Source organism: Pelodiscus sinensis, chromosome 13 (assembly GCF_049634645.1).
Source record: "Pelodiscus sinensis isolate JC-2024 chromosome 13, ASM4963464v1, whole genome shotgun sequence".
Lineage (NCBI taxonomy): Eukaryota > Metazoa > Chordata > Testudines > Trionychidae > Pelodiscus > Pelodiscus sinensis.
This window is the reverse complement of record NC_134723.1, coordinates 39097435-39169523: the sequence shown is the minus strand read 5'-3', so window position 1 is coordinate 39169523 and position 72089 is coordinate 39097435. Positions and strand designations below refer to the sequence as shown.

The window sequence follows — 72089 nt, the reverse complement described above, 5'->3', positions numbered from 1 at the left end:
TGACCACACTGTCATAGTTTTAATGTTGGGGTCTAAGGGCAAGCCTACATTAAAGGGGAAGGTCAAATCAAGATACGCAACTCCTGCTACATTAGTTACATAGCTGGAGCTGACGTACGTTAATTCAAGTGTCTCCACCATACTCACAATGGGAGACTAATGGGAGCAAATTTGCCCATTAGCTTCCCTTACTCCTCACAGGAGCAGGGACATCTTCTGAGTTTGATTGAACAGACGTTAACTAGACCTGCTAAACTGAACTCCAGAAGATTGATTGTGTCAGCATCAATCTTCCTAGGAGTGTAAACGTGGCCAACCCGTTGTAGCCAGACAGGAACGCCCCTTGTAACATCCATTTTTGCTTGCCTGGAGCATGCAGGGCACACAGAGCAGAAGGTCCAGGCTGTGTGACTGTGAATGGCTGTAAACAAAGATACGCCAATTGCTGACGAAGAGGCTGCCAAGGAGTGTCCTTGACTTAACCCATATTGATACGAACACACAGCCGTCCGCGGGGGGAGGAATCTCTCGCCCAGTAAAAGAATATCCGGCACTCCTAATTTAGCTATTTTCCTCTCTTGCAAGTGTAAATTAACTTGAAACTTGCTTGTAAGAACTGGCGCCACAAAACGGACCAGTACAATTTGGCCTCTTAGATAAGAAAGAGGATACGGGCCCCCAGGGGTATAAAGATGGGTCCAGCAGTACATTTACTTTGAGTGTCAATCTACCATCTATCTGCTGGCTGGGTTAGGTGTTTGATCTCCCGAGGTTCCAGAGGGGACGCCCACCTCGTATTCGTCTTTCCTAGGAATTGAGAGACCGGCTCTGGCCTGACATGCTGGAGTCGAGAGGCACAGAAAGGGGTAAAAATTGTACCTGGATGTGGTCCTTTGTCTTAAGTGTACACATAGACTTAGAGCTCTTTAAAGATGAAGCTGTCACTTGGTATCATTATTTCTATTTTCTATCTTTATTTTCTTTTTAACCATTTTTAAAATCTGTATTTGTTAACAGTTAAGAAAGAGAGCAATAGCCATTGTAACCATATGCTTTTATAAGTCTTTTAATAAACCTGTAACTGTTTAAGCTTTAACCTGACTCCTTCAGTTGCTGTAATAGAACCAAGCACAATTTAAAAGAACTTCAGCCGGTCATAAAGGGACAGGCGTAGGAAGAGCTTGGGCGTTTGGGTCTGTGTCACTCCCAGGTGACAGATCCGTTGGGGCACCTTTCAGCCTTTCCCAGGCTGCCCGCTGCGAAGGAACCCTGTGTTCTAGCAGCTAAAATCTAAGGTGTAATAAGCTCTTCCTATATAAAGGGGCATCTGTTGGCCTGCTGGCCACCCTCTGTGACGGGACCCCGGTCCTAGCAGTAAAGACACAGACCTTAAACCTTTTCTCGGAAACATACACACACACACTGCCCTGACCGTCGGCTGACACCCGTGGCTCATGAGTTCTCCCCCAAAAGTACAGCTCGCAAAGCCTCTCCTGTCCCCCCGCTCCTCCTCCTACCCCGGCTCCCTTCTGGCTTCCCTGTGCTCACCGGGTGGCGATTCAAAATGGCACCCAAGAGGGGAGCCTGAAATAGCCAAAAAGTCTAAGCTTCTTTCTTAAAGAAGCAGCCTTTTTTTTTTCTTTTTTTTTGCTTTACAAGTCTTGGGGGGGGGGAGGGGGCTTTCTTTCTTGACAATTCTGGTGCAGCTCTTCGCATTTTTTCTGCTGCTGTTTCAGGTCTCTTTGTTAAATGGGTTGGCTACCCCGACCTAAGACATTTCACTTGGGTTTTCAGTTTCCATTATATTGAATCTTGAAGAGTAGATATATATTAATAAGGTGATCTGCTACTATGAAGACGAGGGTCAAAAAGTGTCTGAATTAGCAGAATAAGCTTAAGTGCTGAAGGCTTACTTACAATTCCTCTTTCTGTCTCCTTGCAATCCTCGGTAGCATGAGAACCACAGCTGGAAATGGGACATCAGACAGTGTGGACCAGTTCTCTGAGGTTGTACAGAGAATCATTTTCCTTAGAAGTCTGCCTGGTGAGTCATGCTCAGGTGCTTAGTCATGCTTTGGTGTTAGGAAAGAATTTTCCCTGGTGGGTCAGATTGGTAATGTCTTCAGGGAAGAGAGTGTCGACTTCTTCTGCAGCATGGATTGCTGAGATCATCTGGGCATATCTCATCTAGGCAATTCCTTGTCATTCTAGGAAACTCGATATCCTTGTTCTCTGCATGTTGCACACAACAGTCTAGTCTCCTAGGACTAAATGAGTAAGTAATTGGTAAGTGAGTGAAATGGCCTATGAGCACAGACTGATCTAGTGGTTTCATGTGGCCGTAAGCTCCAGAAAATCTATGAATAGTTGGAAGTATAAGCAAATGACAGACTTGCTATTTAATCTTGTGCCCTCAAACACCATTTTTTCACTCTATCAGCCTAAAAGCAACATAAAACCTGTGGAGAACTGCTAGGAACAATATATTTCCGGTGGCTTCTGTTCTTAAAAATATTTTTTCAACATTCTTGTGAGTGGCCTTGGTGTGTTTCTCTGTGGGGGGGGGGGGGGGGGGTTATGAATTATTTTCATGTGCTCACCCAGTTGACTGGGCTTTCTTGGGCTATGACCTTGCCATGAAGTTACCTGTGGAACTCGAATATGCATACCTCTCAAACTGTCAAGGCCCACACGCCGAGGTCCATTATATGACAGGCAGCTTGTCAAATGGACAGGGCTCCGGACTGGGTCCAGGAGGCCTGGTTTCTCTTCCCAGCAGTGTCTGTGACTAACAGTGAGACCTTGGGTAAGTGATTTCACCTTTCTGTGTCCCCATTTTCTCTCCCAACCATTCTGTCTCTTGACTGTTCAAATATGAAACTCTTTGGGGGCAGTGGCTGTCTCTACCTATGTGCACAAATGCCTGTCACACTGGGGCTCCAGTCTCATTTGAAGCCGGTAGTTGCTGCTGAAATGGAAATAATTATCACGCAAAATTGATCAGACACTATACACTGTCATCATGTGGGGAAACTTGAAATGAATGGAGAGTCATTCCTTTATAGGAAGGTCTCCTTTCATAAACTCAGGTGCATGTGCCTTTATTTCTGATACTAGCAGATTTATCTAGCAATGCTTGATCCGCAATCTGGGAATTCCATCAAGAGTATTTTGTTTCTTTATCCCTCTGAAACTATTACCATTCATTATGCTTTAACCAAAAAGGGCTATAGTCAATTTGGTTTCCAATAATATTTTCTTCTAGTTTTCAAATCTTCAGCACTGCTGTAGCTGTGCCAAAAGAGAGCACTACTCCAAATTTCTCTAATTTATTTCTTTTCTGTAAGGATTATTGAGAAATAATTCCAGGTGCATCGTATTTTGTCTAGCCAATCTTGGTTCAGTGTCTTTCAATGTTCATTCAGTTATGGCAATTATGTATGTGTTTTGGCGCTTCTGTTTCATTTCTGTTTGGTTTTATGAGAAGCAATCACATTCCAGGCACCTCCCATTTTCTTGGCACAACCAAAGCCTTCTGTAGCTTTAAGTTATGATAAGAGGAATTTATATACCAAATTTGGTAGCCCTAGCTCTTACTGTTCAAATAGTCTGATCAAATAGACAGAGAAACTCTCTAAAACAGGGGCGGGCAATAATTTTCACAGGGTGGGCAACTTCAAAAATTTTGGTACATGGTCATGGGCCTGCTCGCCTCCCCCACTCCTTCCGGTGTGTGTGTATGGCGGGGGGGAGTTAGGTGCAAGGGGTTGGACTGGGGCTACAGAGAGAGAGAGAGAGAGAAAGAGTGTGTAAGTGTGAAAGAGTGTGAGACAGATTTTGTGATACAGTTTGAGTGTGTCACATATCAGAGGGATAGCCGTGTTAGTCTGTATCTGCAAAAGTGACAAGGAGTCCTGTAGCACCTTATAGACTAATATATGTATTGAAGCATAAGGTTTCATGGGCAAAGACCTACTTTGTCAGATACATCTGATGAAGTGGGTCTTTGCCCACAAAAGCTTATGCTCCAATCATAGAATCATAGAATCATAGAATAATAGGACTGGAAGGGACCTCGAGAGGCCATCGAGTCCAGCCCCCCGCCCTCAAGGCAGGACCAAGCTCCACCTACACCATCCCTGACAGATGTCTATCTAACCTGTTCTTAAATATCTCCAGAGAGGGAGATTCCACCACCTCCCTTGGCAATTTATTCCAATATTTGACCACCCTGACAGTTAGGAATTTTTTCCTAATGTCCAATCTAAACCTCCCCTGCTGCACTTTAAGCCCATTACTCCTTGTCCTGTCCTCAGAAACCAAGAGGAACAAATTTTCTCCTTCCTCCTTGTGACACCCTTTTAGATATTTGAAAACCGCTATCATGTCCCCCCTTAATCTTCTTTTTTCCAAACTAAACAAGCCCAGTTCATGAAGCCTGGCTTCATAGGTCATGTTCTCTAAACCTTTAATCATTCTTGTCGCTCTTCTCTGTACCCTTTCCAATTTCTCCACATCTTTCTTGAAATGTGGCGCCCAGAACTGGACACAGTACTCCAGCTGAGGCCTAACTAGTGCAGAGTAGAGCGGCAGAATGACTTCACGAGTTTTGCTTACAACACACCTGTTGATACAACCTAGAATCATATTTGCTTTTTTTGCAACAGCATCACACTGTTGACTCATATTCAACTTGTGGTCCACTATGACCCCTAGATCCCTTTCCGCCATGCTCCTTCCTAGACAGTCGCTTCCCATCTTGTATGTATGGAACTGATTGTTCCTTCCTAAGTGGAGCACTTTGCATTTCTCTTTATTAAACCTCATCCTGTTTACCTCTGACCATTTCTCTAACTTGCTAAGGTCATTTTGAATTATGTCCCTATCCTCCAAAGAAGTCGCAACCCCACCCAGTTTGGTATCATCTGCAAACTTAATAAGCGTACTCTCTATCCCAATATCTACATCATTGATGAAGATATTAAACAGTACGGGTCCCAAAACAGACCCTTGAGGAACTCCACTTGTTATCCCTTTCCAGCAGGATTTAGAACCGTTAACAACTACTCTCTGACTACGGTTATCCAGCCAATTATGCACCCACCTTATCGTGGCCCTATCTAAGTTATATTTGCCTAGTTTATCAATAAGAATACATCTGTTAGTTTGAGTGTGTGTGGCATAGTACAGACAGTGTAGAATAGACTGCGTGTGTGCTCTGCTTATTGCTAGGTGAGTTTCTGAGGGAAGCCCTCACTGTCCCTTTAAGACAGGGAAAGCTGTCCTGCTTTGTTGTCTCACCCTCTCCCCCGTTCTGCAGAGATATGATATGGAGGGTAAACATGACTGTGTGTGAGTGTGAGTGTGAGAGAGAGAATTTTAAATGCTCTAAAATATATAGAAGATAAATGACTTTTTCCCAGGCAAAATGCAAAGCATAGCTAAGTGCGGAAATAAAGTAGCCATTAGCTCTGGAAATTAAGAACATTTGAAAGATCTGCTTGCATGGATTCCTGTGAAGAATTGAACCTTAGTCTTCATAATCTTAGACTGCTATACAGCTATGTTAATAATGTGGTTGAAAATGATGACATTTCACAACTGATATACTGAGACTTTCTAGACTCCTAAACATGTCTATCATATTCTCAAAGTGGCCTTGATACGTTGAAAAATGTTTATAGTGTTAAGAATAATTGAATCCTTGCCTTATTACATATGGACTAATTTGAAAGCTCGTTATTTATTTGGCAAGTATTTAGCATAACAAATTAATCTAAAATGACACATGAGATAAAAGTAGGTAACTCCGAGTGAAAGCTTAAATCAAGATTAAAAGTGCCCGATCAAGCCTCTTTATTTTGACATTAGTAAAATCCTTTCATATGTCAAAAGACCTCAGAAGGGTATGGCAAAGCAAAGCAAAGCCAAAACAAAGGAAAGAAATACAGACGTAAGCAGCATGTGATCTAGAGCTCATTCTTAGCTGGTAGGAAAAACGTGACACATAATAGTATGTACAGTACCATTGTACACGGTTGTTTCTTTAAGAGGTGACTATGTTTCTCTGCTGCCTTAGGGTAAAATATTTTAGGCCTAAAGGCCAGAAGTTTTCAGTGTCTCTCTTCAGGGGAACAGGAAGATGGGGGTGTTGGTTGTGGTAGGTGGGGTGCTGGGAAAATACGGTGCGTCTACACTGCACCATTATTTCGAGATTACTAGTGTTATTTTGAAATAACAATGTGACCATCTACAAAGCCATTCCATTATTTCAAAATAATTTCAAAATAGCCAATGGCTTATTCTGAAATCTGTAAACCTCATTCCACAAGGAATAATGCCTATTCCGAAATAAGGCGCGTGTAGACGCTCCACTGCTGCTCTTTCGAAATAGCCCCTCACCAGGACCATTCTAATGTATTCCTCCTCAAAGCCTCCTGGGGCTCTAAATTGAGATAGCACAGCTACCTTAGGGAAGTCTGCCTCAGACTAATTTTGAGGCTGTTCTGCAGTGTAAACGTGGTATTTCAAAAAAACTATTCTCGAATAACTATTCCGGATTAGCTTATTTCAAAATAGCCGTGTAGTGTAGACATACCCAAAGTGAGCCCCTGACTAACTTTAATATATTGGTCATGAATCCTGTGCAGGGATTGCATCAGGCCATTTTCCTAGTAACCCCAGTCAGGTAGGTTCTGTTCAGCCAATCAGTGGAGGGGAGGAGTTAGTTTCTTCAGTCCCTGTTTTGAAGTCTCTGGCAGAACACATTTCACTTGGGCTTTTGCACAGGGAACCGGCATTCCAGGATTTGATCAGGGGAGCCTCCATGGGCCCCCGGGGAAGGTGTGTCTGGAGACCCAGCTCTGTGAGCCCAAAAGCCCACCAGTCAGTCCTCAGCAATGTCCAGACAGCAGCACGCTCCCCTCCAGCCTTCAAAGCCACCTGAAGCACATGGCATGGCACGGCACTTCTGACTCTCCAGGCAACCCCAAGAGCTGCCCAGTAGCAGCAGTGGTGACCAGGAACCCTAGGCCTCTTTGAATTGCCAGGCCCTGGGCAGTTGTTTCCTTTCCCCCCATCATGCTCGTTAGCTGTCCTGGATTTGGATCTTCAGCCTTTGATGCACCTGACCCTGCCATGGACTTTAATGAGTGATGCAACTGTGGAGAAGGGCAGGTGAGGGGAGCTGTGGGAGAAGTTGCAGAGATGGCTCAGGATAGCTGGTTGTGTGTAATGACAAGGATGTATGGAAACATTCATCTCACACAATATGCTGCCCGACATTTGCCAAGATACTATGGAGCACCTTCATCCATACTTGAGCCTACCGTGAAATGTCTGCTCTTTTCTTTCTTTCTTTCTTTCTTTCTTTTTTTTGCGGGGAACGGGTTGCTTCTTTATCTACCTATTTAGGGTGTGATTCAATAAAGCATTTAAGCATTAGCTTTCTTTTCAATAGATGAGTAGGTCCACTACATTCAAAGTAAAGCACATTCATATTCATACAAGCTCTGCTAGTTCAGGGCCTGATTCATAAAATAGACCAACTAGGGAGCATACACCCATTTGAGTGAATCGGGAAGATTTTCCTCACTAAGGCCTTTGTGAATGGAGCCTTGTTTATACAAGGACTTTGCCTTTGTTATGCAATGTTATTTTCAGTGCAACACAAGTCATAAACTACAGATATGAGGGATATCCATATGGAAATTTATGTATTTGAGGTTGTTCAGAAAAGCATAGGACAAAGTAGCTAGATAAACATAGATTAGCTATTTAGTATCTGAACTATTAATTGCTCTCAAAAATTTGAGAAACAATAACAAATAGATGCATTGCCTGTACCCTAATCAACAAGGCTCGGGGAAACAGAAGAAAACTCTATACAGGCAGTCCCCGGGTTACGTACAAGATAGGGACTGTAGGTTTGTTCTTAAGTTGAATCTGTATGTAAGTTGGAACTGGCATCCAGATTCAGCCGCTGCTGAAACTGATCAGTTTCAACAGCGGCTGAATCTGGACACCAGTTCCACTTACATACAGATTCAACTTAAGAACCCCAGGCGTCCCAAGTCAGCTGCTGCTGAAACTGATCAGCAGCTGATTCCAGGAAGCCCAGGGCAGAGCAACTCTGCCTCGGGCTTCCTGTAGTCAGCCGCTGGTCAGTTTCAGCAGCGGCTGACTTGGGGATGCCTGGGGCAGAGCAGCTCGGGTGCTGCTGGGTTGGTCCAGTAGAGTGGCCGCTCCTCGGTGCTACTGGACCAACCCAGCAGCACCCCAGCTGCTCTGCCCCAGGCGTCCTGATTCAGCCACTGCTGAAACTGACCAGCAGCGGCTGAATCAGGACTCCTGGGGCAGAGCAGCTGGGGTGCTGCCAGGTTGGTCCAGTGGCGCCAAGGAGTCCTGTGGTGCTGATCTGGAAGCTGGCCCGGGTCCTCCACCGCTTTGCTCAGCGTCTCCCTGGTCTGCAGACCAGGGAGACGCTGAGCAAAGTGGCGGAGGACCCGGGGCTGGACCCGCGGCCGCTTCCAGATCAGCAAGTAGCGGCCGCGGGTCCGGCCGGGTCCTCAGCGGCTTTGCTCAGCGTCTCCCTGGTCTGTTGGCTCCCCCAGCAGACCAGGGAGCCGGGGAGCAGCTTTTCTCGCCCCGGAGGAGGCGGGCGGCGGGACCAGGCGTCCCGCCGCTCCAGTCCTCCGGGGCGAGAAATCCCCGTTCGTAACTGTGGATCCGACATAAGTCGGATCCGCATAACTCGGGGACTGCCTGTAGATTTAAAATAACTAAAATACAATGAGACACCAGCACAGCAGGTCTCAGAATAAAACTACCAGGGGATATTTTAAACACTTTAGCTCAGTGGCTCTCAGCCTTTCCAGACTATGGTATCGCTTTCAGGAATCTTATCTGTTTTGTATACCCTCAAGTTTCACCTCATTTAAAACCAACTTGCTTACAAAATGAGACATAATAATGCAAAAGTGTCACAGTGCACTAGTACTGAAAAATTGCTTGCTTTCTCATTTTTACCATATCATGAAAAAATGAATCAATTGGAATATAAATATTGAACTTAACTTCAGTTTATAGTGTACAGAACAATATGAAAAAGTCATTATATGAAATTTTACTTTGTACTGATTTTGCTAGTGGTTTTCATATAACCTCTTGTAAAACTCGACAAACATCTTGATGAGTTGAAGTACTGCCTGGAACACCTTTGCATCCTTCCAAGGTACATTGATTGAGAACTATTGTCTTAGCTCATGCAGTGAATCAATCAGGTCCAAGTAGTAACAGATGCATTGCATTTCATTCAAAGATAAATTGTAACTCACAATGAAACCCTCTCAAAAAAGTAGCTTTACAAAGCCAGTTGCCTTTTAAATGAAATTCATAATTATCTATAATGTGCTTTACTTTTAAAAATCCCCTTCAGCCTTTAACAGTTTTAGCTACGTAACTCCCTCTTTCTTCCCTGGGTTACTCGGGAGCAGGCCACACTCACCTGTGTGCCTGGGCGCCTGATGTTTTTAACACAAAAAGAGATACTGAGTATGCCAGTGGTGATATTGTATAGCTAGGGATTCCCTATCCACCCCCTTGCTGCAATACCTTACTCCTAAAGGATTATACGATGGTGGTGCCTCCACCTCGCTGGCCCTGTGCATGCTCAGGCTACGTCTACACAGCAGGCTTCTTGAGCAAGAACATGTCCTCACTGCCATGGACGTTCTTGTGCAAGAAAGCTCTGATGGCCATTCACAGAATGGCCATCTAGAGCACCTCTGCTTTTTCCTATTGTCTGTCCACACGTGCCTTTTTGCACAAGAGATCTTGCACAAAAGGCTTATTCCTGATAGAAAGAAGAATAACTCTTGAACAAAAACTCCTATCTTCTGATGAACTACTGTACATTTTCTTGCGCAAAAAAGCACTTGTGTGGATGCTCCCTGTGTTTTTGTGCAAAAACAGCTGGTTTTGTGCAAAAACTTTGCAGTGTAGACGTAGCCTCAGTGGTGTGCTTTAGGAGTCTCCAGAAATACAATTATTCCAGTAATAATCTGGATCTGACTCCAAAACAACAATTATAAATAATCATTCTAATTTAATCAATTAGGTGTATAACACACCTTTACTTAACAATTTAAAGAAACAGGGTTTAATCAGGTCTGGCCTTACCATCAGGTGAACTGAGGCAGCTGCAAAGAATACTATGACCCAGAGAATTGAGACCTTTCAAAGTTTTGGCCCAAGCGAGGAGGTATGGGGGCATCATTTGAGTTCCCTGTCTCAGGTGCCAAAATGTTGTGGGCCAGCATTGGGTTCAACAGACTAAAAGTGAATACAATTAATTAACAAAGTACACTGAAGGAAAGGAAACGAAACTTATCTGGCATTTACCCTGCCACCATTTATCCCATCCAAGAGCGTGCCCTTCTCTGGATTCAGAGTCCCAGAAACTTGCTTGCATGGGTGCGCTTGAAGGTCTGCAGATGGAGAGGAGATAGCACTGTGCAGGTTCTGTGTGTGTCAGTCCAAGCTAAGCAGCCAGTCCAGGCAAGGCAGTCCAACAGCTCTGGTTCACTGGGCAGATCATTCTGCCTTCTGTGCCCTGTCCCAGGCAGCACTTTTCCACACAGTTGCAGTTACACAAGGTTACCTTCTATGAAGGTTTCTGCAGGCCCTTCTCAGCCATAGGCATAGCCAACATCTCTCCCCTCCGGAAACAATCACCAACAGCCTCTGAAGCAGCCTGCTAGATCCAAGCCCCAGCAGGTTCTTAGTAACAGGCTCTAGCTTCCTGCAGCAACTCCTGGACTGGAAAGGGCTCCACACCAGCAATCTGGCAACTCTCCCTAAAATGGAGATGTTCCCTCCCCCTTCTCTCTCTCTGCCTATAAGAGAGCAAGAGTTTTCCCCTCCTTTTTCCCAAGGGCTTATGGGAGTTATAGTCTCTGGGGCTAGATTGCAGCACAAAGGACCCTCCCAGTAAAAGTCAGAGGCTCCTATACAGGAGGCCCCTGCTTTCTGATGGCCTGATTTGCGACTCCCCGGCACTTACGAACTTTTCCGTAAGTGCAGAAGGGGCCAAAATCCCCCAACTTACATCCTTGGCCCCATATTTACAATGGTGTATGATGCCTGTCGTAAATGCAGGCTCGAATTATGATGCTCCCCGACTTGTGATGCTATTTCAGGAACCGATCACGTTGCAAGTTGGGGGCAGCCTGTAGTAAGGGGACTACAGCTGCTTTGACCACTGGGTCCCCTGACGGGCTGCTGGGACCCTTGCTCCTCTGCCAGGCTGCCATGCTTCTGTGGCCCCAGTTCTTAACATCTGGAGAACCATTTTGGTAATGTGTTTGATGTTAAAAAAATCCAAAACATTTAGGAAAAAACATAAAATCCTGAAAATTATATAAAAAAATATTGAAAATGTCTAGCAAAATAACTGTTTTTGCAAAAGGCCATTTTTCAGTTAAAAAAATGATTCAAAACATATTGACCAATCCTATAGCCAGGTAGATGAGAGCAGGGCAGGAGCGGAGGGAATGTGCTATGCAACTAATCTTCTTTCTTGCTGACATCTTTTTCCCTTTTTCTGTATAGCTTTGGAAAATTTACCTATTACATCGGTAGGCATTCACAATATGCTTCCCTAGACAAGTTCATGACAAAGTAACTACAGATTAGGCAGGGTCACATGTACCATGCAACGGGAAAGGTTCAGTTAAAAAGAGCTAATTCATTAGGTGTACATCTTAGGGGAAACATGAGCAGGAAACACTGGTAGGAGTGCGTCAATTCTGGGGAGGAGAGAGATGAGGTACATATGACAGCATTCCAAAGGATCAAGCAGCTTTTAGGAAGGGCACAGTCATAGCCAAGGATGGAAAGAGAGAAGCAAAACAAAAGCTTAAAGGCATTTCCCTGGGAGAAAACTGCAGAGCAGTTCCAGTTTCTCAAGACTCAAAACCCAAGACACGAGCTGCATAAGGAATGGTTCTTGATGGCACAAGGGAAATACCGTTTTTTGTGTGTGTGCAGACCAGAGAGAAAAGCTAATGCCTATGCAAACCTTGTTTCAAGGACTGAAACACGTTCTGGGTAAATGCACAGATTTCATTATTAGCTTTCTGTTTATTTGTTGTTGTTGTTTAGTCTGCATTTCCCTTCGTGTCGGAGCCAAATAATAAACTGCCTCAGTTGGGGAGCTGTGCATCCAGCTTCCTGGCCTTGTTATTTCTCAAGACACAGACATCCATCACAGGCTCCAATTGCAAAAGGAAATGGACCTGCTCACTAGCCAACAGAGTTAGCTGCAACTTTCCATGGTCTGCATGAGGCAGGTTGAAAAGTTAATCATGCTTGCTGCTTGTTTATTGCATGTAATGGCTATCTATCATAATAACAGGAATTCATATCTGCAGCTGTCGGAATATGAAGAATGTATGTGTTGGGGTTGTCTTGCTGGGATAGCAGTTCATATGAGTTTTTTACATAAATCACATTATTGGTGTTATAATGCATTTATTTTACTAGTCAAGTATTCTATAAAAATACTCTCAAGGTGATCCATGGTGACTTTGGGGAAATGATTTTATTGCCTATTTTAAAAATCAATATTCTGAAAAATATTGCAAATAAATAGAGATGAGACATCAAGCATACGGCCTTCATGACATAGCCCTGTGGCCTGCATAACCTAATTAAATGCCACATAATTTTAAGCTTTTATTGGGGAAAAAAATGTTAGGTTACTTACTGAGTGTAAAATGTCAGATTGTCTATGTGAGCCTGGAGAGAGCCTGATACAATGATTCAATGGTGTGGACTCCTTTTGTTCTGTTAATGTAGTTAAAGGCTCAGGGTTAGAGCCCAATACTGGAACCTCTTTGTGTATCTGACGTATTTACTCTCTAATCATTGTAGTGGGTGGGATACATACCCAGTAGGTATGAAACACATTGGGCTAAGAATTCTGATTTTCTGTAGAGTAGAAAATCCAGAGGGAAGACTATAGTCCTCAGTTTCTACCCTCCATGAGTCTGATACCTGTTGTCAGGAAGTGGGGAGTGCAACAGAGCAATCCCATCGGTGCATCTGGCCTGTAGTAGGCTGCCTAAGTGGCTATACCACCTGATGGGCTGGAAAAGTCAACCGTCAGGCTCTTGATCCAAGCAGCAGAAGTTCAATGATTGCTCAAAACATTTGCCTCACTGTGGTTCTGATAACGTCTGCTAGTTCCAGCACTGGATCCAGCCTTACTTTTCCCTTGTCTTGCTCTAGCTAACCTGCGTCTGACTCTGGGATCTGAATCCTGGTTCCTAACTCCTTTCTTAGGCCACTGGGTCTGTGTCTGGCAAACGTCCTGGTCACTGACACCTGTGACCTCGAGAGTGGCGTTCTGAACATACTCTTGGGCTCTTTTTTTCTTATCGACACATCTTTACCGCTGCAAAGCTCGTTAGGACCAGTCTAGCATCACTGCTGCAGCCTGCTTGCATGTCCTTAGCAGTGCCATCCTCTTCGTGTCTTTGGCAGACACACCTGGCTGACATTTGGTTTGATTTAAGTTTATTTTAAAGAAGATGAATGTTGGCCATTTCACTGAGCATTTCCAGCAAATGATAGTGGGATGCAAGGCCAAGTTTTAGAGAGAATACGTACAACGTACAGTATAGCTCATGAAAGGGGTCACATTGGCTAAAATCCTTCTCCCAGCAGCAGTAATGTCTTGGTGCTAGAATTAGGGATTCTGGGGTACTGCTGCACCCCCTGGTTTTAAGTGGTTTCCATCCTATGCAGGGTGTACAGTTTGTTTCTTTGGCTCTCAGCATCCCCAATTTGTTCCAGCCTGTGACAGGGCGCCTGCCCTGCACTGGCCCTTTAAGACCAGGATTCAGGCCCTGAGCCGGGGCTGGGAACAGAGGCCAGCTGAATCTGTTAGGGCTAGTGAGAGCCCAGCTGGCAGCTATGTAGTGCAGCACAGTTGGCTTGGAGAGGCCAGCTGAAGCCGTTAGGGCGAGTGAGGGCCCACCCAGCAGCTATATAGAGAAGCACAGTTCGCTGAGGAGAAGGCAGTGAAGGTCTGACTGCAGAGGAAGTAGGAGCGCCCAGGAGGGAGACCAGCTGGGGATAGCCAGCTAGGGCTGGGAGAGGGCCAGCCAAGACTCCCCCTGGCTAGGGGCTGGAGGCAATGCCCTGGGTTCAGAAGCGGATCACAATGCAGCCTAGGTAAGTGGGGCAGTAGAGAGAACCCCAATGCCAATGATGAGCAACCCGTATAGACTGTAACTTGCCCTGGAAGGGCTAGATGAGGACAGTCAGGGGGCACGGTGGGGGGGGCTGCACCCTGACACAGCCCCCCCAGCACAGCTTCAAGAATATGCCTTCACAGTGAGCTGGAGGGTGAAGGGCAATTTTGTTCTTGTGCTAATACAATTCTTCCCTTGTCTTTTTAGGGGAGGGCTGCTGTTTTAAACTTCTGAGCAGCTGCCCACTGCGAACTTGAGTTGGGGCAACAAATTTTACATCCGCTGCTGAACACTTCTCAATCTAAATCATCCTTCATTAACAATGTGGGAGAGATCTGAACCACTGTCCTAGCCAGGGGCAGATGACCATTTTGCGGGGCCCAGGGCAGCACAATTTTGCGGGGGCCCCCCTTTGCCATCGTGCATGTGCGGGGCTTCTTGAAGCATGGGGCCCTGGGTGGCCGCCCTGCTCACCCTGCCCTATATCTGCCCCTGGTCCTAGAGACTAAAGGCTCTGTGTCCCATAACTAATCCACTGCCTTAAGTTAAGTCATTTGAAGGGACATTTCTTTTATACTCATGATTAAAACATTGCTCAGAATTCATCCCATTATTCTTAAGAATGCTGATCTGACAAAAAACTGGGCCAGATCCAAGGTCCATTGACTTCAATGACTTTGGGATCAGGCCTATATAGCACGCTAAAATGAGTTATGCAGACTGTCTAGAGCTGGTCTGAAAATAGATTCTCCCCCCACCCCTACTTTTTGGAGGAGAAAGCGTGTTTGTTTTCAATTTTTTTTTTTAAAGAAAAATATTTGTTTTTTGAGGAAAGCCAATGCTGTCAGAGAAAATCTTCACTAAATCGACATGGCCATTTTTTCCATCAAAAAAGATTCAACAGAAAATTTTCAGCCTGCCCCAGTATCGTGCTACAATAACCTGACACAAAGGAGTTCTCTAGCATTTCAGTTTCATCTTGAACTCCACTTATGAGCTGAAATTCTGCCCCCACTGAAGTCAATGGGAACTTTTAAATGTTACTACACAGACAGATGGCCAATGCTACTTGTCTTCCGTACGTGAGTAATCCCATTTGATTTCAGTAGATTTGCTTATGTGAGGAAAGCTGTATTTGGCCAACAACTGACAATGAAGTTTCACATTTAATAAATACCTGGAAGATAAAGATCAGATAAGCAGAAACATTTCCGTCATTTCAAATGTATGTTTGAAAGTTTATGACCACTACCAAAGGTTATTGGCAGGACAAAAAGGGGAAACACACCATTATCCAAGCCATTTAAATGCTGCTTATGTGAAGAATCCATTTCATGCAAGACTGATAATCAGAACTACTGATGTCACTGACATATGAGTAAGCCTTCCTCATCAAGCATCACTACTGATAACATTTATGCAAGCTAAAGCATATTGCTTTTTAATGTCAAGTCAGGTAACATTGTCACCCGTAACACTATTATCTGTTGCCTTCTTTCATATATTTGTTCCCTTCCGCAAAGATATAAATTAATTTAGAACATAATGTTGTTACCTCACAAGAAGCATTTTCTTGCTTGGTCCAAAAATTCATTTTGCTTAGCTACTTGAATGAAATTGTCTCAGTTAAAGCTGTAGTAGAATTTTTGAAATTGATCTTTCAGGAGAATATTGGGTGCTTTGTTATAGAGTCTTGCAGATGTAGTGCTTTACATGAAGTAAACCACAGTCCATTCCTCATGGAATTTATCCCCAGTTCCCCTCCTTTATTTTGCTCACGTACCAAGAGTCCTCCTGCATCAGTATGAAGTGCAGGAAGTCCAGCAATAATGTTAATGTTTCAATTTTTACAAGAAAAAACTTTCAGTGACTGATAATGCCACATACCCTTTTTCTTTTGGGGGGAGGGAGGGCTCTCTATTGCTCTCTGCAGCCCAGATGAATAGTGCCCTTTTCCCTTCCCCAATACAGCGCCCATTGAATCTGGCTGGAGGTCTTAGTCACTAGGGGCATTGAAATTACTCAGAATTGTTTCAAAATGGCGCGTCCACACTTATTGGAGCCTGCCGCAGAATTATAGCCCCCGGAAGCCTCTGTATGGCTATGTCTCACACGCCACTCCTCTACTACCTCCTCCCTCACGGGATGCCAAACAAACACAGTGCACTGTGGTCGCCATTGTGGGTGCCACAGCATTTATAAGTGGCCGGTGTGGAAAGAGCAGTCACAAGTGCAGCCATGAGAGGCCTCTGGAGGACAATTATTTTGAATTAGCAGCACCGGTTTGTCCACCCAAGGGTAGGTCTACACTACAGAGTTTTGTTGGAAAAATGGCTATTTTTCCAACAAAACTTGAGTTATGTCCACACTGCGATTGTGTTCTTCTGAAAGTCAATCGAAGGAACAGAGTTTTTTCTGGAATTGGTAATCCTCTTTCTACGAGGAAGAAGCCTTTTTCCAAAAAAGCTCTTTTGGAAAAAGGCATGTGTGGATGGGTCAGAGGAAGTTCTTTCAAAAGAAGAGGAAAGAGGGAAAAGCACAGGTGCCCTGGTGGCCACTCCATCCTCAGTAATCACAGTTTAAATTCAAGATAGTGTCCATTCATTGTGGATGCTCTTTCAAAAAAGCAGATCACTTTTTCAATGTGCTTTTGTGTGTGGATGCTCTTTTTCGGAAGAAGTTTTTTTTGGAAGATCTAATACTATTTCTAAATAGCAATTTCGAAATAAGCATTATTCCCCAAGAAAAGTGTGAGTCCAGATTTTGAAAAAACAAGGTAGTGTGGACGCTCTGCTTGTTATTTTGTAATAAGGGGATTTATTCCAAAATAACTCCCTAGTGTAGACCAGGGCTTCCTGACCCTTAGCCTTCCCTGAGCCAGAATAGAGCTGGAGTTGCTTTCAGGTGGTGACTGGGAGATGAAGGAGAAGGACTATAGAAGAGCATTTCATTTAGTTATGTAATGAAAGGAATTAGCCCTGAGAAGGAAAGGATGATGTGACTTCTGAAAAAATGGGGAAAATATCAGTATTGGTCAAGCTGACTCTGCAGTTTTTCAGAATTTTTGGTGAATTTAAAAAGGCCATTTCAGATCTGTTCAAGAATGGAAATTTGAACCTGAGTCCCACATCCCATGTGAATGCATTAACCATTGGACTAAATGTTATAAAGTGGAGTTGGGGCAGGCAACAGTATCAGCAGCACTCCTGTCTTCTCTGTCTGTTTTATAACTATTTGTGGTAAAATCAGGAATAGCTCGGGTCAGCACAAACTGCAGTTTTTCTCAAATAAATTGTCCACGGCTTTTCAACAGGCTCTAGCTGGACCTGCTTTTAGGTCTGTTTTCCGCCCCCCCCCCCCTGTTGTTGCTTTCCATCTTATTTCTTGACAAAGGCAAAGGATAGCTAAATTTAAAAGAATTAGAGAAAGGAGGCTACATTTGCAACAGAAAATATTTTTATGAACGGATTAGGTAGCTTTTAAGGGAGGCAAATTGAAGAAACCCAAGAAGAGCTCGGTCCTACAATCCGCTGAGCATCATTTATGAGTTACTATGTTTCTTCATGTGCTTTTGAAATCAGTGTATGTTGAAGGTGATGAGCACCAAAGCATTTAAATCGAGAAAAGTATGAATTAAAACATGGCATTTCAGAGATAATCTATTTTAGTTAATTTCCTGCAGATAGGTGTTCAATTTCAAGGGGAGTTGTCAATGTTTAAATGTTGAGTTGGATTGGGCATGGAAATAAAATGCTCTTGGTGAGGTCTCAACAATGGTCAGCTGTTAGTTTTGAGTATTTATTTCTAACAAATGCATACATCATTTCCAATTATTTTTCAACTAGTTTAAAAATGTCATTTTTGCACAGGAAAAAAATGTCCCACAATTAAAAGAAAATAAAATTATTCAGAAACAAAACTGAAGGTTGAAAAGCTATCTGCCACTAGCCCTGTTGGGTTTTGAAAAATATTGTTGGCAATTTTGTTAGTTATCATCTTTGATTTTTAAGCTAAAAATCAGTGCTGAAAAACCATGTTTCCCAAACAATTTGTGTTTTGGTTCCCTGTTTGGGAAACCATGTTTCCCAAACAATTTGTGTTTTGGTTCCCTGTTCTATTTTTTTCTGTGAAAATTCAAATTTTTGACACAGCCATTTTCACAAAATTAGTTTGCAAAAAAAATGACCATATCTATTATTTGTGCCTAAATAGGTAAGAAATCACAATTAAACCCAGCAATATTATTAGAGTTATCAGAGTTTGACATGCATCTGACGAAGTGGGTCTTTGCCCACGAAAGCTTATGCTCCTACACTTCAGTTAGTCTATAAGGTGCCACAGGACTCCTCGTCGCTTTTGCAGAGTTTGAATGTATCCATTTGACTTTAACCACTCCACATATTGAAATACCAGTGGTATTTATTCAAAATCATTAATGGCCAAGGTGAACTCAAGTTTAACGAACAGTATTTAAATAACCATCTTATAATCAATCAAGTTTCATTTCCCAGTAGAAAATCCTCACACTCCTCATGGTTATTGTCTCTCAAACAGCTCTCTTATATGTATGTATGACCTTCCTAAGACAAAAATGTACTTGGTGCTTTTCTTTTTTCATATAGACACTGATAAGACTCTCTTGTTCTTAATACCTTACTGGTTTACCTTTTATGCTTCCTGTCTTACTTTCATATCTCTTTATTCTTAAAGATAAATGAGTGTTAGGGACACTGCTTTTGAACATCTGCAGTGTTGTGAGGGTTTTCAGTTTTTCTCCCCAGAAACATAGAATGATTTACTACTTGATGGCTGACAATACACAAATTTCTGTGACCTATCATTAAAGCCCTGCAAATCCATGGCTATCCATGGCTCATTTTTGCTGATACAGATATGGATGCAGATGCGCAGACAAATGTTGTATCTAGAACCCTGCAAATTTGTGGCTATCTGCTTTATATCATATCTGCATCTGCAGATATGGATGGGGATATAAGCAGATCATCTTTGCAGAGGCACATATTCATTTTATATTTGTGCAGGGCTCTATCATCATTTTCACGTTTTGTGTCTATAGTGACATCAGATTCTGGCTCACTCAACTCCAGCTCATATTAGATTAGATAAAATATATATGCCACAAAGTGGGAGACTTGTAAAGAGCAAACAAGCTTTCCTAACTGCCTTTTCTGACCATCACAGTGCCCATTGCCCTGCATCTTTGGATTCACCTTGTGCTTTTGTCTTAAATGTTTTCATCCTTTTCACATTTGTGTCCTAGTTTTAGCAGCCCAGAGAAGTGATTTCTTCTTGGGCTGACTATCCCAGGCTCCTGCTCGAGTGCAGGAATTTTCTGAGCTAATTGTTGAAGAGCTGAATCCCTAGTCTTTAACACAGTTTTCCCAAATATTTTCATAATTGGAGGACACAAAAACATCATGACGTAACACCTGCCCCACAGAACACACCATCTTGGTTTGATATAATTTCTGCTTTGATGTCATCTTTACAAGTATCAGAGGGGTAGCCGTGTTAGTCTGAATCTGCAAAAGCGACGAGGAGTCCTGTGGCACCTTATAGACTAACTGAAGTGTAGGAGCATAAGCTTTCGTGGGCAAAGACCCACTTCGTCAGATGCATGTAGTGGAAATTTCCAGAGGCAGGAATAAATATGCAGGCCAGGATCAGGCTGGAGATGATGAGGTGATCCAATCAAGGAGGATGAGGCCCACTTCTAGCAGCTGATCTGGAGGTGTGAATTCCAAGAGAATAGAAGCTGCTTTTGTAGTTAGCAAGCCATTCACAGTCTTTGTTTAATCCAGAGTTGATTGTGTCAAACTTAAAGATGAACTGTAGCTCAGCAGTTTCTCTTTGAAGTCTGGTCCTGAAGTTTTTTTGCTGCAGGATGGCTACTTTTAGATCTGCAATTGTGTGTCCAGGAAGATTGAAGTGTTCCCCTACAGGTTTTTGTATGTTGCCATTCCTAATATCAGATTTGTGTCCATTGATTCTTTTACGTAGGGACTGTCCTGTTTGGCCGATGTATATAGCAGTGGGGCATTGTTGGCACATGATGGCATATATTACGTTGGTGGATGTGCAGGAGAATGTACCAGTGACAGTATGGCTGATCTGGTTAGGTCCTGTGATGGTGTTGCTGGTGTATATATGTGGGCAGAGTTGGCACCGAGGTTTGTTGCAAGGATTGGTTCCTGAGTTCGAGTTATTATGGTGCGGTGTGTAGTTGCTGGTGAGAATATGCTTCAGGTTGGCGGGTTGTCTGTGGGCAAGGACCGGCCTACCTCCCAAGGCCTGTGAGAGCGAGGGATCATTGTCCAGGATGGGCTGAAGATCGCTAATGATGCGTTGGAGAGGTTTTAGCTGGGGACTATAGGTGATGGCCAGTGGTGTTCTGTTGGTTTCTTTCTTGGGCTTGTCCCGTAGCAGGAGGCTTCTGGGTACACGTCTGGCTCTGTCAATCTGTCTCCTCACTTCCTCGAGGAAGTGAGGAGACAGATTGACAGAGCCAGACGTGTACCCAGAAGCCTCCTGCTACGGGACAAGCCCAAGAAAGAAACCAACAGAACACCACTGGCCATCACCTATAGTCCCCAGCTAAAACCTCTCCAACGCATCATTAGCGATCTTCAGCCCATCCTGGACAATGATCCCTCGCTCTCACAGGCCTTGGGAGGTAGGCCGGTCCTTGCCCACAGACAACCCGCCAACCTGAAGCATATTCTCACCAGCAACTACACACCGCACCATAATAACTCGAACTCAGGAACCAATCCTTGCAACAAACCTCGGTGCCAACTCTGCCCACATATATACACCAGCAACACCATCACAGGACCTAACCAGATCAGCCATACTGTCACTGGTACATTCTCCTGCACATCCACCAACGTAATATATGCCATCATGTGCCAACAATGCCCCACTGCTATATACATCGGCCAAACAGGACAGTCCCTACGTAAAAGAATCAATGGACACAAATCTGATATTAGGAATGGCAACATACAAAAACCTGTAGGGGAACACTTCAATCTTCCTGGACACACAATTGCAGATCTAAAAGTAGCCATCCTGCAGCAAAAAAACTTCAGGACCAGACTTCAAAGAGAAACTGCTGAGCTACAGTTCATCTTTAAGTTTGACACAATCAACTCTGGATTAAACAAAGACTGTGAATGGCTTGCTAACTACAAAAGCAGCTTCTATTCTCTTGGAATTCACACCTCCAGATCAGCTGCTAGAAGTGGGCCTCATCCTCCTTGATTGGATCACCTCATCATCTCCAGCCTGATCCTGGCCTGCATATTTATTCCTGCCTCTGGAAATTTCCACTACATGCATCTGACGAAGTGGGTCTTTGCCCACGAAAGCTTATGCTCCTACACTTCAGTTAGTCTATAAGGTGCCACAGGACTCCTCATCTTTACAAGTAAGGCTCATAACAAGATGGATCAGGGAGGAGGGAAGAATAGTGATGTGTTTCCTCGGCAAGGCCTCCACATAAGCGCATCTTGGCTTGTTCCTTTGTTTTAAACTGGTTACTTATGTTCCTCTTTACATCTTGTAGGCTTTATGGCAGAGGTGAGTTAGTAGGAGGGGTTTGCATGCAGAAAAACAATATGATCAGGAGGTACAGTGAGGCTACGTCTATACTCCTGGTATTTTGCAGAAGAGGAAATGAAAATGGAGCTCTCATTAGCATATCTCGCGCTCTCATTTGTATATCTCATTCCGATCCTTTTTGCGGAAGAGGTTTTTGTGACAAAAAGCCCTGTGTAGACAGGGCCATTTGTCGGGGAAAAAAAACCTTTTTGTGCAAGAGCCTGTAAACCTCATTTTTTGAGGAATAAGGGATCTTGTGCAAAAAGGTTTTTTTCCAACAAATGGCCCTGTCTACACAGGGCTTTTTATCGCTAAAACCTTTTCCGCAAAAAGGATCAGAAGAAGATATGCAAATGAGCACTCCATTTGCATTTCCTCTTCCGCAAAAAAACCCTCAGTGTAGATGTAGCCTGAGGGTATTCCACACTGAAGGGGAAAGGACATCCACGAAAGAAAGAGATGAAAGAGTGGTATCCTTGACTGAGTATGTGTGTCACTGGGGTAATGTAAAAGTAAATCAAGTTATTCTCTGATGTAGGCCGAAGTGGTGCAATGCATCGTCTTGTAAGCAAGGACAAGAAACTTTCATTTGTTGCATGGCACAAGGGAGATCTAGCAAAGTGATACAACTGGGAGCAGCATAGCCAAAGTGAGAAGCAAAAGGGATTATTTAGATATGAGCAATTTTGACAGACTGGAAAGAGATGAGGTGACTAAATACACTTTTAGAAGAGCAAAGCACAACAAATATGGGTGTTTTTAGCAAGAATCAATCTTGTGGAGCTTTAAACCAAAAGTAATTGCTTCTCAAGAGCAAACATTCAAGATGGTGGCTGTGGTTTTACAGTCTTTTATAGTCCTGTGGGAACATGTGATTTAAACTATGGGACAGTACACATTTCAAGACTTGCTTGAAGTGACTTTAGCTCATGTGTTCTCATATATCCTTTTTAATTTTTTTAAATGAAAATGCATTGAATTTAGCTGTCCATACTCTATTTGTGTATAGAATATTTTTTCCCTTTACTAGTAATTGCTTATTTATGATTTTTCTTGTTGATTATTAGATCCCAGTTTCAATTGGATTGAGCTTCTCAACAGTAACATTTTCTCACATCACAGTTCTGATACCTATGTTGGCCCAGCTTTACAAAGCAGCAGTTAAAAGCCCAGAATGAAAATAAGGACAAGAAATATGTGGATGTGCAGAAACTATGAATGAGGTATGCAACCATTTCTGGGTTAAAAATACAGTTTTGCTGTACAATTTCTTCTGGAATTGAATACTTAACATTAACACTTCAGAGCATAATTCACTCAATTGAAACACACAAGTAAGTGGCATATCAGTGTGGTAATATCGAACATTTCACCAATTGTGTGTCTAGATAATTTTTAAAAAATCTGTGCTCTCATTCAGTCCCTCAAAAATGCCAGTGCAATTTAGTGCCATATAGCATAACCACTGTCATCATGGCCATCATCTCCTGAGGCAATTTTTGAACTTTGATGCTTGGCTCCTGTTTTCTTTGTGCTCCTCCAACTACTGTCTCTAGAAATTCATCCTGGCCTTTAATCTTTAAGCTCAGTAATTTTATTCTTGGAATTTTGATTAAACGGATCTTATTCAAAAGCAATTTCAGGAACGCTGACTTAATTAATATTATCGTTTTACCTGATCTTCTCTACTATTCATGAAAAACTTATGTTTTTCGTGTTACAGACTAACTCAGCTACCCTCCTGAAGCTTTTCTACTATTCATGTAATTATATATAATGAAACCACCACCAACAAAAACAACAACACACACACAACTCCAGCTCCATGACTACTTTATTAGAGAAGAAATCTCTGCCTCTGACAAATTTCCTTTTTTCTTCCTTTTCCTACTCTAATAATACTTTGTTCATACCTAGGGCTTTTCATCCTTAGATGGGGAAACTGAGTGAAATGACTTATCCAAAGTTCATCCAGGTAACCTGTGGAAGAGCTGAGAATAGAATCCACAATTCCTACTCTGCAGTTCTCTGTCTGCTAGACCACACTGCCGCGCACAAGTCTTTGTCACTTAAACATTCAGAAGCCTGATTTCTACAACTGCATGTATAAGATTGCTGTTGGTGTCCTTGGGAATGACAGGTGCATAATCATTTGGAGGATCAAACTTTAGTAATCTGCACCATCTTTTCCAGCCATACTGTGTTCTCCCATCTTTTCATGTGGTGCCTACCAGAAAGAGATCTCTACTCTCTATAGGGTACGTCTAGACTACATGCCTCTGTCGCCAGAGGCATGTAGATTAGGCTACCAGACACAGGAAAATGAAGCGGAGATTTAAATAATCGCCGCTTCATTTACATTTACATGGCTGCTGCGCTGAGCCGACAAACAGCTGATCAGCTGTTTGTCGGCTCAGCGCGATAGTCTGGATGCGCGGGTGTCGACATCAAAGGTATGTGTCGACCACCCAGGTAAGCCTCATCCCAGGAGGCATACCTGGGTGGTCGACACATACCTTTGATGTCGACACCCGCGTGTCCACACTATCGCGCTGAGCCGACAAACAGCTGATTAGCTGTTTGTCGACTCAGCGTGGCAGCCATGTAAATTTAAATGAAGCGGCGATTATTTAAATCGCCGCTTCATTTTCCTATGTCTGGTAGCCTAATATACATGCCTCTGGCGACAGAGGCATGTAGTCTAGACGTACCCTATTATAATAGTTGAAGTAATTACGCAGGAGAGGAGTGGGGAAAGAATCATTGGTATTAATTACAAAATACAAAGTAAAGTACAATCATCCTGAGTAGATGTGCCACAGTATGGCTCTTAACGAGTTTCCCTGTGTATTGGGCGGAGGGAGGGGAGATCACCACATGGCAAGGCAGAGTGGGGTAGAACAGGAATAGAAATGGCTGAAGACAGATCAGTCTAAATGAAGCATTTAGAGTTTCATAGATTTCAAAGCTGATGGGGTTAGTAGATTGTGCAGTCTGACCACCAAGATAACAAAAGCTGTGGAATTGTATCCATTTAATCCTCTACTTCAATTTTATATAAAGCAAGAAATTGTCCTAAGTTGATACAAAGCAAGATTTTAATGATACGTAGATAACAGAGAAGCAAGACAAGTAGAAAAGAGTTGAAGTAAATACAGTACAAAGCTAGAAAGAGTAACAGGGTATGAAGGAGAAAGATGAGTTTATTTAATTATAAGCATGTTAGTAACATGGGGTGATATTCTGGTCACATTGAAATCAGTGGCCAAATTCAGTGAGGCCATAATTTTACACCTAGTATGGGCCTGTCCTTAGGATTTGTAGGGCCCAATGGCAGCCGGGGGGAGGGACCAATTTTTAGAGCTGTGATTTTATGATCTTCAGCAACACACTGATGAAATACTTTTAAAGCAAATTTTAAACCCAGGTCCTATAGGCTACGGCCATGTCTATATTGTATAGCTTGTGTGTTGATAGTACTTTCATCACACAAGAGCCACCAAAAAGAAAGTTGCTAGGTCATATTTACACTTCCTTTCTGTCGGTATAGCATAGCTACATTAATAGCTCCCCCATCGAGAGAGAGAGCAAAACAATGTGGGTATGCTTCCCACAGTCCTGGCATCTCCTTCACGAGGCATTGTGGGAATGCCAATGTTGTGCCAGGCATTTTGGGAACATAAGTCTCAAGAGCCACCTCTTTGCCTCACGGCCTTCCTGGAGCATCTGACTGACTTTCGCGCCATTTCAAACTGTGACAATCCTTGCTGTGCACTCCACCATCTGCTGGATGACCCATGAGAAGTCTGTGACCCGTGATAAATCGTGGGTCACAGATGTCTCTTCTATGCTGTGTTCGATGTGCTTAGAACACTGCAAATTGTAGCAGACCCATTTATGAACTTAGTATCAGAGGAATACGCACATGCGGATGACACTGAGGGACATGGACACCAATGAAGTGGCATTGCATAGAGCTGTCACAGAGTAGCAATAGATTTGGGTGCAAATAAACCACACATGATTCATACATCTGAGACTGAGCGATGTACTGTATCTTTACCACCTCCCCACCGTGATAGGATCAAAAAGCTCTGGGGTGCTCCAAGGAGGAGAGCATCTTGAGCAATAGCCACCTCTGTTTCCCTGAGAAGATGTTATGAGGAGCACAACACGCTGAGCCAACCAGCAGGAAATGGATTTTAAAATTCCTGGAGCGTGTAGGGTGCAGAGCAGCAGAGTTCAAAGCACTGACCAGAGTGGTTAATCGGGCATTATGGGAATCATTCTGGAGTTCAGTAAACTTAAAAAAAAAAAAGCCTACTGTAGTATACACTGCATGCTTGACAGCAAAGGGAGGGGGAGAGACAAAAGTGGAGGTGGAAGTTTTTTGTCACCAAAACTAGGCATTTGTTGCAATTTGTCAGGTTGCAATTTGAATGATGTCTGGGTTTTGTCTCCAAAAAGGGTTTTGTGATGATAAAACTTGCCAGTGTAGACAAGCCCTAACACAGCAAATTCAGAAACTGACAGCATATACCTGGGGTTAGGAAATGGCTGTTAAATGGCCTTATTATCATATGAATGGCGTTCACAGGTTCAGTGTTCTGCTAATAGCTCTTTTCACTTTTAAGTTAACTAGATCCTCTTCAGAGGAAGCAGAGTCATGGAACAGGGATAGGAACAGGCAGGTGAGTGGACATTAAGACGTAGTGGCACCCCAAATTTTCAGGTGCCCCATGCAGTTGTGTATTCTGTATGTGCGTAAGGCCGGCTCTGACTTAATGTATTGCCCAGCACTTATAGAGGTTCCTGAGTATATAAATAGCAATGAAAAACTTTGTAAATCTTAGTAGTGCAGTAAGATAGTCAGACCTAGTGAAACAACATCAGCCCTGGTGTAAGTACGTATAACTCCATTGAAATCCAACGGAATTCATTTGGCCCAGTGTGTTTAATTTTTTAGTTCTTTGGATTATCCTCAAAGGAATATTTAAAGAGAACTGTAAAATACAAGCAAGTCTGAAATTGTTCTAATGAAAATGTTTGTGATAGCATTGGTCCTGCAAGCTCACTGATAGTCTGACCTTGCCCACAGCTCTACGCTACAGTCATAACTGCTCTCTCTCAATGATATAGGAGCCCCTATTTGACATCGGTGAAAGATCTGCCTCAGGCTGAGGGATATTTATAAACCCTAAAATCAAATTCTCTGTTCCACACCATGCCAACAGCAACAGACTTTATCTGCGATGGGGTTCTGTTGTGGTAGTGAGTACACAATTCTCCCCACCAGGATTCAGCATGGCAGTGGAATATCTTTCAGCTGTTATCACCCCTATATGCTCTGACAATGTTTTGACCTAAGTTGCCTCACTGGGGAAATCCCCAAATAAAAGTGATGCCATGAAAACTGGGACACGCTAATCATTTAAAATATTTGGGGCTTGTTGACGAGCGTGTGGATTTTGTGTGTGTAAAGAAGAAGATTACCATTATCGGACACCAGTTTAATGGGGCAGGTGATTACCCTGAGGTAAAGATTTGAGCTGAGTATGAACAGTGGATGCTGATGAATAGAAACAAACCATAAAAGAAGGACAAGTTGAATGATAGGTGGGTCTGCATTATGTCATTGTTTGTGGTGAATATCATCAACCAGAAAAAAATGATACTGACAGTAAGATGGCTTGGAACTAGATAAGACTGGAATCTCTCCAAAGGTCATACCCAGAACTGACCACATATTTGGGCTACAATACTGGAAGTATAATATGAATACAATTAAGCCTTCTAAATATTTAAAAGCAGCAAAATTCAGGTTTCTTATATATAAATAGTGGTGATATCTGTATTATATGAAATGAAGGGAAAATAGCCTGCATGAGGAATTTCTGGGAAAACTTGAGGAAAAGTTATATATTTCCTGTCTGAAAATTACATGGCCACTTCCCCCCCTCCCCAAACCTCTAAACCAAGTAATTAGACCCCTTCTGCTCATCAGTTATGCAGCTCCATAAACCAGATAACCAGCCACTGGGCAGGTGGAATTTTAAGCCTTCAGGGCTGCTGTAGGAAGTCACTTTCAATCAATTGGAAGTTGTCCGGTTGTTTAGTCACCATCCTTTAATTCATGCTTTAATTTGGCACTATTGTCAGATACAGTGAATTGTAAACTAGAGGTTTAGGGCCAGATTGGGAATCCCTTACACATAATGACAAGCATTTAATCATGTGAAAAGGACTATTAAAATTGGTGGGACAAACCATGTAAGAAGCTACTTGCCAGTGTGAATAAGAGTTCACAATTTGTTGCTAAACTGGGGATTTGCAAAACGTTTTGAAAGGCTTATTGCTTAAGGCTAGGGGACCTGGAGGAAAAATAGAGCTATTCTATGGGATAAGTTAATATCAAGGTCAGTGGATGAACCCTAGCTAGAGTTCACAATAATGGAGCCTGCCTTAAACTAATTTTGAGGCTTCCCCATAGTAGGCACATGCTATTTCTATTTTTTTGTTTTGAGCGTTTTTATTTTTTTAATTTAGTTATTTTGAAATAATTTCCTAGTGAAGACAAGCCCTTCACGAGGTCTACGTATGTATAGCTATACGAGCAAACAAAAATGCAATTGTTCTTGTCAATTCACTAGATAATTTAAACACATTTATATTTGACCATTATTACTCTTTTATTATAATGAGCTTAACTTTAGAAATGAAGTCATTTGGAACCAGAACACTGGATTTTTTTCATTTTAAAATCTCTAAACATTTTTCAAAATATTTTTTTCAAAATTTGAGTTGAGCTATTCATTGAAATCAACCTTTCCCTAAAGTTTTGGTTTTGACTAATTGGCATTTTCTGACCCCCAAAATATTAATGTCTTAATGCTAGGATTAGGTTATAGATGGGGGATCCAGGCCACAGAACAAGATTGAGATTAGAACCACATTAGGATCTGAGACTAGGGTTAGATTTGTGTCTGTTTGAGAGCCCATGGCTATATTTAATGTTAGGACCAATTAGAAGATTCAGGGTAGTTTGGATTCAAACTGCTTTTGCACCCTGAGCTGGGATTTAGGTTTTGGATGATTGTGGGTCCCATGCTAGAATTAGAGAGGGGGGTTGGTGGAGGTTGCAGGGCTAGAGTTATGACTGGGTTCATGTGAGTCCTGGGCTAGGGTTATGCTACTGCTCAAATGAGAGTCTCAGGGTTGGCACAGGATTGACGTTCACAGGGTAACATAATAGTTGGAGAGCATTTTGGGGACTAAACTCAAGTTAGGATTGGGGTCATGTAGAATTGTGGATGGTCTTGATGGGGTCTGGGCCTGGTATGTTTGGATTTCCTGGACTAGGATTAATGTTGGGGTAGGTTGGAGGCAGCTATGGATGTATTTTTTTTTTGGCCATCAGAATGTGCGTCATCAAATGGGTGACTTTCCAATGGATTTTATCACCCACTATCACGTGCACTTCTGAATGCTTTCCATCATCCTTGGGCCATGATATGTGTTTGTGAGAGTAGCTTCTGCAACTAGGATTTCTTTTTTTTTAGGTTGATGGGAAGCCACATCGTTGACCAACTTGCCTCCTTTTTGATTTGGGGTTGGATAATTACTGGTGGATAATTGAGAACACAATTGAATTCCAAGGCAGTCTTGTCATTAATTTTGAGGAATCTCAAAAGGCATTTGATAGTGTAAACAGAGCAACAATATGAAAAATTGTGCAACAATCTGGAATTCAAACAAAATTAATTAACATTATCAAGGAATTCCATGTCCACTCCAAATGCTGCATTAAAATGGAAAATGGATTAAGAACACCTGTCAGCATCAAAACAGGTATAAGACAGGGATGTGTTCTGTCTCCTTTTCTGTACATTCTGGTCATCGACTATGGATTAAAGAAATATGACAATGATATGCGTGGCCTAAAATGGAATAGCTCATAGCTATTTGATCTACACTTTACCTACAGCATTACTCATATCAATGAAGATGCCTCTGGATTACAAAAATGCACAAGTGAAGTTAAAAAAAAGTGATGAGAAGATAGGTCTGAGATTCATTGCAAAGAAATATAAAAGTCTTGTTAATTGGGAACTACAGGGATAGAAATCAAAACTGAAAAACAGAAACTGGAGAAGGTGGACTATTTCATATATCTTGGAGGTACCATCAATCAAGAGGGTACCAGTTCCCAGGGAATAAGAAGAAGAATTGAGAAGACAAATGCTGCATTTGTAAGAATTAAGAACATCCGTCAACACAAAAATATCTCCCTCAACACACAAGCGAACATTATCACCTCCATAACATATAGCAGTGAGACATGACAACTTACCAAGAAAGATACACAAAAGCTGGAGGTATTTCATTGCAAATGTCTGAGAAGAATATTGGGAATAACATGTAGAGGTAGGGAGACAAATGAAGTTAGAAAAATTATTGGAACAAGGCTCTTAGAAATAATCCACAAAAGACATCAGAGGCTACAGCATGTGCTGAGAATGGAGAAAAAATGTTTACCAAATACCATTCTTGAATGGAAGCCAGAAAATGCAAGAAGAAAGAAAGGAAGACCATGAATGAGTCTAGACTACAAAGTTCTATCGGAAAAAGATACGCAATTTGAATATCTTTTTCCATTTTTCTTCCGAAAGAGGCTTTTCTGACAATTGGCTCATCTACACTAGGCCAAATGTCAGAAAGAAAAGCTTCTTTCAGGACATCTCTTCTTCCTCGTAGAGCAAGGTTTACAGGGAGGCCGAAAAAATGCATCTGCTTCTCTGATTTTTTTAAAATTATTTTTAAAAATAGAAAATTGAAACTTTTTACCTGGTTTTTTTTGTTGGAAATAAGAAAATTACAGCCAAAGCCAAAGCTTTCTGATTTTTTCCCCCCATTCTGGTCAAAAAGTATTTTTTATTAAAACAGCTACCACTATCGCCACCCTTACAACAAAACTATTTTGATGGGAAAAAAATTACAAACAGTTCTAACACAGTGGATTTTATAGTAGCATTGGTCTTTCTCACTTTTCATGGTATAGAAACTACCTGGGATAGTAACTTTTCCATTATTTGATTGCATGCTTGACTGGGTGTTTGATGGAGTAGAAAGGGGAGAGTGAACAGTTTCACTGGCTGCTTTTTAGCAGAACATTGAAGTGTCTGCACAGAGTTGTCTTGGAAGAAAGAATAATATAAACTCAAATTGCAACACACATTTTTTTTAAAATACCATTTAAATGAGAAAACAGATTGCCCCTCTGTATAATACACAACAGTTTCATTCAATGGAAGCAATAGATTTGAATGTCAAAAGACTAGACACAGATACTAAAATAGGAAGAAGTTGGGTAAAGGAAGAAAATAGAATAGCAACTTGTGTTATTCATATTACAGTTATCATCAACTGAGGTAGTTATTATATAGCGCACAGCTATTCGGGCATATCTGCAGAATGAATGATGAGCAAAAATTTAAGACCCCGGAATTCAGCATAACGGATGGTTCGAATAGGAGAGGCAAACCCCACAAAGAATGGGTAAATGATCTAGTAGATTGGTGCGGAGCTAGTCTGCAGAAATTACGCCACTCTGCACTGGACAGGGAAAGATGGGAGGTATCAGACACCAACGAGCATTGAGTTCATGGTTGTTGATTATGATGATGATTAAATGGGAAATATTTGTCTTCAATAATGCTGGCAGTTGCTCTGGGTGAGGTTTTTTTTCTTTTACTCAGAGTTGTACCATGTATCTGTAGGGGAGCCTCAAATTCTGGGAAATGGAGGCCAGGCGGATACTGTCCAAGAATTAGAGCTGCTTGTCTGACAGGGAAAGCTAGTCTGGATCTAGCGTGGCTCAGGAAGAAACATGTTCCCTCCACCCCTCTTGTGGAGAACAAGGTCACTTTTTGCTGTATTGCCTTTCAGTACCTTTGGCTGGTACCCAAATTAATTTTTGGAAAGCCAAAACCTTAAAAAATCCAAGGTATATGTATTTTTTAAACTGAAATGTTTGCAGCTATGGCTCACAGACTGGGTATCTAAACCTCAGGCACTCACTTAAATGTTTCTGATTGAGGGTCATCACGACTGTAGTCTTTCAAAGACTGACCCAGCTTCTCTTCACAGGCCTCTGCTACTAGTTGCTGAAGGTTAGTGAGAGATATTGCCATCCAGGAGTTCTCTGCAGATGTAGGACACTTCCAAGGATCAGTCCTTGATGGTAAATCACAGTAATCTCCCTGTCTCTATCAGGGTTTTATGGTGTCACCCATAACTGAGTGATACTTTCTGAGGGTGGCTACATCTAGACTGCAGTTCTTTTCTAGGATACTGCAGGTGTCCAGGAAAACACTGCTGCGTCCAAGGAACACATCCCCTCCCTCCCCCCCCAAAGTTGGAAAAGCAGATGTGTTCTTTCGGCCATCCCTGTAAACTTCATTTCACAAGGAGGAAGGGATGACTCGAAAGAGAAGGTTTTTCCAAAATTTGGCACCATGTAGATGTGCCAAATTTCAGAAAAGCCTCTTTTTCTGACTTTTCTTTGTAGTGTGGACATAGCTAGTATGTCTACACTGCAAAGAAGCCTCTGCCAAAAAGCAAGAACAACCCCTTCCAAGCCCCCAACAACACAGCAGCCAGTCTCAGAGCTGGTGTTTCACACTATGGGGCTAAAAATAGCAGTGTAGACATTCTTGCTTGGGCTGGAGCCTGACATTATGGATATAGCCACACAGCAACGAAAAATCAACAGTTGGCTCCAGCCAGTTGACTTGGGCTATATCTAGTCTGCAGAGTTTTTCTGGGGTAACATCCAGGGAACGTGTCCAAAAAAGTTTCCAAAAAATGGTTTCCAAAAAAGCAGTTGTGTTCTTTCGGCATCCCTCTATCAGCTCCTCGAGTATTCTAGGATGCATTTAATCAAGCCCTGGTGACTTGAAGATATTTAACTTTTCTAAGTAATTTTTAACTTTTTTCTTTTTTTATTTTAACTTCTAAACCTACCCCATTTCCACTAGCATTAACTATGTTAGGCATTCCTTCACTATCAATCTTCTTGACAAAAACTGAAACAAAGAAGTTATTAAGCTATTCCAAGTTTCCCTGTTTTTGTTTCTCCCTCTTCACTGAGCCTACCCTGTCCTTGGTCATCTTCTTGCTCCTAATAGACTTGTAGAATGTCTTCTTGTTACCCTTTATGTCTCTAGCTAGATTGAGCTTGTGTTGTGCTTTTGCCTTTCTAATCTTGCCCCTGCATGCTTGTGTTGTTTGCTTAGATTCTTCCTTTGTAATCTGACCTAGTTTCTACTTTTTGTACAACTCCTTTTTGACTTTTAGATCATTTTCGATCCCCTGGTTAAGCCAAAATGGTTTCATCATACTTTCTGTCTTTCCTATGCAGTGGAATAGTTTGTTTTTGGGCTCTTAATAATCTCCCTTTGAAAAACTGCCAACTATCTTCTGTTTTTTTTCCCTTTAGACTTTCTTCCCATGGGACCTTACATACCAGCCCTCCAAATTTACTAAAATCTGCCTTCCTGAAATCCATTGTCACTATTTTTCTGTTCTCCTTTCTACCCTTCCTTAGAATCATAAACTCTATGATTTCATGATCACTTTCACCCAAGCTGCCTTCCACTTCCAAATTTTCAACCAGTTCCACCCTATTTGTTAAAATTAAATCAAGAACAGCTTCCTGCTAGTAGCTTTCTCAACCTTTTGAAATAAAACATTGTCTCTAATGCAGTCGAAGAATGTATTGAATAATCTGTGCCCTGCTGTTTTAGTTTCCCAACATATGTCTGGATAACCGAAGTCCCTCATCACCACCAAATCCTGTGCTGTGGATAATGTTGTTGTTTGTTTAAAAAAAGCCTCCTCCACCTCCTGTGCCTGGGTAGGTGATCTATAATAGACCCCTAGCATGATGTCATCTTTGTTTTTAACCCCTTTTAACCTAACTGAGAGACTCTCAACAAGTCTGTCTCCTATGTCCATCTCCACCTCAGTCCAAGTGTATTCCAACTATGTCATAGCTGTGTTTGTTTATTAGTACTTCAAGTTCTTCCTGCTTATTTCCCCTACTCCTTACTTTTGTATATAGGCATCTAAGATATTGATTTGATTTTGCCCCTCCCCCCAAATTCTGCCTTGCCCCACCTTTATTTCTGGTATTATAGCCTTCTCTCCTTCCCATTTCTGACCCATCTCCCAGGTCTCCATGCTTTTCACTTAACTGTGGGCTTTGGTCACCTGCCCCCATTGAACCAAGTTTAAAGTCCCTTTCACTAGATTAGCCAGTGTGAATCCAAATATGGTGTTCTCCTTCCTCAAAAGGTGAACCTTGTCCCTACTTAGCAGTCCTTCTTGGAATAGCATCCTATGGTTGAGGAAGTCAAAGTCCTCCTGGCGACACCATCTTCACAGCCAGGCATTCACATCCAGGATGCACCTGTCTCTGCCTGGGCCCCTACCTTTGATAGAAAGGACTGAAGAGAGGACCACCTAAGCTTCAGACTCCTTCACCCATACTCCCAGAGCCCTGTCATTACTCCTTATCTGCTCCAAGTCACACCTTGCAGTATTATTAGTGCCCACATGGATGAGAAGCATTTGGATAACTTGATTTTTACCACTGGGGCACTTGTCATTGGCCACTGTTGGAAGACAGGATACTGGGCTAGATAGACCTTTGGTCTGACCCAGGATGGCTGTGCTTATTTTGCATTGAAGTCAATGGGAGTTGCCCATGGATTTATGGGAGACAGCACTGGTCACTAAAAATGTTTGCTTTGCATATCTACTTTGTGCCAATGCCATGGAGAATGATAAAGTAATAAGAGTAATGTGGCTTTAGCTCTATTCTGTGAGGATAAGCAATAAAAGGAAGTGTATTTTTCCTAGATTCATTCTTAAGAAAGGTATGTTAAATCAGTTCACTACTGTCTGCCAGGTTACCATTCATAAAACTGGTGGCATAAAAGGCTGAAACTGCAGGCATTATCATCTATTACTCAGGGATGATTTAGGGTCTATCACCAGTCCAACTGAAGCTAATGGGAATTTTGCTGTGGACTTCAATTGGAGGATGATAAAGAAACCTGTATAATTTATATTGTGTTTCTTAATGCACATATCCCCTTTCATCTCTCTCAGTTCAATTACATTGACCCAGACATTAGACTGTTCGAATACCTTTTAGATTATTAAAGGACTAGCTGACCTCAGCGAAGACTTGAGTCCATTTTGCCTTAAAAATGTCATTATATATAACTTTTAATGTCTCTACCTTGTCACTTGCTCTCCGATGTATCGACTTGATGGTTAGAGAAATCAGTATCATTGACCTCCTGTCTTTTGATGATAATTTGAATTTAGGACACAAAACCAGAGCACATGTGCAATATTTTACAGTGATCTTTCTTATGGTAAGAACCACCACCAATCCCTAACACGATTAAAATATGGCTGTCAGCATGGTTAGTGAGTGGCTGTAACCTCCTTAAGTCCATGAGCTTATTTTACTGAAACCACCATTCTTACAACTCTAATAATAATGCCACAAGCACAGTCCAAATGTACCCCTTCATTTTGGCATGTTAATCATCATTGTTATTGCTATTCCTCTTACAGGGTTTATGGAGTGACCCTGTAATAACACAGGGGAATTGCACAGCAGCTAATATCTAATTTTCTTCAAGCACTCTAGTAGTTTAAAGTAGATTTTGCTTAAGGATATATCTTCAAATTGTTATTCAGATGTAAGCACTACACAAAAGGTTTTGTTTAAGTTTGCTGTTCTGTGTTTCAGCACGTTGATGTAAGACTTTTATCATGCTTCATTAAGTTGAGTAATGACTTTTCATCAGTATCTACATGACGCTCGAGTGCTTGTCTTGATAATAGAATTTGTTTCATTTCTGAAGCCTCAATTTTAAGCATTAAATAATACATCATTGACATGTAATCCTCAGAGGGCTAGTGCAAATGATTTTTAAGTCCAAGTATTAACTTTGCTTATGATCTAAAGCATAAGATTATATATAACATTAAAATGGCCTCTTAGCATAGGAAAACCTAAGTGAGCAAGATGGAGCAGTTAATGTTCATCTGTGCTGAAGCTTATCTAAGGTTACTTGTGGTAGTTAATTCTGCCATATAAAATGTTCTGTCACAGTCATTTTAAAGTGTTGAACCTTGCAAAAATCATTATGCAGTGAACCAATGCGCTGAACTTAAAAAGTGTCATAAGTGCCCCTGAGAAAAAATTGAGTAGCTCTGCATGAGAGCGATCAAGTTAATATCTTAGCTGTGAGCAATGCTATCTATGCAATGGTTTTTTACTGCCACATATCACTATACTATCTGAGTGTCTTCCACTTAAAACCAGTAGCAGTAGCATGAGCATTTTAAAATCTGGACCTCTAAGGAACTTCAGTACTAAATTGTCCCAAACATACTGATATAGCTGCTCAGAACAAATCCGACAAATCAGCTTTTCATCAGAATTGTGTCCATTCATTGAAATGGGAACATTCCGTGGGACTGTCAGTTTTGAGGAAATTTCTACAAGGAACTGTTTCTGACAGTAATCTGGATTCTGTTGGTATGGCTCTTCAACAGCTCACTAGGCGGGTTCATGGGGAGCTGCGTGTTTGGCAGTTCTGAAAGCCATGGCTCAGAGGCTCATAGTTCAGCAGCAGCCTTGACTATCAGTAGTCAGGGTCTCACTCAGGCTATAATAATAACTAGTCATGGTCTCCCAGAGTCTCTGGTCTGGAGCAGCCCACCAGCCAGTCTGCCGTCAGTCAGGGATTTCAGGATTCTCTCTCTAAACAGACATGGCTGGTGACTTTCCTGGCCATGCTATAGATACTATCACATGGTGTAACCTAAGAGCTTTGCTCAGCTAGAGTGATATTTATCCGAAGCATGTCTGGGTTTAAATGCCCCTTCATGAATTGTTTCCCTATTACACCTCACTCTTTAAATCAGTCTCAGTTTGGACTGTGGCCAGTTGTGACACTCTAACAGACAGAGCCTGCCCTCTGACTTGACTTAGCTTGTAAGCTCCTTGGGGCACAGGCAATCTTTCTGTATTCTGTCTGTACAGGAACATGTAAGAGCAACCATAATTTAAATAATAATTAGTAGCAGAATCAGATATTGGGGAGTGATATGTGGGGCAAGCGCTCAGTCTACAATATAGATGCTCTGAGGATACTGGATTTGGGCAACTGTAAAAGTAGCATACTTCTCAAGACGTCAGGAATAGTTCTGTAACATGACGTTCCATATTATTTATGAAAGCATGCTTATGACAGGAATATGGCATAACTGAGAGAGAAGGCTCATGTAACATATCATTGGAAAGGTTATGATTTACTGGATGTGATTATTCCAATTTGTGCCATGTATCATTTTTTATCTGAAGCTAGAACTACTGAACGTGTATTTGTATTCCAACTTTGTTATTGTGGGTGATACCCATCATTAACTCTTCAGACACTACAGTGGAAAAGCCAGACAGGGGCTGATGGCCCATCAGCCAGGAGAATGGACTGTGAAAAGGCTTGGCCTTCCTTTAAGACATTCCATGTGGTTATTGACACATTGAGGCAGTGATACTACAGAGTCAGGTGATCTGATCACATGGTACTAACCTGCATCTTGGACTGCTGAACTGTTCCACTGGTAGGGGGGAGAATCAAGCCTTATGGAAATTCTATATAAGAAGGTGCTTTAGTTTGTTTCTCCTCTGCTTCACCATCCATAGAAATACTTGAAAACACCTGAAAACAAGGGACTGGAATGGAAGGAGATGGGAAGAACTTGTGGACCCAAGCTAAAAAGATACCTGGCCTGTGAAGAACTCTACTCAAAGCAATATCCAGGGTAAGTAATTATTATTTGTAACTAGTTTCCTTAGTAAATTGAGCTAGGTTTGCATGCTTTGTATTATTTTCTTAGTAATCTGTTTGTTTGGTTTTTTTCCTGTTTGTTAATCCTTTAACCACTTAAAATTCACCTTTTGGTAGTTTAAAAATGCATTCCTTGTTTATAATATAACCCAGTTGATGTACTGTGGCAAAGCTCTCGGGTGCCCCAAGTGCCCTGCACTTCTGACAGATCGTGTTTTGCCTCTGAGGCTCACTGTCACCCTCCATGCAGCCTCTTTTTCCCAGCATACCTTCCTTCCATGAGTGTGTGCCAATCAGCAGGACTGGTTCTGTCACACTAACTTCTAACTGAGGGAAGGTGGAAGTCATGCATACCTTCCACTGCAGTGAGGGAGGAGGTGAAGTTCAATATAATTTTCTGGTTTTACTCCAAGGGAGGTGGATGCTTGGGCAAGTCTTCCCAGAGCTGATCTCCATGGTTGTGTCATTCTGCAGTTGGGTATGGCTGGAAGAGGCAGGTGAGCCGCGCTCAGCAAGACCAGCTAAAGAAGGGCCATGCTGACAGAAAAGGTGGACTCAGTGGTATCTTTAGCACATCAGGTGACATTCCAAGATATCCAGACCATTGCCTTTTTAATGCCTTTTGCCATCATTAATAGCTTTGCTTCTATGCTGCAAAATTACAAAAGCCAAGGACAAGGCCCTGAACCGGACAGTGTCTTATAAATATCTTCTCTGAGATAAAGTAGCTGAGAGACCATCTCCATTGGCAACAGAGAGGGATTACTAGGGAGTGTTAGGTGACTCCCGTGTGTACCAATGTATTTTCAAATCTTTGTTAATAGCCTAGAAATGTATTTCACAAAATCACACACTTCATACTGTTGCTGCTAAAACCCAGTGTGAGTGTAAATGTAGGGTCCTGGAACTTTGACCGCAGTAACTTGAACAAAGCCCAAAGTTTTAATAATATTAAAGATTAGGATGCAGATAAACCAAACCTTTTCAATACTTCTGAGACTGAGAGATGTATTTTATTGCTAGTAGCGTGTGAATAGCAACACATTAATGACTGATAGAGCGTCACCATGAAAGTCCCTATTAAGTGGAATCATTTTGTAATGACTCTAATGGGCCAGATTACAATTCTCCTGACAGCATCATATTAATCTCTGTGTCTCTGCCTAATAACAGGGATCTATCCGATCAAACAGCCTGAGTTCCATTCATGTTTTTGAACATCTCTTCTCATATTCATGCTGTGTAGTGATATAAGACTCTGGATGCTCTTTAAAATATATAATCTATTCTTTTAATTCATACTGTGCCAAACTGAGCATGGCAGAATGTTTGACATTTGGAATGATACAGGAATATGGATCAGATGTTCTATCCATTAACAAATTGACTCTAATGTGACAAAAACTGAAGCAATCCCCATGTTCCCCCATTAATTTTTTAAAAATCTATTCTTTAAGCTTCTAGTACATTAAACACAAAGGTTTAAGAAACTGAAAATACTTTAAGGTTCTGACTGACCCTTCCATACTTCTGCAAGACATAACTTCAGTCTTTAACACCTTTCATTAATGAAATTTATGGTGTTTAATAACATAGAACAAGTGTAAAGACTGACTCAGCATAGATAGGGACAGTAGAGCCCCAGGCACCATTTTGAAGCTGTGGTACAGATGCCATTTTAATCCCATTAATAAAAACGGTGAATACACATTTCTTCAAGCCACCATATGTCTTCAGCAGACTTTTATCCTTGATGAGTTCCTATGGGTCACAGATGATGTTTAAGGCCAAATGTTACAAATATTGGCATTTTGAATTGGAGTTCTTAAGAAGTGGGAAAGAAATGAAACAATAACAACAACAATGCATTGCTATTTCTTATGTATTTAATTAATTTCTTCACTATATCTAATTTTTCTGCTCCCTGAATCATGAATAGCCACTCACAACAGGTAAATGTAAAACACTAAATAACAATGTCAGTGTTTTACACCATTTTATATTCCGTTTGCACCAGGGTAAATAGTGACATAAGGTGCAGGACCTTTGGAATTTTAAGTGAAAGATGGGGTATTCTTGGAAAGCCAAAACATGCAATATTAAATATCTTGAGTACTATAGATCCACTGAGAGGTGTAGAAATGTATAATCATTCAGATTTTATGTTAACATTACCAGTAGTCCTTAAATTATACCATTACATTGTTTGCAGTAAAGGAAGGAGTACGGCAGAAAGGATCTAGGAAGGAGTACGGCAGAAAGGGATCTAGGGGTTATAGTGGACCACAAGCTGAATGAGAGTCAGCAGTGTGATACTGTTGCAAAAAAAGCAAATGTGATTCTGGGATGCATTGACAGGTGTGTTGTGATCAAGACACGAGAAGTCATTCTTCCACTCTACTCTGCACTGGTTAGGCCTCAGTTGGAGTATTGTGTCCAGTTCTGGGCACCACATTTCAAGGAAGATGTGGAGAAATTGGAGAGGGTCCAGAGAAGAGCAACAAGAATGATTAAAGGTCTAGAGAACATGACCTATGAAGGAAGGCTGAAAGAATTGGGTTTGTTTAGTTTAGAAAAGAGAAGATTGGGGGGGGGGGGGACATGATAGCAGTTTTCAGGTATCTAAAAGGGTGTCATAAGGAGAAGGGAGAAAACTTGTTCATCTTGGCCTCTGAGGATAGAACAAAAAGCAATGGGCTTAAACTGCAGCAAGGGAGGTTTAGGTTGGACATTAGGAAAAAGTTCTTAACTGTCAGGGTAGTCAAACACTGGAATAAATTGCAGGGAGGTTGTGGAATCCCCATCTCTGGAGATATTTAAGAGTAGGTTAGATAAATGTCTATCATGGATGGTCTAGACAGTATTTGGTCCTGCCATGAGGGCAGGGGACTGGACTCAATGACCTCTCGAGGTCCCTTCTAGTCCTAATGTTCTAGGATTCTATGACTCTATGAAAATTGGTTGTCTGTTGATACATTTTTAAAAGGTATTCATTTTTTTTATTCAAGTTCTTTTCTAAATTGTCTGCAAACCCACATTTAAAAATGAAACTGTTATATAAATTAATTAGTTATATATATACCACAGACTTTATATATCTATTTATCTATCTTAGAAATGTACATCTCTTTGTCTGTCCATCTGTGAGTCTGTTTGTTCAAGAACTCCTCCTAAACAGTAAGAGCTAGGGCTGCCAAATTTGGTATGCGACTTCCTCGTCACCTAACGTAAAGCACGGTCAGAGTTTGGTTTGCCAGGAAAATGGGAAGTGCCTGGAATCGACTTGTTTTCCATAACATAGAAAGGGAATGGTCTGTTGGGAGGGACACTGCCCTGCAGAGTGCCACTAGGGACAGCCACATCTTGCCAGCCACCAGAATGAGTAAGTGACCACCCCACCTGTGGCCCATTCCACATCACTGGAATGGGGATGGGAGAAAATGCCCCTGCCAGATGGGGGTGGGGGAGAGGAGAAAGCCCTGCTAGACTGTGTTGCGGGGGAGGAACTTGCAGTATGGGGAAGGAGAGAAAAACTGACTGGAAGGGGATGAGTAGGCCACACTGGATGGGGTTGAGTAGGCTCTGCTGGATTGGGCGGGCAGAAAGCCCCACCATATCAGAGGCGTCACAGCCTGCTCTCAGTACAACTGGGCTGCACAGTGTGCCTGCCCCTGACCGGAGCAGGCTGACCCTGGTGGTGCTTCTGGCAAAACTCTCTCCTTTGCTCCCCCAGGCCAGGATGGGGGAGCACCAATAGGACTAGCCTACGTGGCTCCCTGTGTGCCTCAGTCCTCCCCCAGCCCAGCCCCCCAGCGACAAGCCAGTGAGCATTGTGCATGTCCTCCCACCCTTAGCCAGCCTGGGGAAAAGCTGGAGGTCAGAGTGTGCAGCTCATCCCGCCCCGGGGACAGTGCATAGGCCCCCGTCCCTGGCTGACCCAGGGAGAAACAAGAGGGTGGGGTGTGCAGCCTTTGCCCCCATACCAGGGACCAGCCAGTGGGCAGGGAGCCCCCGTCTTATGCTTTGGACCACTCCCGGGGAGAAGTTGGTAGCTACCCGCATCCCCTGTTCTGAGCCTCCTTCCCCCAAGCTACCCTTCCTCCCAATCCCCTGCCCTAATTCCTGCACCTCCAACTTCTGCCCTGAATTGCCCTCACTCTTACACTCCATCACATCCCCAGCCCCAAGCGCCTCCTCACACTCCCATTCTAACTCCTACGCCTTCAGCCTTCTGCCCTGAGCTCTCCATGCCCCCAAGGTTCCTGCCTTGGCTCCTGCCCCCCTCCCCCCATTCAAACCTGCCCTGAAGGATCCAGGCAACGCTGGGTAAGTCTTCTAGCTATGTGATAAATTGATATAATTATATGTTAAAACTCTAGGACTAAGAGGAATAAAAGGTTTCTGACTTCCTCTGTGTCTTATTTGGAATTTTATTATGTTCTATTCTTAAGAATTGTTTCATTCGTTATGGCCTTTCAAAAATTGGACCAGCATCTCAGTGTATGAATTTCTGAAGCTCATATCCTGGGATAAGCCAGGTGATCCTTTTCTGGAAGTCAGTGAGCTCAGACTAGCTAGAGGAGCCCATGTTGGACATAGCAAAAGTAAAAATTCTATTTTTAGAACAGGCACGGTTTTGGGGAAAGCAGCAGGTTTGTAGAATGCCCCTAACTAGTACAAAAAACAGGCAAACTTGAATAAAGACGCTAATTATCTTACCCATTACAAAGATAGTTTCCCCAATTACCACCTCTAATATCATTAGCTCACAGACATTTACTCCCCCCTTCCCCCTCCCATCCATCCCCCTTCTGTTCTGAAATTTGATTTGTCCTTTTCATATGTGTTCATTTTTTTAAATGTATCCTTTGGTATATATGGCTGTGACAATTTTCTTCCACTATTTGATCTGAGGAAGTGGGTCTGGCCTACGAAAGCTCATCACCTATTAAACCATCTTGTTAGTCTTTAAAGTGCTACATAGTCCTGTATTTTGTTTCAGCTGCACCAGACTAACACGGCTACATTTCTACCACTATCCTAACTAGTACGTCTTGGCTTCTCGTTATATTTCACTTGCACAGGGTTAGGTGACTCACCACATACAAAAAGGATATTTATTGTTTTGCATTATTACTGCACTTTATATAACCATTCAGGATCATGAATTACCCTTCAAGGTAGCCCCCAAATTCAGCACATGTATTATAACTCTTTTAGAATTTAATTTTGCAGGCTCTATCATCAAGGAGTAGAGGTGTTCACTAACAATTGCAAAGTCTTTGGTCTATTATAATACATGACATCGTTTATGTTAGTGGCTTATACCATTCTAATATAGTGCCTGGGAAGGAGGAGATGTATGGGTGTGTGTGTAACTCAGATTCCTATCATTCACTTACAAACAAACAGTGAAATTCAATTCAATACTACTTTTGTATACCAGAGTTCCTGGGCCTCCCTGTTCATATGGAAGGGTGATAGCAGCCAACTTTTATTGGAATTTTTCCAGTCCCAATGAGTTTAATTATAGAATTTGCTTGTGTGAGGGACAGGCTGTGTGCAACAGATGGCATGCTCGGCATGCCACAAAGCAGTTGTGAGGAGAATGACCATTTTCATTGTGTTCACATTGCCCGTTAGTGTGATTGTCAGATTATTTCTGTACCCTGCATTTTTCCCTGATGCTACTTTTACACTGCAGAGTTTTTGCACAAAACCAGTCATCTTTGCACAAAAGCTTGTGGGACATCTACACTTCAAGTGTGCTTTTTGCGTAAGAAAATGTACAGTGAATTGACAGAACCGAGGGGTTTTTGCGGTATAGGTATTCCTCTTTCTACAAGGAATAACTCCTTCTTGCACAAGAGTTATTATGCAAAAAGGTGTGCGTGGATGGGCAGGATTTTTTTGTGCAAAAACAGCCTATCGCTGTTCTGATTAGGGTTGCCAGGTGTCTGGTATTGGCCCGGACAGTCCGGTATTTGCAGCCGCAGTCCGGTAAAAAACACAGAAATATTCTGTTTTTCTTAGGCGGAAGGCTGCTTGGGGCATTCCTCCAATGCTGCATCTGGTGGGGGCGAAGGGAGCGGGGAGTTAGGGATTTATAGGAGCAGTGACTTTTTTTGTGCAGTTGTTTTGTTTTTTTGGTTATCTTGCTTGACCAACTTTTTTCCCGCCATGTTCAGTATTTTTTGTAAAAGTATCTGGCAACCCTATTTCCGATGCACTTTTGCAGTGTGGATGCACTCTTGAGCAAGAAGTTTTTGTGGAAGATCTCTTCCACAAAAAACATCTTGCGCAAGAAGCCTGCAATGTAGACGTAGCCCTTGAGGGTACGTCTACACAGCAACATTATTTCAAAATAACTTTGTCCGCATCTACACAGCAGGCAGTTATTTCAAAATAATGTTGGAATACTGTCAAGCTGGAGGACTTCTTACTCCGACTCTTGTAACCCTCATTGTATGAGGAGTAAAGGAAATCGGAGGAAGAGTGCTCTAATTCAAAATAAGTACTGTGTGGATGCTTCCAATTTTGAAATAAGCTACACAACTGATGTAGCTCAATTTGTGTAGCTTATTTTGATTTAATCCCTGCTCTGTAGATGCACCCCGAGATTGTGTTAGTTACTTAATTTGAAGGAGATCCCATTCCATGGAAGTTATTTACACATATCAGTTGATCCAGTTTCGTTTAGGACCAGTTTAGTTTAGGACCAAAATTATAATATTGAATTTTGGCCTAAAGTTCATAGTATTATCCTTATTATACATTACAATTAAAATCTTCAAGAGTAATGTTAACCCCCCTGGAGATATTTTGGGCTAGATGCCTGAAGGAAGTTAGGCTTGTAAACCCTAAAATGTAAGTGCCACAATCCCTATATTTGATATCACTGCAATCCCCCAAATTGCTGCGTGACTGATGCCTACTCCTATCGGTGCTGAACTCATTTACAACCGAAGCTTTTTCTAACATTCTGCTTCTGGGCATGCACATTGCTGCATCACTCTAGGCCCTGCACACCAATCTCACATTTAAAGCCCAGTGAATCCTCAAACCAGGGAAGCTGGGTGTTCTTCTGCCTATTTTTCCCACCAGTCCCAGTCTGGTAGAGATGCTCAAACACCCAAACCTGACTCTACACAAAAAGGCACAAGGAGCAAAAAAGACACCCCCTCAAAATCACCTTTAGGGTACTCACCCAGAATATGGGAGATCCAGTTGAGTTTTCCTCTCCACGTGTTAGGAAGGTACTTGAACAAGGCTCCCACTTCCCCAGTTGAGTGCCCAATCTTTGGACTATATATTGATACTCTTTTCTCTGCTTGCTTCATATTTAATTAAAGTGGAAAGGCATGCACACAAGAGATGGAGAAAATTCCTATACTGGAGCATGCACCATACCGTCTGCTACCTAGAAACATCTCAGACTCCTAAGTGAGTGGCATCTAGATGTTCTGTATTTATATCCTCACTGACATGTCCACTATAGTCCTGCACCGCTAAGTATTTGCAGTGGTTTCTTGCCCTTTTCCACTGAGCCAGAGAAGAATAGAGATTGCTCTCCCCTGGGAGCTCAAAGCATACTGGGCTCAGGTAACACAATCCTCTTCCTGCCCGTGTCTTTTATGGTCTCGTTGGATGGCTAATTTTTTCACCTGTCCCCAGTCAGATCAGCTAATTTGTCACTTGTCGGCCAATCTGCCTTCTCCAAGGGAAGTGAGCAGAGGGCTGGTCCATTTGTTAGCCTACAGCATTTTCTCAGAGACCACATCAAAATATCTCATCATCCATTATAGGAATCAAGTCTCTAGGCCAATGAAGCAGCAGACCACAATGATACAATCACTAATAAACAGTTAATAAAGATTAGTAAATGTTTAATATAGGTTTTAACAGATGGATTATATTGCAATCCAACAGGTCCTGAGCTTGTTTATAATTATTTATAATAGCTTTGCTTATAACCATTTCTAGCAGACACTATTCATACTGGTTGGTAACATCTATTAATACTTTATTATCTCTTGAAGTGGGGTCAGCATCCACTTCCCAAGAGCGTCCTCTCTGGTTGCGTGCATCTGTGTTCTTTCAGTTCTTGTGTCCCCTCTCATTGGTTCTCAGGATAATTGTTCAGCAACTTAGCCTTCTGGTTGAGTCACACACACTATCAAAGATAATCATCCCAGGTATACAGTCCACTAGGACCTATGTCAATGGCTTTCTGGTCGTGTCTCTTTAGCTCTCCCTGAACTTAGTCTCTAAGTATTCCCATCACAGATATGGGGCCATATCCCCAGGGCTTTCTTCCTGGAGACTCGGTCTTCCTGCAACCCTCCGTGGACTCTGTCCCCACAACCAGCCAGGAGCTCCTTCAGTGCTCTCCTGGTCTTTGCTAGCAAACTGCTTATAATCCTGCTGTTCTTCCAGCCATGCACAGAATCTTTTAGCTCCAAGCAGCAACTGACTAGTACATTCTTCTACAGCTCCTTTTATATTGCCCTCCTGGCATCTGACTGGCCATTCCATTAGCCTCTCTGATTGCTTCCTTGCAATCACTCTAAGCCACTTGGAGGACTTCTCTGCCTAGCTCTCACAGATAGTAGACAAGCATAGACCTACCTCTCTAAACTAGGGAGGTTGCCACCCAAAAGGGTGGAGTGTCAGGGAGTAGGATCCCAGCCACACCTCACACCAAAAAGTGCCAATCTAGGGCCTTACCTGTGGTGGAGTGTTCCACCCCTGAATCAGTCGGGAATACTGATTCATGCACTGAATACAACACGCTTACCTGGATTCAGGAAGCAGACACACTAAAGTCAGCTGTCCCTGGGCTACTTCCCTCCCCTCTTTTCCAAGTGTACCTGGACCCGGTGTCATCTTCCATTTCCCCAGGATACACCACCAGTGGCAGTCTTAGCAACTCCTCAGCATTGAGCATACTTGGCAGCTCTGGTGAATTCTCAGGACAGAAGACATCTTCTGCAGTCTCCTTCTCCAACTGCAGGTAGAAGCATTTCTATCCCTCAGAAACAACAGCCCACTGAGCTGCAGAACCTGCCTTTTATATTTAGGGTTCCTGTCCTATTCCTCTGCTTCTGGCCGGGTTGGCATGGACTTCTTGGTTCTGCCTACCATCCCTTACAATCAGTCTCTGACCAGCTCTTTGGTACAAATCATATTGAGACACATAAGAGAGACAAGGCTTTCCCCCAAGGAACTTATGATCAGATGATGTCGTTTTACCATTGAGGCGCTGTAATTTAATTTGACTTTCTAGTTTTCGTCTTTTTACAGATGTCAACTCCACCAATATTTCTGAGACTCTGCCACCCTCTGGCTGTGTCTACACTGGCATGAATTTCCGGAAATGCTTAAAACGGAATACTATTCTGTTTTCAGTTTTTCCGGAAAAGGAGCATCTACATTGGCAGGCTGCTTTTCTGGAAAAGCCCTTTTTCTGGAAAAGCGTCTGTGGCCATTTTCGCGATTGGGGCTTTTTTCCGGAAAAGACTACTGGGCTGTCTACACTGGCCCTCTTCCAGAACAGTGTTCTGGAATAAGGACTTATGCCCAAGCAGGAGCAAAATAGTTTTTCCGGAATAGCGGCTGATTTTGTACAGTAGAGCATCGTTGCTTTTCTGGAAATTCAAGGGCCAGTGTAGATAGCTCGCAGCTTATTCCGGAAAAGCGGCTGATTTTCCGGAATAAGTGGCCCAGTGTAGACACAGCCTCTGAGTATTGCTCTCTATTGTCTGTTTCAATGACTACCCTTCCTCAGTTAAGATTTCAATAAGTGGTTTCCTTTGGCAGCCATCACTTCAGTGGATCCTGCTGCTGAAATGTCCTAGAAGGCATTGTTCCTGGACTTTATTAAATGTTTCTTCGAAAGACAATTTCTCTGACCAACATAAGCTTCAGAGAGCCAGAGGCCTGATCTTTCATTTTGTCCTAGTTAGAATCTAAAATTTTCTTGCCACTGTATGAATGCAAGGACACTAGCTCAGTCTTTGAGCGAAAAATAAGGAAAAACGGTGAATCCGGTAGCGTACACTTGAAGATGCTTTAAATAAAATAGGTGTTGACTTTCTTCCTGGTATTGTACAACAGGTCTCTAAATGTGATGATCATTGGAAGAATTAATCAATGATCTGCCAGTATTTGGTATTCTAGTATTCACCAAACATCTATAGGTATGAGTTCAGCAATGGTGTAAACCCACTCATCTCAGATTAACTTGGGAGGCGTTTGGCCCATTGTCTTGAAGAACAATTTTTTTTATTGACTGAGCCTGCAGTTAGAGAAGGTGAGGATAAGGTGTTTGTGGGGTGGGATAGTGAATAGAGTTACTGACAATATAGAGATTCTGACATTTAGAAAGCCCTGCAATGTGTCGTCTTAGGCAATTAAATCCGCTTCTGGGAGTTGGATGACAAATGTGTGCAATCATTCCGTTCAATGAAGAGCCAAGAATCTGTGACACAGAAGTTTAAATGGAGCCCAGTCATATCTAGCTTCCGCTCCCCCCAGAATAGCAATGAAAACCATTTTTTAAAAGATGGAACAGACTGTATATTTGCTGAGGGAGCTGCTTACTGGAAAGAACAAAAATTATGTGTATACGTGGCAGGGGATTGTTGTTGGGGTGGATTGGTTCACAATCAAGGTGGGTTCTCTACAGAACATGGGGTTTGGTCAACAGATGGAGGGAAGTGGGGTAATAGAACACGTCTGAGATTGCGTATGTTTGTGGTAATCAGAGTGGAATCATGGTAGTTGATAGGTAGGATGTTTTCGGAATAGGAACAATGATGAAGTTGCCAACCATGTGGGGTGTGAATTGCAAGAATAGGAAACATGTTCTATACAATCTGTTAACTGACAAAATGCATTAAACGACAGAGGGCCATATCTTCACAGTCTTCAGCAATCATCAAGCCAGCACAAGGGATGGGGGATGTGCAGAAAGGCTGGGGTGAGCTGTATGAGGAGATCATGCTTGGACCAAGTCCCCATGGGACTGCTGCAGGTGGCGTATTTTAAATCAGGCCTTAGGCTTAATGAAGTAACTCTCTGAGCCGGGGGGAGGTAATTAGCTCCCTGTGACCCCAGGAATGTGAGATACTGGCTTCCTATGTGCCAAATCACAGAACTGGCCATGTCTAAATAACAAAAGGCAGCCTGGCTTGCTGCAGCATGAACAGAGATGTGAAACAATTTACCAGTATTGGAACTCTCACATAGAGTCTCTCCATGAAGACAAGGGACCCTCCTGCCTTGGTGAGACAAAAAAGCAGTTTCAGTAACGGAAAAATAGACTAAAGCGCCACACAGAGTTCACCAAGAAAGTTTAAGGTGACTTTAGTTTTCCTCTTTATTTAAACATTATAAAGGTCAAGACTCAGTGAAATATTTTAGTGCCTAAACTATTACTGGACTAACCTTAGAAACGGATATACATAAAAACCACAATTTATTTTGTTTTACCTTGAGACCCCAGAAATTTCAGCTGAAGGGCAGGACTGCCTTTCACCCAAATGGGCAAAAAACAAGGGTCTAATTCTGATGTCTTTACCTTGTCTGAAGATCTCGCTGCCCCTAGATCCTGATCTAAAATCCACCGAAGTCCATGGAGAGGCTTTTGATCAGACTCTAAGTTCAAAATTCAGCAAAATGTGTGCTTAAGTGAGTGCTTCAGTGAATCAGAGCCCAGTTACAAAGTACTATAAAATACAGTGAGAAGAGAATGCTTAAAGTTAATCTCATGCTTAAGTGCATTGCAGAATAACAAGTTTCATCCCATGGGTTTGATGTAACCACTGATATATTAATATATGATACTTACTGTAAATAGTTCAGAGTCTGGTCCTGAATGTGCAGAAAAACTCCAGTGGGTATTTTAAGAATTACATGATGGAGGAATTTTTGCAATAGGTAGCGCATTTGTTTCTCATTGCATGTCATACTGTATGTTTCACTGATCTGTATCTGCTCAGTAGTGTTTGATGGATGTTTGCACTTTTGCTATGTGATTATTCACTTCTGAATAGCAATTTTAGACTTAGAGTCCCAGCAGCCCCTCCTAAATAGCCAAATGGAAGGTAGACTCAGGAAAAGGAGATGAGATGTAAAAGTCAAAGTGCTTATTCTCTGAATTTTACCACTGCCAATTTTTGTATCATCTGCAAACTTTATCCATAACAATTTTACTGCTTTTTTGAGGGTCACGGATAAAAAACAACATTAAAAGGTATAGTGCCAAGACCTGGCTCCCACAAGAAACATGCTTACTCAGCAATTCTTTATTTATCATTGCATTTTGACACCTACCAGCTAGCATTTAATCCATTTAAAGTGTGCCATATTAATATTATACAGTTCAAGTTTAATTAAAATATCAGCTGCGTAAAAGAAATCTGAGTATATTACATCAAAATTAATACCTACATTTATAATCTCGTCAGAGAAAAGATATCAAATTAGTCCCATGGGATCTATTTGCTATAAACCCCATATTGATTGGAATTCATAAAATTATCCTCCATTAATTCTTCATTAATTAAGTACTGTATCAGCTACTCAGGAATTTTCCCTAGCACTGATGTCAGACTTACCCATCTATAAAATGCTGGGTCATCCCATTTTCCCCCTTTTAAATATTGGCATAACATCAGCTGAAGAACCAAGCCCATCACAAGCTTCTATTGTAACCTTAGGCAAGTCAATGGATCTCTCCCAGTTCCTCAGTTCCCCACCTGTGAAATGGGGATAATGGAACTGCTACAGATATATTAAAGATTCAGAGCGAGAGCCATGTTAGTCTGTAACTTTAAAAACAAGTAGTCCTGTGGCTCCTTAGAAATTAACAAATAGAATCATGAGCTTTTGTGGGTAAAACCCACTTCATCAAGTGAGTTGGAGTGGAAATAACAGAATCCAAGGTATAGTGTGTGTGTGTGTGTGTGTGTGTGTGTGTGTGTGTGTGTGTGTGTGTGTGTAATAGAATATATTCCTTGTAGTCTGTCATTTCCACTCCAGCTCACCTGATGAAGTGGGTTTTACCCACAAAAGCTCATGATCTATATAATTGTTAGTGCCTAAGGTTCCACAGGACTACTCATATGAAAGAGTGTGAGGTGCTCCGATGCAGTGCTGTTGTTGGGGACTATATAAGTGCCATAGACAACTCTCTTTCCTGACGCACTAAGAACTGTGCTGCTTGCCTGGAAATGCAAGCCTTGGGAAACTTTGCCGTTCTCACTCGCCTCTCAATCCAAAGCACAGCTGAGGGCAAGCTCTTCATCTGGCCATCTTTTCCCTATTAATTTTTAACCAGCCTACTTGTCCTATTTTGATGACTCATCCTTGTTTGTGCAGCCACAGAAATAATGGTGCCAGATACTCCCCTGTCAGCCTTTCACTAATGTTACTGAAATCACATGAACAAATCCAGCTCACCGTTCCAGAAAGGCCACACAAAAAATAGTGTGTTTTTTTAATAGAGCTGATTGGATCTGCATTGAACCCATTCTTTTGAGAGAGCTTGGCCAGCCAGAACAATAGGGCAGGAAAGCAAGGGTTTTCTGCAGTTCAACCTTCCATTGCATTGTTGAAAACAAAAACAAATTTAGTCACAATGAGAATGTCCAGTAGCACGGCCAGTCTTCACTGTCATCTTGAATCTTCTCTTTTGTTGTGAAGGGTATGCATGTGTTCATTTTAAACAAAATGTGGTTTGGAAAGTAGGTATGCATAAAGAAGCATGCTGTGGCTCACCACCCTAGGAACAGCCTAGAAAAGGCCAAGGGGGGGGGAGGGCGAACTCAACATGTGGAGTGGAGAAGTAAAAGCAATGTGACAAACAAAGCCATATATGGAAAGGTTGAATCTGATTGGTTTAGAAGTTTGTGTTATATAACCTGTTATGTAACTGCCATGTGCTATAAAACAGCAAGGGGAGGGGCTCCTTGCTTGAGGGGCTCTGGCTGCTTTTAGTACCAGGGGCTCTCCCTTTGTGCACATTGAATAAAGTCTTGTTGAATTTAATTGAAGTATCAAAGACCCTTGATTATGCCCAGCACCTGACTCTCTGGGAACCACAAAATCCCAACAGTTGTGTCTCTTTACTATAAATCACCACCAGTGCTTTCCATATGTGACATGCATCAAGGGCCATAAGCTAGTGATTGCTAAACATTTTATTTCTGCATTCTTCCTGAACGGCTATTGTCTCCTGACTGTAGAGGAGTAAAATATTTTTTTTTAGCAGAAAATTACTGTCCCCTCTGTGGAAGGAGACGATGAGGCTGCTTTGTGTCATATTTATTACATTAGCATGCTTGTGCTGTACTCGCCTCGGACAATCTGTTGCTCAGTGAGCTTGCTGTAAGTGTAACAGTATTTGATGCAATGGGGAGGGGGGCAATTGTTTCAGACAACTACTGTACAATCGTGAAATGGGAAAAAATAAAAGCTGTCAAGAAATGGAGCAATATGCTGGAGCTGCCTAGCTGGGGTTCTGCTCTAAGCTCTGCCATTGGCTCCTCACCCATACACTCTTAGTGATAGATCCAGCCACCTTCAGGAAACTAAAAGGGAGAGGAGGAAGAGGGAGAAAATTTGTTCTTCCTGGTTTCTGAGGATAGAACAAGAAGCCCTGGGCTTAAACTGCAGCAAGGGAGGTTTAGGTTGGACATTGGAAAAAGTTCCTGTCAGGAAACACTGAAATAAGTTGCCTATGGAGGTTGTGGAATCCTCATCTCTGGAGATATTCAAGAGCAGGTTAGATAAATGTCTATCAGGGATGGTCTAGATGGTACTGGGTCCTGCCATGAGGGCAGGGGACTGGACTCGATGACCAATGGAGGTCCCTCCCAGTCCTAGTATTCTAAGAATCCTCTCCCCCACCCTTTAGGGAAAAACACTCTACAGCCGGGGTGGGCAAAAGGCTCTCAGCGGATCAGATTCGGTCCACTAAGCCTCTGGATCTGGCCTGCGGCTGCCTCACTGGAACCCTTACGCACAGCGCAGTGGTAGTGGCAGTCACTTTAAAAGTGGATGCTCTATTCTGGGAGTGAGAAGGGAGACTCTGTGTTCTGTCCCGTTCCTCAGCAAAATGCCTCAGCTCTCATTGGCTAGTTTCCAACCAATAGGAGCTGAGATGTTTTGCTGGCAGCAGAGATAGCCAATGAAGCCTCCTCTTTCCTCTCCTCCCCCTCCATTTCTTCATCTTGGCCGGAGCAGAGCCATGTAGAGTAGCTTGCAAAGGCTGCTGACTGGGAGCTGCCTAGGTAAACGCCTCCCAGCCAGAGCCTGCTTCTGTCACCTCACCCTCTCCCCCCTCCAACTACCTGCCCCAGACCACCACCCCCCAAACTCTCTGTACCTCTTTCCCCTAGGTCACAACTCCCTCCCAGACCCTGCACCCCCTCCTAGAGCCCCTCCCTCAGGCTAGAATCCTCTCCTGCACCCATACTTCCTCTTGGACCCTGCAGCCCAAGCCTCTGCCCCAGATCACATCCCCCTCCTTCACCCAATCTCCCTTTCAGACTCCACACCCCCTCCTGTACCCCAGTCTCCTATCCCAAGCTCCCTTCTGCACCCAAACTGTCCCATACCTCAAACCCCCTCAGTAGAAATGCGGCCCTTGACCACTTGCCAAAATCTTGGAGTGGCCCTCCCATTAAAAATAATTGCCCACTCCGCTCTACACCTTAGCAGAGGTTCTGCTGAACTGTTACCTTCATAGTATTTTTCACGAACTGCTCCTTTTTGGAAACTTGTCCATTCACTGCTCCCCCGTGACTCTCACCACACACTTTTGTAGCATCCTTCTTCTTTCTCCTTATCAGCTCCATTTCCACTTTCATTTTCATGGCACCCCTCTACACTCCCCATTAGCTCACCATATTCCTCTTCCTTCTGCACCCTGGTCTCCTCATTCCTCCCACCAGCATAAAACCAGATCCCACATACATACCTTCCCCTGAACTTCCTCTCATCTCTGGTGTTGTTTGCCCCAACCCTGGCCCTGCCATCATCCCTACTCTCTTCTCCTCTCACACTCAACCCATTATCACCTCAGTCCCTGTCATAACATCAGTCATAACCTCATGCCTATCACCCTTTTCCTCCCTCCCCCTTCTCTTGCTGTCTTTGGAATGTCAGTCTCTAAGGCTACGTCTAGACTGCAAGCCTCTTTCGAAAGAGGCGTTTTCAAAAGATATTTTCAAAAAAGTCTTTCGAAAAAGAGCATCTAGACTGCAACTAGTACTTTCGAAAAAGCAAACCGCTTTTTTGAAAGAGAGCACCCAGGCAGTCTGGATGCTCTCTTTCGAAAAAGCACAGTTTGCATTACCTAGAGCCTTTTTTGGAAAGAGCACTTTCGGAAAAAAGGTGTTCTTCCCCTAAAATGAGGTTTTCTGTGGTTGAAAAAACTACTGTGTTCTTTCGATTTACTTTTGAAAGAACGCAGGAGCAGTCTAGATGCAGGGGAAGTTTTTTCGAAAAAAGGCCACTTTAAAAAAAAAACAACAACCCTGTAGTCTACACACACCCTAAGGATATGTCTACACTGCATGCTTATTTCGAAATAAGCTATTCCAGAATAGTTATTCCAAAATAACTTGTTTTGAAATAGCATGTCTACACTGCAGGGAAGCCTCAAAATTAGTCTGAGGCAGGCTTCCCTAATGTAGATGTGTTATCTTGATTTAAAGCCCCAGGAGGCACTGGAGAGGAATAACTTAGTCCCTCATCAGGGCCATTCTATTTCAAAATAGCATCAGTGGAGCATCTACAAGTGCCTTATTTTGAAATAGCTATTTTGGAATAGGCGTTATTCCTTGCAGAATGAGGTTTACAGATTGCAGAATAAGCCATCTGTTATTTTGAATTTTTTCTCAATAACGGAATGGCTGGGTAGATGCTCACATTGTGATTTCAAAATAATAGTAGTTATCTTGAAATAACGGTGCAGTGTAAACGCACCCTAGGAAAACTCACAGCCAGCCACAACCTCTTTATATCAGGGCTCTCAAAGAGACCTGGACCCCTTCAGCTGATGCTGCCTCTGAATCTGCTCTCTTACAGAAGCCTCTCTTTCTCTTGCTCAGGATTAGACTGCAGTTACATTATGTCTTCTCCCATTCCTGCCACTTCAAACCCCACCCACTCCTTCCTACTGTTTCTCTTCCTCTGAACCACCCTGCATCTGACTCTTCTCTCCCATTCCATGTGCATACCCTTTTTTTAAGATTTCTCTGTTGGCAGAATTATACATACTGGCAGAAGTCTTGCAAATGCTTGCACATATGCTTAAAATTAAGCATGTGAGTAACACCACTGAACTCAATGGGAACCACTCGCATTTAAAGTGATGCACTTTTATAAATCTTCACAGGATCATTGTTGGAACTTAATGTTTATAATATGGTAATTTTACCAACAGTGGAATTCTCTGAGTCAACTATAATACTAAATGTATTTTTCAATTATATAATAATATTCATTTGAAAATCTCAAAGCATATTAAGAACACTAATTAATTAGTTTTTGGAACACCACTGTAATATTAACTAATTAAGATTAGATTATTACAGACATTTTACAGTATGGTTAACTGAGACATTGTGATATTAAGTGCACAATCCCAAACCAACTGGGACTCTTTTGATTGACTTCAATGAGTTTTGAATAATTCCTAAATTACTTTCCTCAGATTGTGTGGATGCCTAGTGGTAGAGCAGGTAATAGATCCCAGGAAACTGGCAGTGCCCTTCCTTAACCAGTAGAAACCTTGCCAATATAAGAATTATCCTTGGTGAATAATAGGAACATAGAAATGATGTCTGTTCCTTATGATATATTATTTCTTATATGCCAATAATAAAAAATGATACTTTAAAATTGAAGTTACCTTCTAGTGTTTAATTAAACTTCTAGTATCATAATCATAAATTTGTTTTTTGGCTGCTCCACTGTATCTCCACCTCTATCAAAAGACATGTCAAGTGAGAATTCTCCAGACTTATTAGATTTGTATTACCATAATAATTGATTCTTATGAGCTGGATTTGCCTATATGACATTTCTCAGTATGCCCACCATGAATAACTGTCTTGTGAAAGCTGTAGAAATGATGAATATTGTGTAATAAATTATTCTATGATTTGCTTTAATTGCATTGAAATTAAAGAGATTGACTATTCATTGGTCTGAAATATGATTTCCTGCTCCCCAAAGAAAACCTTATCCTTATTATCTTGTTTATTTTATTGCACTTTTATTGTAATGGGTAGAGACCAGGACCCATTGTACTAAGCACTGTAAATATGTAATGTAAACCCAGACCGTGCTCCAAAGACCTTCCAGTCTAGGGCCCTGAACCAAGAACACACTGATGCACATGCCAATTTGAAGCATGCCAAAAGTCTCATTGACTTCAGTGGTACTGCTTAATGCTTCATATCATGCTACTGGCTCTCACTGGTACAGATTAACATTAAGCACATGCTGAAGTACATTGCTGAACTAGGCCCTCTAACAAAAACAGCATATTTTAAAATGACAGACTGTGAGAACTATTTTGATTGTATTTAATTACATGTTAAGAATCATTTTTAAAAGCCATTGTCAGCATTATTAAAAGTAATGGGGCAATGGATTCAGAATTACTGATAGCTTCTACCACCACAGAGATATCAGCACTATTTAACTATCCATGCCATAAGGGTGCTACATAAATTATCGCTAATGACTTTCCTTTTAAAGTCTTACAATGTATAAATAGTGTCTCTTCCCCCCCCCCCCCTTCTTTTTAAACAAAAGCCCTGAAAAGCATAAATACACAGCATTGGATCATATATTTGTTGTGCTTGCCCTGGAGTTTTTGGTACAATACAGGAATATTGTAATAGTTTTTTTTTAAAGTTGCATTTACAGGTTGAACCTCTCTAGTCCAGCACCCTCAAGGCCTGACCAGTGCTGAACCAGAAAATTTTTTGGACCATAGGAGGTCAATATTGTCTAGCAGCATCACCAACATTTCCACTGCTTGAGGGGCTGTTAGAAGATAGTTAGAGGTAAATTAGAGCTAAATTACAGAGCACTGAGAGCCAGGATTGGTGGCTATAAACAAACTTTATGGGATCATGGGAAACTTGGCCATACCCATGGTAAGTGGACATCCAGCTAATTAAAATCATGCTGGATCACAGATGTTGCAGACCAGAAAGTGCCAGACTAAAGACTAGAAAGGTTCAACCTGTACTATGATGCTAAACGAGATGTACAGGGGGCTTCCGAAAGAGGGTTTTTTTCTGACATTTGGACCCGAGTAGACGAGCCAAATATTGGAAAATCCTCTTCCGGGGGAAAAAAACGGAAAAAAAATATGCAAATACGAGTGCAATTTGCATACCTTCTCTGAAAAAAACACCACAGTGTAGCCGTACCCTCATTAACACTGATTGCTGTATTATTTAAGCACCTTCAGCAGGAGCAAGTATCCCTTGCACTTTCTTTTTCTGGTTTGAACCTTCCCTCTCTCATTATCTCTTCATGAATGTCATCTTCACATTGTCTCTCTCTCTCTCTCTCTTTCTCTCCCTCTCTCTTTTAATGCCCTAGGTTTAGCCCTTAACATTTTTCAGTGGGAACTCCCTCATGGTCAGTTTCAGCTTTTCAGACTCAGAGGACATATTTCTGCATTTTCCTTGATTGGTCTCTGATGCACATGCCTCTCCTTCCATCTGCCTCTTTTGACTCTCTCTGCTTCTGGGAATGCTAACTGCCTACTACTGAATATTTTTGATATTGAAATTCTTCTGAGCAGAAAACTGATTGTAGGCCTGATTGTGACTCCAGTACTCTAATCCAGACCTTTATACCGTTTTCAAGAAGAGAAACGATTGTCATGGTTGACCCTGAATTCTTTTCATCCTCCTTTTTCCTTCTTGGAGAATATGCCTGTTGTCTTCATTAGACCATAGCCAGAAATAATTCCTAAAACAAGTAGCAGTTGTTTGAGGCACCTGGACCTCTGCCCTGTATGAGAAGAATTAGAAAATCATATCAGAGCATAACAAATTTCTCTTCAGGACACATCCCTGTTTCCACCCTCCTGAGGTTAACTTACCAAAAGAGCTCTTCTAAGTGAAAAGATTCATGCCAGAGCTGCGACTCCAGTGCCTCAGACATTGTAGTGCAAGTGCAGGGACACCAAAATAATAGTAACAGCGCTGAACTGAACGGATTCAGCAGGCACAACAGAGCCTTGAGTGACATTTAAAAGATACCTACAATTAATGTGAGGGATTGTGCCCCACCTACAATGTTAACATGCACTCTATCCAGAAGTCATTGAAGTCAATGGAAAGATATCCACTGATTTCACAGAGCTTAGAATTGGTCCCATAGTCACTACTTATTGCAATACTTATATTTGGGGGGTGGGAAGGAAACCCAAGTTAACCACATGAGAACATGACCAAATCCTCTTTCAGTATGAAAAATATGGCTGATTTTTCTCCATCTCTCCTGTGCTAATGCATCTCTCTTCGTACTCATGCTGGGTATGTCTAGACTACATGGCTCCATTGATGGAGCCATGTAAACTAGTTTACCCAGCACAGGCAAAGAAGCGGGGATTTAAATAATCCCCGCTTCGTTAAAATAAACATAGCTGCCATGCTGTGCCGACGATCAGCTGATGTGGCACAGTCTAGACCCTTCCCCAGCCGACCGATCCCTTATGCCTCGTGAAACCTCAGGCCTGCTGGGACAGCTCAGTGGTCCTGGGTGCACAGTATGGTCCCTCTGCTCTCCTGCGGCTCAGTTATCCCTGGAGACACAGTGGGTGAAGCCCAGCCCCCTCTGCAAGACGAGGATGACCGTGCCCTGCACCATCAGAGCTTACACGTGCAAGGGTTGCTGCGTGATCCGTGGACAGCAAGGCCCACATATGCAGTCCCTGGTTTCCGTCCCATTACCCACTTCCCCCCGCATAAGGGGACAGTGATGGCACTCACATGTTGATGCCTCTCCGGCCTCGGACGACACCGGCAACAGGCCTGCTGGGACAGCTCGGTGGTCCTGGGTGCACGGCATGGTCCCTCCGCTCTCCTGCGGCTTCTGGCTCTCCTCCTCCTCCTCCTCGTCCTTCTCCTCCATGCTGTGGTCAGGGCCCTCTGCCCCAGGATTGATGACCACCTGGGGAGCATGGACAATCCTGCCCCCCAGGATGCGGTCCAGGGTGTCAAAATCAGGGCAGGAGTCTGCCCCTGGTTGGGAGCTGCCCCCTATGGCCCTGGCATACGCCTGCCGCAGCTCCTTGATTTTCATGAGAACCTGCTCTTGGGTTCACATGTGGCCAGGCTGGCAGCTATCCTGCCATAGACGGCCACGTTACTCCATCTAGTGTGGAGATCATGGACATTGGAGGCATCCCCACAAACCTGAATTAGGTCCATGATCTCCGCCCTGGACCGAGAGGGTGCCTACTTTCTCCGGGACCTGGCAGGCTACTCGGAGCTGGCAGACTGCTCCTGGGGAGCAGTGGAGGGCTGGCTGTCAGTTGCTTGCTGGCTCATGTTTTGGGGCCACTGTGTCAAGGGCAGTGTCTGCTGGCTATGGGGTGGCAGGCTTGGAGCTGGTACAGGCACTGTGGCCAGAGTCTGCCCCTTTAAGGGCTCTAGGGATGGGGGGAGGGAGAGAAGTGTTCTTGGTTGAGGCCAGAGTGGCTCATCTCATTTGCATCTTTCTAAACTGGAAATAATGCCAACAAAGTGAGAGGAGATTCAGCCCCCAAAAGTCTAACAGCCTCAGAGTGAAGATCCAGCTTATTCTTTCAGGCAAATGTTAATAAGCCTCTGATAATTAGAAAGTAAATAATTTATAGACATGCTTCTGTAGTTGCTCCATTTCAGGAGACAGTAAACATTAACAACCATGCAATTTAGAACAATCCAAAAGCAGTGAATGAAAACTTAATAGATTTGAATACATTGTCATGTGTGAATATTAGGAAGTTTGATATTTTTTTTATTGTTGTTTACTTTAGTGTTTGTCCTCCCCAGCTCCACATAGCCAATGCAGGCTTGTGGGCAGGCCAGCTATGTCCCTGGAGACCTGATAGTAGAAACCCCAGTACCTGCTTCACTCCTGGGTGGTGGAGCCCAATTCAAAGGCCCTGTGCCTGGGGCTGTCATCCTTGGGTTTTAGTTTTGGGCCCCAATGCCGGGGAGTTTTGGCTTTAGCCCTCCCTTCCTTGGGCCCTGGGGCTCAGACAGACTCAGGCTTCAGTCCCTCCTCCTGGGGTCACAGACTCGTTTTTGTTGTCAGCAGGGAGTCACAGTGCAATGAAGTATGAGAATGCCTGGTCTAGCACCTCATTTCAAAGAGTCCTTTGAAGTGCACGTCAGATCCTAGAGTTTAACCAGGCCCTCTCCTGAAGAGAGGTCCATACAGTCCCACGATCACACTTAAAGATGTGCATCTTGAATACAAGAAAAGCCTAAAATGCTTCAGCCGTAATAAATAAGTGTCATCTGGTAGGTTACTATCAGAGCTGTCCAAAGACTTGCTTCCTATTGGAGGGTTATGTATGTAGCACTGCAAAGACTGTGGCCCTATCTGTGGTAGGCAATATGCCAATGTTCACTGAACGTTGGAGAGGGAATGAGGTGTTCTTAAGCGTTGGCAAACCAAATCCAAGTCATCCTTGGGAATCTTTAGTGCAGTGGCTTTCAAACTTTATTTCTCATGACCCCGTTGAAAAAGAATTGTTGATACCCGCGACCCAACATAATTTTGATTGGAGTACGGGCTTGGGGTTGGGCTGAGGATGAGAGCTTTGGAGTTCAGAAGGGGGTTCCAGCTTTGGGGATGTCAGGGCTGGGGCAGAAGGAGCTTACTCTGAGCAGCTCCCAGTCAGCAGTGCAAGGGGGGTGCTAAGACAGCTTTCTGCCTCTTCCTGCCTCTCAGGTGATCAGTGGGGGTGCTGTCTGTCCTGGTGCCTCAGACTATGCTGCGCCCCAGAAGTAGCTGGTTTCCAGCCAGTTGGAGTGCGGCGCTAGTGCGGGCAGGGGCAGTGGGTGCAGCCCTGTGCACTCCCACTCCCCCACTCCAGGAGCTGGGCCTCTTGTCGGACACTTCAAGGGCACAGCATAGTCTGAGGTGCCAGCACCCTCACTGATCACCTGATCCCCCTAAAGCAACGAGACCCAGTGTCTGACAGTCCCCAACCCAGTACTGGGTCATGACCTGTAGTTTTAAAAACCACAGCTTTAGAGCATGTGACCAATGTCTAATATAATTCTCCTCAAGTCTGACTGAAATTGATCAGAAGGTACAATGAAATCTTTGGAAACCTCATGCACTTTAGTAGAGTTGGGATATGATCACCACAGGACGAGGACTTGAGGTCCAATTTCTATCAGAATAATTCAGGATTGGTAACTCTCACCATATTTGATTGTGTGGGTGTGTTTATGTGGGAATGTCATCTTTCGTTAAGAGAGAGAAAGAAAGAGAGAGAGTCTGTGTGTGTAGAAGGTGTTCATCATGACTGGTTGTAGAGAAAGTTTGAAAACGTGACCTGAATGCAGCCTTGAAGCATTTCAGTAATTCCCATGGCAATTAAATTAACTTTGAGAAGGGAAATACACATACCATTCTAAAAATAGTTTATTAAAATAGCAATGTCATATGCCAATTAAGTACAATAGAGCCCTGAATCCAAGGGTTTATGTATTCTTGATATAGAATCTGTCCTGCTTACTAAATCAATGCAAGACCAAAAAAACAACCCTGCTGGCGTCATATTTTTATGTATTTCATAAAATACAAATATATATGTTAACTACTGGGCTCCGTCCTGCTTACTTTGAAATATTAATGACAAAACTGTCACGTGGTCCCATTAGGAGCCGCATTAGGTGTATTAACTTTTCAGTGTTAACTCTCTGATCTGCGGTTGCTTTAATTTTTTCCAGAGGCTGGTTCAGCCCGAAGGAGTTAGGCAGAAAGGTGACTGAGAGCCACCTTTACCTTCTTCCCCATACTCACTCACTCTCAAAATACTGTAATACCTCCTAAAATGCAACCTACTTCTGTCTATGTTCACAGCAGCATGATTGGACCCGGAACTGAGCACAATAGTCAGCACTTGCGTGAATTGCAATAATTTATCTCTTGTAAGAATTATTGCCAGATTTGTTAAAGATTCCACTATTTTTGAAGTGGATGCTTAATTTCATATATATTACACAGGCTTGATATTTTATTAATGTGAATTCACAGACTGTTTCATTTTGAAGACTTTAGGTGCATGTTAACAAATCTTTCCAGCATCTTGTTTATGCAGCATACATTTGCTTTGATAAAGGCTCTGTTCAGCTGAGTTTTTCTGTGGCCCTTCTGAAGGAGAAACTCATTGAACAGATTTCTTGATATTAATACACTCTGACTACAGTACGTAAGCATAAGAGACATGTAGGGCCAAAGAAATTCCAATGCCTCCTAGGAAAATTGGCTCATAATACATGGGTATTAACTATGGGTCCAATCTTGCTGATTTGAACACAGATGTAGGTGACATTTTAGGCGGCATTGCCATACTTTGAGAGCTAGTGAATAGCACTCTTTTGGATGCTTTTGCTAGTCCTATTTATCTTTAGGCATAAGAGTTATATTTTGTGAAAATACTTTTTGTCAGCTGAGATGCATTTAAAAAAATTATTCAGCTGCTGAACATATCAGTGGAGAAGTCTGTTCTGTCTCAATAACTGTCTAATTATAGTCGTCTTAGAAATAGTAGCAGTCCGCAGGTATAGCCAAAGCAAAGAGAGAAGAATTAAATGATGCCAAAAGCCTTATAAATTGTGCTTCAGACACAGTGCAGAGTGGCTGTGAATGTTCAGACTTTGACTGTGAACAATTGCATTACAACTCACTTGTCAGATTTTAATTCAAACTTTCTGTTTCACTTCAATTAGTGGAATGAAAGTTTAAAAAAAACACATTTACTGGAATGATCACTGATAGTGCTGTAGGAGCTCATAAACCTTAGAGATACAATCAAATGAGAGAGAGAGATTGTAGTAAAAATGAAATACAGTCCAGGCAAGCAAAATAAAAATTTATTTGGGGTTAATTATGAATGAGCCCAGGTGCTGTACATGGATTAAGAAATGCAGATTTTCCCCTGCAACACAGAATGGTACCAAAATTAAATTTCTCTGCAGAATATCAAAAATACTGGCAATAGTTTTAATCCTTACAACTTTTTTTTCCCATAAAACTGTGTTTGGATGAGTCATTATAACCAGTGACAAAAGAACAGCAGATACACATTTTTCTTCAATTTTTTCCTGTTGAATATTGAATGTGAAGATAAATCTCTGTCTGCTCCTAATATTTTTAGGGAGTGAGAGTTTGTTTCTCGGGGACATTGTCGAAGATTTATCACATGATGAATTTTTTAGAAGTACGTTGGAGGTACAAGAGTCTCCATGATTACAGAGAAGTGTCACTTTAAGTCATCCTCTTCCTATAGCTATAACTAGAGCACTTAGTGCTCCAGCAGCGATTTAAAGGGGTGGAATTCCAGCCACTGCTGCTGCTACTTACGGTTGCCAGGTGTCCGGTATCGACCTGGACAGTCTGATATTTTTGCCTCCTGTCCGTAAAAAAGAGCAGGCATCTAAAATGGACACTTGGCAACCCTATGACATACTCAGCAACCGCCCCCCCCCCGCTCCCTCTGCCAGGCCCCCCGATGCTCCCCCCTTACCTGGTTCCACAGGGGCTTGTCTTGAGGCTGGAAAGAAAAACAAAATGGCTGCTGGGAAAAAATGCCTCTTCTTAAAGGGGCCATGCTGATTTTTAATTTTTTAATTTTTTTTGCTTAATAACTGCTGTCAGGGGTCTTTTTTTTTTTTTTTTTTGGTCTCCCCCTTCTCAACAGAATTTTTTTCCTGTTTTTTTTTGGGGGAGGGGGTCAGTATTTTTGGTTAGACCATCTGGCAACCCTACTGCTACTGCAATCTCTGTGGTAGCCCTGACAGCTGAATAGTGTTGGTAATGGGAGGAGATAAACACAAAGAGCCAAGCTTTAAGCAGCATTTGGAGAAATCATGACCATGAAGCTCCTCCATTTTATTAAGCTCCCCGCTGCCATACATCCTAGTCTTCTCGGATACCTGGAGTACTGGAGCTCTATAACCACCATACCTTAGCATTTCTTTATCATATTAAAGTTTAATTATAAACTAATTAGAATATTTACCCTGCTCAGGTCCTTAACTCAATTAATTTTTGGATTTTGAAAATAAAATGAAAATGTACGTGTTCATTTGAATCATTTCTCTGGCGTGGGACGGGATGAGAAATTCAGTACGCAAGCTGCCCTGGGGAGAGAGGACAACTACACGCCTCTCTCGCCACAGCAGCTTGGGACCAGGTGAGAAGTACCTCTCCATGGCTGCTGCAACTCCAGCATGCATCTCTGGGGGAAGGGTGCATGCCCCCCTGCTGGGACAGGTCCAGGTTCCTTTGCTCCCTGTGCACCTCAGCCAGAGTGAGGAATGCAGCAAACTGCACTTTCCTGTTGTTCCCTGCAGCCAGCATTGTCCCCATATGAATCAGGGGGAGGGGGGTGTCATAACCTCCCCCACATCGTCCCTAGAGGGCACCTTGGAGGTACTGGATTGTGGGAGGTGTCCCCAGCCAGCCCGATTCACCTGCCGGGTTATTGTGTCTCTTTTTTGTATGGTTTTATGAGAAACAATCCCATTCCAAGTACATCACATTTTCCTGGCACAACCAAACCCTTACATTGCTTTAAGTTATGATCAGAGGAAGCTGCATACTGAATTTGGTGGTCCTAGCTCTTCCCATTTAGGAGGAGTTTTTGAACAAACAAACACAAAGACAAACTTAAATATATAGTATAGGTACACAAACACTTTCAAAATAACCTGAAAATACCTTTAAAGTATTTACTGTGTTTCCTCATCAATGCCAGGATGTTAGTCCTGAACCCTGTTCTTTGAGGGTGTCAGATCAGGTTTTCACATCTCTTGAATTTGTGGGTGGAGTTTTCTAAGGCGGTGCTTACTTCCTCACGTAGTACCTGTAGGTTCCAGATTTTTTTTTCCCCCTGGCAAATACTGATGAGGAACTGATTCCTCCAGAGAAGTTCTATTGGAGTTGCCTGAAGCTAACACATTGGGTTTTCTGCCAAAGTTCAAAGAGAAGTTCTATATGAAATAACTAAAATGCAAATACTTGGCCCACGCAAAGTTGTGCTGAATTTTATGTAGCCTTCCTGTGTAATAAGGTCAGACACTCCTGGAATAATGAGAATGGTACTTTCAGTACAATTTAGGGTTTTTTTCACAATGTAAAAACTAAGCATTTTTCTGTAAAAATGCAAATTCCATTTTGTTAATGTTGTTTTATGTGGATCCACTGATTTCTGGATAAATGTTTTTTGTTTGTTTAATTTGCTTTCTCTACCTCCACATAGCTATAAGGGAAATGTGGACATCTAGCACCATGTTCAAAATCAAAGTCCTGTGGAAACACTAGGAATGTTACAGAGAAACATTCATGCCCCTTATGTGAAGTGACTACTGCCCCTCAGGAATCCTAGCTTTCTGTGATATCCCCCTCCACATGCTCCAATTAAAAACAAACAAAAATCTGTGTTTTTCTACAGTTAAAATGAAATGCTGAACTTTAGCTATCATAGCAACATCTACACACATAACTACCTATATATATGCCTCCCTTGAACACAATGTTTTAATAGATATATCTACAATTTTTAAGCAAGTTTGGAGCCTACCAGTACCATCATTATAATACAGCAAAATTTAGAGAATTGCAATTTGTATTTCTTCCATACCAAATCCTTCTAGGTCTGTATGCTGCATTTGCAGAATTTTTTTAAATGCACAAAATATAAAACTCCTAGACTACGTCTTCACTGCAGCACTAAATTAGGATACCGTGGATACTGGAGGTATCCCGAAATAGCTATTCCGTGTCTTTTGAGCGTGCCCATTATTTTGAAATATAACAGGCTTGCTATTCTGATATCTCAGTAAACATCATTCCATGAGGAGAAAGGGATATTTTGGAATAGCAATTTCTTTCAAAATAAGTCTAGACAGCACCAAATCTCGAAATAAACTATTTCAAAATTGACTCGTACAGTGTAGATGCACCTCCTCTCCCTCCTCCTCTCCCCCCCCCCCCCCCCCCCCGTCAGCTCCAGGCAACAGGATTTGGGCTGTCAGCTGAAATGTTATGAACACGTGATATCTACTTGGCCTACGCAAAGTTGTGCTGAATTTTATGTAGCCTTCCTGTGTAATAAGGTCAGACACTCCTGGAATAATGAGAATGGTTTTTTTCACAATGTAAAAACTAAGCATTTTCTGTAAAAATGCAAATTCAATTTTTTTTGTACATAACACACATTTCTTAGATCTCTGCTCAACATGGCAGATGGTGGAGCTAAAAGTTAATGACACATCTGCATAGCATAGGATGCCCGACAAACTGACCAATCTGAGAAACACGATGGTTCTGGACATATGCAAAATGGAAGACATTTGGAACACCGCAAGATTCCTCCTTACTTCCTCTTCTGGGAGTGGTGGGGCATGGAGCACATCAGTTCCCTGCTGATCATTGTTGGTCTTCCCCCTCTGCATTTATTTTCAAGGTAGGCCTCGGGGAAGACACAAAGAGTGCTCGTCCTGCAAACAAAAATAAACCAATTTACAAATACAAAACTGAGGAGGGTACTTTCCCCTATCCCTTTGCTAAGGGAATGCTCTCTTGTTGGCCCTAAGGTATCAGTGATTCCTCTGAACAGGCCTCAGCTTCAGTTATTTCCCCCATAGAGAAAAGAGCACCATGTTCCTCCTAACATTGACCAATTGACCTGAGGTAACCCCTTCTCAACTAAGGATAGGTAGGAAATAAGTCTACGCTGTTGATTAACTCTTTGAATATTATAGCGGGTACACGCGGCTACTTGATTCTGTGTGAACCTGAGCCAAAGGAGCAACAGTATGGAAAGTAGGAAAAACTCTTCTGTAATGATAGCAAACAGGCTGTTTTCTTGAGGAAATTAGGTGTGAGACTATCTGATTTAGATTTTTTGTTGGGTTTCTCTGGAACCTATTTTATGTTCAGGGGTTTGTATCTATTCTGTTTTGGTGTATATTTTGAGTGATAGAATTACATTGTTTATAGAAAAATAGAGGAAAAGTTTGGATTTGGAACACAGTTGAAAGTATTTTTCATCTCATTGTTTCATTTTCAGAATCCTCCATGGGTTATTGAAACAATTCTTTGCACAATTGGAAATTATAACTGTGGGTGATTTTTTTTCTTTTTTTGTGAGAACTGGCTAGCAGGTTATTTTATGTGATATCCTTCTTAGGATCCTGGGGTAGGTTACCACTTCTGGGCATGTCTACAGTAGGTAAGTATTTTGAAATAACAGCTCCCAAAATAATAATTTCAAAATGGTGTGTCCGCACTGTGGGGAAGCCACAAAATTAATCCGAGGCAGGCTCCCTTACTATGGGAGCACTACCTTGACTTAGAGCCCCAGGAAGCACTGGGGAGTAATTGTTTTGAATGATTCTGGGAAGTAGTTATTTTGAAATAGCAGCAGTGGAGCAACCACACTACGGCTATTTTAAAATAACTGTTTCAAAATAAGCGTTATTCCTCATGGAAAGCAAGTGTTACTATTTCAAAATAACCAGCCCGTTATTTTGAAATAACAGACTTGATAGTGTGGACACTCTGCTTGTTATTTTGAAATAAGGGAAGTTATTTCAAAGTAACCCCCTAGTGTAGAAAAGGGCTTGAATACCTCATTATCTCATTGGGCTTTGTCTGTGCCAGAGTTTCACTTTTTTGGAGTTGGTTGTTAGTAATATGCCGTGACATGGAAGCAGATTCTTCACAATAAAGTCTGATTTAGTTTGGCAAAATGTACACTGTGTGTGTAGACGTGGATTTAAAACAACAGAGACCTATATGCATATTGTCTCACCTGTTCTTGGCAGTCCTCTCAGTCTCCTTGAGGATAGGCCTGATTTAGCTATGACGCTCCTCCATTCTCCCTTCTTTCCAACTTAAAACGTCTTTGCTATAGATCTCAGTCTTTTAATCAGTGTCAGACAGCCTACAAGATATTCTCCTGGCACCAGGCAGTCTCTAACAACTTCCTCTCTCCTTCCTTGCATGGGGAGAGTTTTTAACAATCAGGGTCTTTTGATTTCCAGTATCTCAGCTTTGCAAATAGCCTTATCAACAGGGTTGGGGTCCTCCATTATCTAGATCCTTGTTTTACACTTCCAGCCTGATTTAACAAGTCTTCAGATCTAACTCTATGCCTCCAGACAAGGTAATAGCGCACTGAGGAGCATCTGATAGTAATAAGAAATCGTACAAATATTTCCCAGTTTTCCACAGTTCCTATTTTCATTGGTTATTGCACCTCAGCTTCTACAGGAGCTTGCCTGGACTTTTAGAAATATATATTTTCACCCAGCAAATGACAGCAGGGCAGCAAAGCACTCAAGTCTGGTTTCATTATTTTTAATGACTTATGTTTGAGGACAACATGGGGGAAAAATTAAGAGAGATGATTTTACCAATGAAGACCCAGAGATGTTTCCCTGCAAGTCTGACAACTTTATTTTAGTTTTCATTCTCATGCGTCTGTAACCGTGATTTTATTTCTAAACAGCACTATGCATTTAATTATGTGATTCATTAAAGTTATGAATGTTTTCTGCTCAAGTGTATTCAGTATAATGTAGTAAATTATTTAGTTTAAATGACAATTTAATAACAGCCTTTTCCAACCAGCTGAATTCACACTCCTTGTGTTGATTATGACTACAAATGTTTATATATTTCTATTATACTAATAGGAGATAAATATTATCCATGTAGCATCTTATTTATAGAAACTAGAAGCCACATTTACCATGTATTCTGTCCCAGAAGCTATATAGGCCTCCCACAGCACCCAGCCATGGAGATATTTCCCCTGTATCCTTTTCCTCCATGTCTTATGTATATTAAATGTGAACGTGTACCTCCCTTACAAAGTGTATTCTCTGCTTCTCTCTAGTGTCTCGTTCCCTAAGGCTGACAATGTACTGCTGCTGCTGCCTCATGGAGTCACTCTATTAGCTCAGTTAGTTAAAGGCCTGTGCTTCAGAAGATCTGAATTCATGTCTCTCTGATGACTAGAGCGGGGCAAATAATAAGGCCTGCCATTAAGATCAGGGATGTGATAGCCTACACCTGGGGCCAGAGCAACTGGTTAGTAGGGGTAGGGTAAAGTCTCACAACCCTGTGTAGGTCCAGGTGTCATAATTACAGCTGTGATAGGGAGTGGAGTGTGGTGGAAACCAGGCATTCCAAGACAGTGAAAAGGAATGTAAGGGTGCATAGGATGGGGGCTGATTTCAATGAGTGTGGCGTGAGACATAGTAACTGGAGAGGAACCAACCAAGAGGAAAATAGTTCATCTTCTTACCTGCAGGGCTTACTCTCCACTTCCTGAACAGTTTGTCAACTCACCAGCGCACAGAAATATTCCTTTGTGTTTTTGATGTCCTGGGGGAAGAAGACTGACACCATTCAGATGAAACATGTCTAATTAAAAATATAAGAATTCAAGTCAAGTGAAGAGAGCCACTTCCTAACTGAACAGATCCTGTTCTCTAAGATAGCTCCAGGCTCTTTAAGATGGTGTGCTCAGCTTCTCTGAATGCCTGCCAAATCCCCTGAGAGAACAATTTTCAAATTTGACTCCATAAAAGCAGGAAGAAAAAGTCCCTGCCACCCCTAGAAGAACAAAAACATCATGGCTAGATATTGTCAGACATATGTCCCTCACAGGCATCTCATCCTGGAATGAACCAAAGCATTATGGATGCACATATGGGCCTCTATACTATCTAAATAACACCATGTGAATTAACCTAACTTGCGGGGAGCAAACAAACTTTTTTCTAAACAAATACAGTTTAAAATAACATGTTAACACGGGTCATTCCATCATAGATTTGAAAGCATCCATTCTCCTACAAAGGAATTTCACTCCCTAGTTACAGGGAGAGTCTGCAGAACTGGAATTTATCTACAGATTTGACACTGTTACCCTGGGCCTAAACAAAGACATTAACTGGTTGCCTCATTGCAAAGCTAATTTCTCCTGCTATTATCATCTGCAGTTCCACATCAAAGCTATGAATGGGACACATTCAGCTTATTTAATTAGCCTCATTAACACGGGTGCTATAATTGACAGGAACGTCTGTTGTTTTGTATTTATATATATATGTTTCCCTTATTTCCACTACAATTCATCTGATGAAGTGGGTTTTGCCCATAAAAGCTCATGATTCTATTTATTTAGTCGCTAAGGGTATGTCTAGACTACATGGCTCCGTCGACAGAGCCATGTAGATGAGTTTAGTAGACATAGGAAAATAAAGTGGCAATTTACATCAAAATGGCTGCCGCGCTGTGCCGATCAGTTGTTTGGTGGCACAGCGGGGCAGTCTGGACGGTCTGCAGTCGGCAACAGAAGCCTTTGTCGACTGCTCCGTTATGCCTCGTGAAATGAGGTTTACCGGAGCGGTCGACAGAGGCTTCCGTTGTTGACCACAGAACATCCAGACTGCCCCGCTGTGCTGCCAAACAGCTGATTGGTAAAGAGATAAAGTCTCTTATCCCATCCAGAGCAGAGGAAGTAGCTTCGTGCATGGCTGTGACACCTCCAAGATGGGCATAAATAGGGCAATTATCCATGATGTGTCTGTCAATTTGTAATACGCCACAGTCACAATTTGGCGATTCCCTCACTTTCTATCTGTGGACTAATACTTGTATCTTCCAGGTGCTGATATTGTTTAAAACTGTCCATCTGCCCTGTGAGGAGGAGAATACTAACATTTGCATTTTCAATTAGATTTTTCTTTGGTATGACGGCAGCCCCTCAGGCTTCAGACAGTTGTTTTTGTTACTTCCATCTCACAAATTCAGAATCATATATATAGTTTTCTCCTTTGTTTTCTTCTCTCTCACTTTTTTTCTCTCTTTCTGAAAAATGTACTGAGACTTGAATAATGGATCAAGCATAATTTAGAATTCAGTTCCATCTGAGCATTAGGACCTTCCTAAGTTGTTATTGAATGGGAAAATTCATTTTATTTTTATCTTACACTAATTGGCAGATTATTATTGTGGTCCGTGTTAATTGACTCACCAGATTTATAAGAAATCTATTAGCTAATTTGTTTTTTTCTTTCCTTTCCTCTGTGAATTCAGAGCTTTTGTAATGTGCTGTGTTGACATCTTTGAGGACCGTGTCTCATCCATGAGACATGAATAGCAAATTTGCCCATGATAGCTTTTCAGTGTGTGTTATTTCAGAACAAGAGACACAACCTCTATTATCGGTGCCTCCGACAGTGTTGCAATTAGGCCCTGATCCAGCAAGTAATTAAGCCCATTCTTGGCTTTAATCATGCGAGTAGCCAACTTGACTTCATTGACATGTTTAAAGTTAAGTATGTTTTCAAATTCTTTGCTGGATTTGGGCCACTGAGTTTTTGTGATATGGGCCTATGTTACATGGGCTGTGACTACTAAACTTATTTTATGTAATTATTCTGGGCAATCATTGACTGCACAATGTGCCAAACACTCTTCTCGGTTTTTTGGTTAATTATTAAATATCCTGCTGGATCTGTTTGTGCCAGTGGTACATAGGGTCCTACATCATCAAGGAAAACATTTTTGTTCTTGATAATAGATGTGTTGATGTAACTGGGCAGTTATTAATAGCTGGAAATACATTAATTTGGATTAACAGCCTATTGGTGGAGAATATAAATTTTGTTTGTGTCATGAGAGAGAGATGCTTGCTGGTAGATTATGTTTGTGTCATGAGAAAAGAGATATTTTAAGCAAATAAGAACTAAATTCAGTTTTGACCAACCCTAAACAGTTCCCTTGAGTTTTAATGAGATATGAGAGCAGAATTTAGATCTTAGTTTGTGGTTTTGCAATTGAAAGAGTCTACTGCAAGGAAAGTTTCCAATATTCATTAAAACAGTAAAGTTTGATTTGTTTCTTTTAATGTAGTTATACTGTTATCAATAGAAAAAAATATCTGATCACTCCAGGCATGCCTTTTAATGTGCAT

At 42.2% G+C, this 72089-nt stretch overlaps 1 long non-coding RNA gene across 2 annotated transcripts; it reads left to right on the top strand.

Annotated features, from left to right (window-relative positions):
* The first annotated feature begins 14107 nt into the window (after window positions 1-14107).
* LOC142831303 (uncharacterized) lies at window positions 14108-39658 on the top strand. 2 transcript variants are annotated; one of them, XR_012907026.1, is made up of 4 exons: window positions 14108-14238; window positions 22949-23104; window positions 37675-37793; window positions 38294-39658. It is a non-coding gene; the product is annotated as an uncharacterized LOC142831303 (long non-coding RNA). The 2 variants fall into 2 exon arrangements; XR_012907027.1 differs by having other exon boundaries at window positions 38233-39658.
* Window positions 39659-72089: the final 32431 nt, after the last annotated feature.